Source organism: Nycticebus coucang, chromosome 12 (assembly GCF_027406575.1).
Source record: "Nycticebus coucang isolate mNycCou1 chromosome 12, mNycCou1.pri, whole genome shotgun sequence".
Lineage (NCBI taxonomy): Eukaryota > Metazoa > Chordata > Mammalia > Primates > Lorisidae > Nycticebus > Nycticebus coucang.
Window position 1 is genome coordinate 74,131,056 of NC_069791.1, and position 64,690 is coordinate 74,195,745.

The 64,690-nt window shown below is 53.0% G+C and overlaps 1 protein-coding gene across 1 annotated transcript; it reads left to right on the forward strand.

Moving 5' to 3' along the window:
- Positions 1-13,494: 13,494 nt before the first annotated feature.
- ELN (elastin) lies at positions 13,495-57,405 on the forward strand. The gene is made up of 44 exons (XM_053556628.1): positions 13,495-13,674; positions 13,779-13,810; positions 14,021-14,111; positions 15,772-15,782; positions 21,942-22,089; positions 23,034-23,177; positions 23,461-23,565; positions 23,721-24,008; positions 24,158-24,311; positions 29,852-29,902; positions 30,852-30,881; positions 31,352-31,384; positions 34,999-35,034; positions 35,526-35,618; positions 35,897-35,974; positions 36,058-36,126; positions 36,801-36,848; positions 38,072-38,143; positions 38,428-38,457; positions 38,879-38,950; positions 39,825-39,866; positions 40,257-40,316; positions 40,624-40,671; positions 41,981-42,070; positions 42,153-42,206; positions 43,632-43,772; positions 45,300-45,338; positions 45,888-46,010; positions 46,236-46,277; positions 46,619-46,717; positions 47,632-47,688; positions 48,640-48,765; positions 48,848-48,907; positions 49,466-49,570; positions 50,237-50,275; positions 52,023-52,076; positions 52,157-52,225; positions 52,452-52,535; positions 53,152-53,190; positions 53,388-53,441; positions 53,763-53,807; positions 54,248-54,277; positions 54,819-54,869; positions 56,398-57,405. The coding sequence occupies exons 1-44, from the start codon at positions 13,495-13,497 to the stop codon at positions 56,439-56,441; spliced, it is 3,360 nt and encodes a 1,119-aa protein (XP_053412603.1). The 3' UTR covers positions 56,442-57,405.
- The last annotated feature ends 7,285 nt before the right edge of the window (positions 57,406-64,690 follow it).

Here is a 64,690-nt window from a genome sequence, read left to right on the forward strand (position 1 = left end):
AGTCTGTCACTTTCTCCATGGGCCCTTCATTGAGCAGAAAACCCCAATTCCAACTAGACATTTTTGAGGAACTTGATAAACTTACTTTCATATTTGTGTAGATGAATACAGAGTCAGGAATCTCTAGGTCATATTGAAAAAGAAAGCCCAGAGTGAGAAACTTGTCCTACCCCCTGTCAGCACATGGCACAAAGCCATGGGGAAGGAAAACAATATGGTATTATTGGACCTTTGGGAAAAGGGAACAGATCAGCACGCCCAAAGTCAGAGTTTAACACATGGCAGATCCCCGGGAAGAAGGCAGAAGGGTTAGCAAAGAGTGTTGAATAAATGGGCTCACTGTATGGAGAAAAATACCCACTGGATTCCTACTGATCCTTCATAAAAAGGCAATTTCACATAAAGACAGACCTAAACATTTCGAATGGTAAGGCTCTGAAGTTGCTACAATAAATTGTTGGAGAATAGCTTTTAACACAGAGGTGGAAAAGGACTTCTGAAACAAAACCCTAAATGCACAAACCAGAAGGCATCAACAGGTGGCCTTATCCAGAGGAAGTGGCATTTCCTCCCGGAGGCCGCCTGGGCCCTGCCCACCTGGTGAGTCACAGGCCACTCTCTCTGAGACTGGCAGCCTGGCCCGCCCTTCCCGTCAGTACCCAGGAGGGAGCAGTGGCCGCCTTATCTCACCCTCACCCACAGCCCGGCAGACATGAGGTCAGGCCCAAGGATGTGATGAGGGTGGGAGGCCGGAGATAGCTGGGGGTCAGAGAGAGGTCAGAGTTTGCAGGCAAAGCTGTCATTGCACTTCTGAAGTGGGCTCTTAGGAGACTTTGGCCAGCCTCTGGGGCTGGGATACTGAAAGGTTCATGTCATCAGCGGGTAGCAGGGTGAGGTGTGTCACCCGTGGGGATCATGGACCCCAGGTTAGGATCTCCAGTCTGAGGCTGTCCACACCACTCACCCCTCCGAGAGTCCTCTCCAGTTTCTCCCACGGCCCTTTGGAGCCGGCCCCTTCCAGCCAAGACACGGGCCAGATAGAGAAGCCCCTGAGATGAGGGTGTGTCTGTGCCCTACTGGGTGTCTCCCTAGAGCTCTTTGGGTATCTGCGACTTGCCCATTTAGTCATCTGACATAAGGTCACCAGAAACTAGCACAGCCCTGTGCCTGAAACACTGAGTCCAGGGTGGGAGGGTCCTTCTGGGTCCCAGGACTTGCTGGTTCCCTTGGTGCCTGACACCTGTGTTCAGGGCTGGGGGCGGGGCTGGGGCACTATGTGCATGTGTGTCTCTGCACGTGATGTGCACAGGCAAGTATCCAACCATCTGTCTCTCTTGCTTTGTCCCTGAGCCTATTGCTTTTTTTTTTTTTTTTTTTCCAGAAGATCTCTGATGACTGAGACAAGATGGTATCTCCTCCAGCCTGTGTCTGGGGACCTGACCATTTCTGGGCAGCAGTTTCTGAGTGAGCAGTCAGTCAACAAAATCAGGGTATCTAGGTGGTCCTGAGGGGCTTGCAGGCTGGTCTGCCTCCATTTGCTACCTGTGGGGACTGGGAATGAGGACATACATAATTGTCCCCTCTGGCCAGCAGTGATGCTTGTCTTTGAAGTTGGAGGTGCTCCCTGGAGCCCTTCCCTGGGCACTAGGTCTGTGGGTCTGTCCAGGGTGAGCAGGGGGTAGGGGGCCCCACTCCATAGCCAATGCCTCCCTCCAACCACCCACCCCAGCAGGGAGAGAGCCCACCTGGGTGTGGAGAAAAAGCATCAGCCCAATCCTGCCAAACAGACAGGCAGAGACCAATGAGAGATGTGCACAGACACACGTGTGTGTATGAATGCATACGTACATATGTGTATATTATATTAAATATAATAGAACACTGCAACTGATGTCTAAACTTTTCAACCAAGGTATTATTTACACAAAGACATACACAGATGTGGGCTTTCATCAAATCAGATGTAAATTTTCACAAACTGAATACATTAGTGCAGGTGGTACCCAGCTCAGCCACTACCACTCCACCCACTGTCTCCCTTGTCCCTTCCCCCACCTCCTCACTGCTCTCCCTCCCAGTCAACCACCACCCTGACTCCTCTCACTATAGATTATCTCTGCTATTAAACTTGATGCAAATAGAATCCTAGAGTATCTACTTTTATGTCTGAAAGTCATCAAATCTGTTGCATTTATTTTATTTTATTTTTTATTTTATTTTATTTTATTTTATTTTATTTGATGCAGGCTATAGCCTGTACTTTGCCCCCAATTCTAACCTCACCCCCTGATGAGTTCTCAGGAGCCCACCACCCGGGGGAAAAAATTCTAGGAGTTCTCACAAGACAGCAAATATCTTGTTCGCCAGATACGGGGGGAGGGGGAGGGCCTCTGGGGTATTTGTCAAGCCTGCCACTGGGTGGTGGACAAGGGATGAGAGACCAGAGAGACAGGCCCCAAGCCTTCCCAGGACCCCTCCAGGATGAGCAAGCCAAGTTCAGGTTCTGGGCATAGACAGTTGCCTTCTAGGTAGGAAGAGGAGCTTCCTAAATCCAAGGCCCCGCAGTAGAGCCGGGCAGCTGTGATGGAGGCACAGCCTCACAGACCTAACCATCTGCACCTCTCTCCAAGGAAGGATGTGTTTGTGGGCCAACGTCAACCAACATGCACTCCCTCCCCACGCCCTGGGTCTGTCCCAGCCCTAGGAACACAGATGTGGGCCACACAGCATGTCCAGACGGTCCTTTCCCTCCTTCTCTTTTAAAGCCCAGACTGAGCAACACCTCTGGGAAGCACCTCGACCCTCTGTCCTGGCTCCTCTTGTATCCCTCCAGCCCCTTCCTCAGGACCACAGGAGCCTGTGTGAGGTTCTGTGTTCCTCACACCAGAGGCAACGCCCCTAGGGTCCTTCCAGGAGACTAATCTGATCCAGTTGCCCTCTGCTGCAAACCTCCCATGGCTCCCAACGACCTCTACAAAAACATGCAAACTCCTCTGTCTGGCAGGATCCGGCCCTGCTGGCCTCCCCACCTCATTTCTTTCTACTCTTTCCTCCCCTAAGCTCCTCACCCACAGCCCAACCTGCTATTTCTTGGCCCTGTGCTTTTTATTTATTTTTTTATTTAAAAAAAATTTTTTTATTAAATCATAATTTTGTCCACTGATGCATTTATGGGGTTCAGTGCAGCTCTTTGATATATAATGTGAAATGCTTACATTGAACTAAGTAACACATCCATCACAATTATACTCATCTCAATAGTTTTGAAATGTACCATTGCATCATGCACATTAGATGAGGTCCCCCAAATACCCTCTCTCCTCCCATATCCCCTACACATTCATATGAATGGCTCTGTGCTTTTTAAACTATAGCTACCTGATTGTAGTGCCCTCCACTCCCCTTTAAACAAATTTCTTCTGGTCTCAAAGGCTCTGCTGAAAGCTCTTTTCCTCAGGCAGGGCCAGGACCTCCTCTGGCATCCCATAGCCCTATATATCAGCCCACATGTTCTGGGCTGGCACAGGCCCTACATGTGCACACCCATGCATGGAAAGATGTCAGGGGGCCCTGGCCAGATGGCACAAATGAGGAATGTCTCCCAGGGATATGCCAGCTTCTCCCCCAAGCTAGTCCAGCAGGTGTCAAGGTGGTTATGACCCTTTGGGTCAGAAGCCACCCTTGGGAAGCACCTCTGATTTGATACTCCTCTGACTCCTCCACTGCCACCTGACTTGCCATGGCCTATTCTCCACTCAGCAGCCAGAGGGCACCTGCTCACATGCAGATTTGACTGTGTTACTCCCTGCCTCATGCCCTCCATGGTTCCCCAGTATCACAGGGCCAAGTCTCAGCCTGATTTCCATGGTCCACTGACCTCTCCAGCCCCATGTCTCAATACCCAGCACTTAACTTCATCAGAATAAACCAGAAGCAAGTCCCCAAATTGTTATCCCTGAACCTCTGCCTGGAGCACTTGTTCTGCCCTCCCCGTGGACCACAGGAGCTCTATAAACTGTTCTCATCCTTTTCAGAGACTGACTGCTCCACCTCAGTCCCCTCTGTGGTGCCCTTTACCACCCATCCTGGACCATGAGACGCTTTGGGCCACACCACTATATTTGTCTATCCTCCCCTCTTGACCACAGGCTCAGGGCTGAGGCTCTGCGTGGCTCAGTGCCATGCCTGACCCTGGCACCCAGTGAATGTTTGTTAAGTGAATGAGTGAATGAACCCATTTCATAGACAAGGGACATGAGGCCCAACAGAGCAGTGACAGGGACTCTGGGCCATTGTGGCGGGTAGGCACAGGCCTCCTAAAAGAGTTTCTGAGACAATGTGACTGATTTCTGGGCCTCCTGAGAAGCGGGACTGGGATCCATCCCTTCTCTACCCCAGGTCAGGCCACTGCAGGGATATCAAGCTCAACCACCCCAATAGGAGCCAGGGAGGGGTGGTGGCTGCTGGGGACATCTTTGGAGACCTTTGGGGATGCTTCCAGAGGACCAGATCACCCAGGATACCCACTCTGCAGAGCCAGAAGCTCCAGGGCAGGCCCCAGGCTGGTAGGATCCTGGGTAGGGAGTGCCATGGCAGGAGGGTAAGGCAGGAGCAGGTGTTGCAGCAAGGCTGGCCTGATTTATGAAGTGGAGATGGGGCCACTTGGCAAGGTGGGCACACATGACAGACCCTTGGAGATAAGAGACCAGAAGTATGCGAGTGATGTAAACAGTTGGGGCCAGACACCCCAGCTGCCCCGTACCAGCCAGAGACACCAGAGACCAGGGAGGATGACGTAGCCATCCCAAATGGAAGGAGACCCCACAGCCTGAGCCCAGGCCCCTCACTCACCCCACATTGTCACTTCCACACCACAGTGGCCCGTTGCTCCCACCGGTATCCCACATCATCATCTGAAGTTCTCTCAAGGCAAAGCTACCCAGAATTTTCCCCAGCACCTTCAGACACCTTCACTGCCCCATGCCAGGACACCTTGCCTCTCACCTGGACAACCACTTCCATCTTCCAGACCTGATTGTGTTACTCCTGTTGCTGACTGCCTGCTGCATTCAGGACGACATCCAAGGCCCTCACGGTATGACCGTGCCTATCTCCTTTGAATTTCATCACAATTCTCCTCAAGCTCTTCCCTGCTGTCTGCATCTCCCCAATTATGCTCAACACTTTCGCCACCTCTGGGCCTTTGCATACATGATGTCTCAGGCTCTAATGTCCTTCTCTGCTCTGGTCTCCTGGAAAACTCCTACTCAACCTTCAAAACCCATCTCCTTCTCTTTCAGAGTCATTCCCGCCAGGCTAAGGTAGGATGGGGTGTCCCTCAGCACTACAGCCCCCGACTCACTCCAGTCTTCATAGTCCTAGTAGTCAAAACTCTTTCCAGCAAGGTGGGCACACATGACAGACCCTTGGAGATAAGAGACCAGAAGTATGCGAGTGATATAAACAGTTGGGGCCAGACACCCCAGCTGCCCCGTACCAGCCAGAGACACCAGAGACCAGGGAGGATGACGTAGCCATCCCAAACGGAAGGAGACCCCACAGCCTGAGCCCAGGCCCCTCACTCACCCCACATTGTCACTTCCACACCACAGAGCCCCCGTCTCTTACTGGGGGCTCTATAGGGTAGAGTCCTCATGTATGCCCTCTCTGGGTCCCTGGCCACCACTCTGGGCTACTGATGACTCAGGATCTCCAAGTTCAAGGCTAAAGGCTCCCACCTTTTATGAAGAGCCCCTGTGCTGAGAGAGAAAGAATCAGAACTCAAGCATAATCCTCTGCCCCCCAACTTAGCTCTGGGCCCACAGACAAAAAGCATTCTGGCCATCACAGCAGTCATAGGAGAGGAATGACCTGAGGAAGAAACTGAGGCTGGGATGGGTCACATATCTACCCATGCCACTTAGTAAACCGTGGTAGGTAGAGCCCAAGCTGTCTGACTCCCTTCATTGACCCCATGTCCAGAATAGGTTAGGGACATGCCCACTCTAGGGACACACCTGCTGGTGTCCAGCAAGGGGAAGGTACAAGGGCAGGGATGCACCATTCACTGCCTTCTCAGGGCTGAGGACACACGTGGACAGTTGTCCCCATGTGACAGAGACAGGCACCAATTGAGCACCTAGACAGGGCAGAGAACCAGGTCATCAGCTGTGAGCACAGGCTGGGTTGCCCCTGACCACTACATGGGCAGGAGCACAGCTACGGGCCCATGGCACACAGCCCCCCAAGGCTGTGTGTGTGTGTGCGGCCCAGACCCCACAAGCAGGACTATGCGTGCACAACAGAGCCTCCACCCCACACCCCTGTAGAGGGCTGCGACCCCTCCACACTGCCCTCCCACAGGAATGCACGACTTTGGATGGAGACCGTCATCCAAGAAACATTCCATGTTTTCCTTGGTGTATGCTCTGGGAATGCAGCAAGAACAGCCATCCACACTGCCGTCCACATACTTGGGCGGCTGCCGGGCCGCTGGTCGGCTGTGCCAGCCATGTCTTAGGCCAGTGGGGCCCAGCCCTTGTGAAGCCACCACCTGCCTGAGAGACCTGCTGGGAATATCTCTGGGGCTGGAATGGAGAAGGAGAGAGTTTGCAGGGAATAGAGCTCACCGTCCCCCCACGCCCCCAGCCTCAGGCCTGCTGACCAAGTACTATCTTTGACAGAGGGAGACATTGGGAGACAAAACAGGATGCCCCAAGTACACCCCTCTCTGAACCTCAGTCCCACCCTCTATACAATAGGCTCCCTCAAGGCTCTGAAGCATTCCTGAATGGAGGGGGGTGGGGGGGACTCCCTGGGGCCCCAAGAGTGACAAGGGAGATAGAATGTCAATGACTCAGCAGCTGCCAGCCTTTCCTACCACTCACTCTCCCATCCAGGTAGCAGGTCTGGATGTCACTGGTCCCCTTGTGAGGTGGCTGACATCATGTACCCCCCTGCCAGCTAGCCCTGACTCTGTCAGCAATGGAGCCCACAGAGGGGCCAGAAGGTCTATGCAAGAAGGACAGCCCTGGAAGGGCCAGGGGCTTGCAGGGGCAGACAGGGCCAGCTGGTAGCTGGGCCCTGACCAGCTGTCTGCTCTGCAGGGGTTAACTGCACACTCCAGCTCCCTTCTGTTTTCAATTTGGACGTGGTGGACAGAGCTTAAGGATTTGCATGTTTCCTTAAACATTTCTGGGCTGGGGCCCGAGGGCAGATGTACTCTGGAGAGGATTCAGGAGGCTGACGGGTGAAGTCTTCTCCCTACTAGTGACAGCATCACCTGCCCCCTGCCTGGATGACATCAGAACAGCAGATCTGGGTCTGTCCTGGCAATAGACTCCCAGAGGAGCCCACACAGTGCTTTCATAGCTGAGACCCATGAGGGGAAGGACTTGCCCAGAGCAGGACAAGGGTAACAGAGCCTACCTGGGAGCCCAGGACACTTGTTCCTTGTCTTCACCTAACAGCTTCTTTGGTGGCAGCTGTGAAGAGGGGGCATCTTCTGGAGGGCAGAGACCCTGGCTGGGATGGGCCTGTCCCTCCCTCTCTGGGCCTCAGGCATGTCACTATGGCAGCACAGGTGTCTGTCAGTGGGAGAGGGTGGTAATGAGGCCGTGCCCTCAGACACCTGGTGCTCTCTCACTATCATTCTAACACAGGGATTCTGGGATTCTAAATCCTCCAGAAATGACCCCTCAGTGCCTGGTATAGCAGCCCCCAAGCTCAGGCCTCAGCTGGGAACCCTGGAACTGAGAATTGCCTGTGAGGTGGGCAGGGCCTCTGGGCAGCTGGAGTCCGGGAGGGAGGCTGGGCTGCCCAGGGATCTCCAGACATGCCAGGCCTGCCTGTCCTGCCTGCCCCCTGACCAGGGCATTTTGCCTTGGCCTGCCTCTCACCCAGCCAGTGGAGGCCCAAGGGCCTGGAATCAGTCACATCCGGCCCAGCCGTCTAAACAGGCCTGAGGCCCTAGAGCCTGCTGGGCCCTAGGGGAGCCCAAAATAACATCTGAGTCAGCATCCCTGCAGACACCCCCATCCGCCTGGGCCCATGGGAGGGGCCTAGAGGCAGCCTAGACAGGGGACCAGGCTAGGTCAGCCAGCCACCTGCTCTGGTGGGGCCCAGCCGGTGGCTAGAACAGCCCAAGGGCACGACAGAATCACCCGGGTGGGGAAAGGGAGGTTAGAGGGGGAGGGGGTAACCCTGCCTGGCCGCCTCCAGTCTGAGGGGACAGGGCTGTCTGTACAAGGTGGCAGTCCAGTGTGGCCAGTGTCACCTAGAAGGAGAAGTAGGAGGAGGTAGAAGGAGCAGGGAGGAGCCCTTGGCCCAGCGTGGGGTCAGCAAAGGCCTCCCGGAGGCAAGTGAGTCCTAAGCATAGGTTGGATTTGGACAGGGCAGGGGTAAGGGAAATACCCCCTATATGGCAGGAGTCGATGAGCAGACGCCCCCTCACAGATGACAGAGGAGAGAACCCCAGAGCTCAGAGACTCCTGCCAGAGTGAAGCTGGGGACTCTCCACCCTAGAACTGGGCAGGCACAAGCAGCCCCTGCCTGGCCCTCCAACCTGAACTGCCCCTGTCACCATGACCCAGCAGCTACAGCCAGGCTTATCTACCCCACACACACCCAGCTAGGCACAAAAGTGACCCCAGCAAAGGGACTATCTTTACAGAGCTATCTTCATCCTCCTGTCCATCTTTCCAGATGGACCCCAGTCCCTAGATAACCCAGAGGAGTTGAGATTCTCACCACCAAGGCAGGGTTCAGGTCCTAGACAGTGACAGTGTCATTCAGTGTCCAGTCTACGGTGGGTTCAGGACTTAGCCTGGGCTGGGAACAGGGTGCTTCAGGTTGTGTGTGAGACCTGGCCTACACGGGGCAGGGGCTGGGAGGCACATGGCCTCTACTCCTTCCCATAAGGCGGCCCCAGGAGCAAGCCGGCCCAGGCCAGGCTATGTCCTCAGGTCCCTGGGTGGGTGTCCCATGTCAGTCCTGCCATTTCACAACCCTTCACAGCTGCAAAATTACCCTGCCCCTCATCTCCAGGCTGGAGCAGAAGGCAGATACCTGAGTCCTTGCCACCCTGACAGCTTAATCCCCCAGCTTTCCTGAGAATGGCTCTGCTGTTCTTGGCCAAAGGCCTCTGCTGAGCCTGGCACGGCCTCAGCTTGGCCCTGGCCAGCGAGTGAGGGCTTGGCCAGGGCCCAGCCAGGGCAGTGGACATGATTAAAGCCCAGAACATGGGGCCTGGTGGGCAGCAGGGACCCCAGCTCTGCAGCAGGGTTGGAGCTCCCCCCAACTCCTGAGCCCCTCTCATCCAGTGGAAGCTGCAAAGCCCTCTCCCAGGGCACCTGGTCTGAAAAACAGACAGACTCTGGCCCTTTGCTTCTCTGAAACAAATCAGGGTCTTCCCAGAGGGAAAGAACCAGAAGATGGAAAGCAAAACCCTGGTTCCCCTTCCCACACTAGGCTTTGAATGAGTCCCTATCATGTCCCTGGCTCACTGCCAAGCTCGGGGACAGGGATGGTGGGGGGGGAGGGCAGGGACGAATGTCCTATGGAACCCTGAGCCGCACCCATTCTGCCCCATGTTTTTGGAATGTTCCGGAACCAGTGACCGGATGTAGCTAACTCTATGCCAGGCATGTGCAACATACCCTAGCTTCTCTATAACAGATGGGAAAACTGAGGCTTGAGGAAAGTATCTTGTCCAAGGTCAGATAACTAAGTAGAGCAGAGTGAAAACTTAAGCCTGGGTCCTGTGGGCCCAAAGCCTCGGCTTTCAAACACAGGGGAAAGGGGCAGGTGGTAAGTCTGGGGCAGGCCAGAGGGTGCTGAGCCCAGCTCAGAGGAAGGGAGGCAGAGCAGTGGGACAGAACCAGGGGACTGGCCCCTGAATGGTACCTGAGCAGTCCCCAAGAACCATTTTAGAAACCCCAGAGACCCCCCAGTCTGTTTCATCAGTAACTAGTGCTTTCACATCCTTTCATTCACAGGCCCTTCCTCAAAAGTTACCTGGATGGAAACATTTCAACTTCCAGAACCCCAGTTACCTACCAACTTCTTTTTTTTTTTTTTTTTTTTGAGATAGAGTCTCACTATGTCGCCATCAGTAGAGTGCTGTGGTCTAACAGTTCACAGCAATCTCAAACTCTTGGGCTTAAGCAATTCTCTTGCCTCAGCCTCCCAGTAGCTGGGACTACAGGTGCCCACCACAACGCCCAGCAATTTTTTTGTTCTAATTGTTGTTGTTTGGCAGGCCTGGGCTGGGTTTGAACTCACCAGCTCCAGTGTATATGGCTGGCGCCCCAGCCATTGAGCTACAGGTGTCAAGCCACCAACTTCTATTTTTTTTTTTTTTTAATTTACCCCAGAGACTGGGGTTGAGGACTGGACAGTCTCACCAAGGGAATGAATGACCATCACCTGAGATCGCTGATTCATTAATTCTATATACTGATATTGGAGTCAAAGAGACAGTGCAGGACTAGGGATACAGCAGACTAGATGTCACTCACCATTATGTCCCCAATACCCAGCACAGAGCCAGAAATACAGCAAGTGTTCAATCCATGTTTGCTGAGTAAACAAGTAACTGCTTCTGTTAAGTAGAGAATATCAGAGCTTCCAACTATCTCTATTAATTAATGTCTAAGTACCATTGAATGAGTCATTTAAGCTCTATTTTGGATTAATTCTAATGAGGGACCCAGACTAGATTGGCATCATTAAAGACACAAAGGTATAGGACTTAACTTCCACCTCTTGTTCCCAGGCAGACCTTACGAATGGACTGTGTTATCCTCACCTGCTGAGCCTGGCCATCCTCAGAATCCTTTTTAACATCACTTCTAGTAGCCACTGCCCATCAAACATGGTTGGTGGTAGAACCTCTTTGCCATCCTGGGATGAGATGGGCTCCTCCAGCCCATAAATCTATAGACAAGTGGAAAAAGGCAACTGAAGAAGGTTCAGGATATGGGGTGGGTGTATGGAGAGTAAGGAAGATCCAGGTAAGGAGGCTCCTTGGAGAGACTCCTCCTGCCAGTGTGGGAACCCTCAGAGTTATATGAATGGGTGAGCTTGTCCCATGCCAGGTGGGAAAAGAAGCACTCATGGAGAGGGAATAGTGGCCCCCAACTTGCTGCCTGAATCCTGACAAATGTTGGAACGAACTCTCTGCCTGAAAACCACAGGCAGCTCAGAGCTTTTATTAATTCCAGGGCCTGGAGGAAGGGCTGGGGCCATTGAAAGAGGCCATCCATGCATCTGGCAACCCAGGAAGGGAGAGTTTTTTCCAAACACTGGGGCCACCAAGCTTGGAGAGGGCGTGGGTAGCAGGGTAAGTCCTGGCTCTGCTGAAATTTAAAATGTTCTATGTCAATGTAGATCATAGATCTAAATATGAAAGGTCAAACTATAAAACTTTCAAAGAAAGCATAAGAGAAAAAATCTTCACAACCTTTGGGTAGGCAAAGATTTCTCAGATAGGACATACGAAGCACTAAGTGCTACAGAAAAGATTGTTTGGGCTTCATTAAAATCAAAGATTTTTGTTCATCAAAACAACATTAAAAGAAAGGCAAGCCAAAGAGTGAGAAAAGATCTTTCTAATCCATATATCAAACAATAGAATTGTATTTATGTATATAAAGAACTCCCATGACTAAATAACAAAACAACAAACAATACTGTTTTCAAAAATGAGCATAAGACTTGGACAGGCATTTCACAAATAAGGATATTCAAATGCCCAAATAGCATATGAGAAGGTGCTCACCACCCATACTAAAGAGGGAAATGAAAGTTAAAGCCACAGTGAGATACCCCTGCACACCCACCAGTGTACTAAAATTTAAAGATTGGCGGTTGTAAGTGTTATCAGGTTGTAGAGCAAATGGAACTCTTGTACCGTGCTGGTGGGAATATAAAACGGTACAACAACTTTAAAAAACTGGAAATTCCCCCCAAAGTTAAACACTCTAGCTCTATAACAATGAGTACACATGTCCACAATAAAAGGAATATTCTTAGCAGCATTATTAATAATAGCAAAAATATATAGAAACAACCCATTGAACATCAGCATTAGAAAGGGTAAATAAATGTAGTATAAGACGGAATTCCATGCTGAAATGAAAAAGAACCGACTCCTGTACTCACAGGAGAGGAGTTGGGTCTCCCAGGCACAACGTGAGTGAGAGAGTAAGGCCCAGCAGAGTCCACTATGAGATTCCATGTGTGTGAAGTTTGTATGAACTTATGGCAGCTGCCATAACAAATGAACCACAAATTGAGTGGCTTAAACCAACAAAACTTTATTCTCTCACAGTTCTGGGGGACAGACGTCAAAATCAAGGTGTCAGCAGGGATGTGCTCCCTCTGAAGACTCCAGGGAAGAATCCTCCCTAGGTTCTGGTGTTTGCCAGATGTCCATGGCTTCCCTTGGCTGGTTCCAGATCACTCCAACCTCTGCCTGCACAGAGAACTTCTCCTGTGTGTCTCCTTGGTGTCTGTGTCCAAACCTCCATCTCCTTTCTCTTAATAAGATTTAGGACCCACCCTAATCTAGTGTGACCTCATCTTAACTTGAGTTTGTATGCAAAGGCCCTATTTCCAAATAAGGTCACATTCACAGGTACCGGGGATTAGGGCATGAACATATCTTTTGGAGGGACACAGTTCAACGCACTACAAAGTTCAAGAACAGATAAAACTGATCCATGGCGGAAAATGTCATATGAGTGGTTACCTCTAACAGGTACTGACCCAGAAGGGCTGCAAAAAAGCCTGCTAGGCTGGATGTGTTCTTTCTGTCGATGTGATTTGTGGTTACATGGGTACGCAGACATGTAAAAATTTGTGGGCTGTACACATCTGAGCTTTGTGCCCTTGACTGTGCGTGTATTATTCTCTCTTTGAAACGCTCTTGTGGAGTTGAGTTAGCAGTTGGGTAAGCAGATGTCACTTGCACCCACAGTGCCACACACCCACAGGTATACTGACAACAGAAACAATACACACTCCCTCACTACCGCCTCCCCAGCAGACCTCTGGGTCCTCCTCTGTGAGGGGCCGGGGCAGCAGGAACGCCATTCAGGCTGCCCTGGTGCTTTGGATTGTGGAGCACAAGGCAGAGAGAGGCTGTGTCTGCCCAAAACTGAAAGCCGAAACCTGCTGGAGGCCATGGTGACCACCCTGTTGGGTAATTCCTCCCCTGGGGCCTAAAAGGAGAGTCCAGGCAGCTGGGTCTGCTTCAGAGAACAACTTAATGCAGGCCTGGGATTAGGAGCCTTGGGCCTTGTGTGTGTGTGTGTGTGTGAGAGAGAGAGGGACAGCACATAGAAATGGGCAGAGAAAGAGATAGATAGTGACAGAAAGAGAGAAGCAGAAAGAGAGAGATGGGGACAGAGATTAGGAGACATGCATTCATCCATCCTTGTACTTTTATCCCACCCACCAAGATACATGTCCTGATTTAGGCTACAACGGATGATGGGGCCCCAGTCCCCAAGAAGCTCCTGGCAGGCAAACAGAGACTCCAGAAATCCAGAGGAGGAAGGCCAGGCTCTGGGGCAGGTCTGCCTCCCCCTCTGGAGTCTGTGTCTCATCCCCTCCCACTGTGAGCATGAAGCTCAGGCCACAGGGGATGTGATGGGCCCACAGACCCTGCAGGTAAGGCGCCCACAGCTCAGAGCCCAAACGGCTGCCTCCACCCTAGGTCTCCCATTTCATCTCCCTCCTTACACCCTGACCCCCCGGACCCTGCTCACCTACAGATGGGAACTGTGGAAAACATGCTGGACTTGGAGTAAAATCCAGCTTCAAATTCCAACTCTGCCATTTCCTGGCTGTGGGAATTTGGTCAAGTCATTAAACCTCTCTGGATTTCATGTACTCATTTGAAAAACGGGAGGGGGAATGTTTTAAAATATAGCTTTGATGATGATGATGATGATGATTCAGGTATGATGAGGCCAACAGACCAGATGACTGACAAGACCATTTGTTATACTCACAGATCCCAGGAGGAGGGGCACGTCACACCGCTTGGGGACCACACAGGGAAGCACAGGGCTGGTGAAGAGGCAGAGGGAGAGGAGGAAGCCCTGGTAAGGGCCTTTAGTGCGGGAAGGAACTGGTGAGGTAGAGCTAATAAACTCAGGATTGGCTAGTTTGAATAACTTCAAGGGGCTCCTTAGTTCCTGTTCCTAACTGCCTAGAGCCTGGCCCTGGGCTGATCATAACAGAGAGATTCATGGTCCAGGGTATAACTACCTCCAAAAGGGATGATGGGGTGGCTCACTCCTGTAATCCTAGCACTCCCGGAGGCCAAAGTGGGAGGATCCCTTGAGCTCAGGATTTCAAGACCACCCTGAGCAAGCGGGAGACGCTTCTCTACAAAAACAAAAATTAGCCAAGCATTGTGGCAGCACCTGTAGTCCAGGCTACTTGGGAGGGTAAAGTAGAAGGATGACTTGAACTCAGGAGTTTGAGATTGCTGTGAGCTAGGCTGATGCCACAAGTACTCTAGTCTCAATAAAATAAAATAAAATAAAATAAACCTCTAGAAAGGGGTGGTGTGGGGACTCTGGATTGGCCGGTTTGCACGTGAAAGGCAAGTTGTTGCTAGCCTGGGAGGGCCCATGTCACAAGGCCAGGGGAGATCAAAGCATCAAAAATACAGCATAAAAAGCTGTGATTAACAGAGAGGAATAACAGCACCTCAGCATTTGTTTGAAGATCAAACCAGTTATTGTCATGTAGAGTCCCAACACTGGTGCCTGCCAGGTGCCAGGTGCATAGTACTGGCTGGAATCTGAAGCCACATCTCACCACCTCTGGGAAGCCTCTCTGGACTGAGCCCATCTGGCACTGCTTCTGCTGGATACCCTGCATTAGCATTGTCAGGTGGGATTTTTCTATGACAGGGAATGAATTCCCACACACGTGGCGGAGAGGGGAGGGCAGGGATCTTGCCAATCTGGGCTGATGGAGGGAGAGTGTGCAGCCCAGCAAGAGCCAAAGAAAGAGGCAGGAATGATTATGCACCCACCTGAAGACTCAGACCATCCAGCAACACAGTGTGACAGCAGAAGAGTCCTAGGAGAAGTCAGTGCAGGTGGAAGCGTCTTCACTTCCACACAGGACATTCTGAATGTCATTTCAGGAGGTGCCCACACCTCCAAAAACCCGCCCCTCCAGCCTAGGCACAAACCTTAATCAGAGAGCTTGCTTTTAGGTGTGGGTCAGGGAAGGTCTGCAAATAGCATATTGGTGGTTGAGAAAAGAATTTGAGTGTCTGGAGGGCTGAGATCCAGAATGTTCCCTTGAGGCTGGGAGGAAGGAGGAAGCTGAGTTGTGTCTCCCCAAAATTCACATCTTTGAAGCCCTAACCCCCAGCACCTCAGAATATTACTACTGTATCTGGAGACAAGTTCTTTAAAGAGGTGATTAAATTGACATGAGGTCATGAGGGTGTGCCCTAATCCAATACAACTGGTGTCCTTATAAGAAACCAACACTCACGGGGGCGGCGCCTGTGGCTCAATGGAGTAGGGCGCCGGCCTCACATGCCAGAGGTGGTGGGTTCAAACACAGCCCCAACCAAAAACTGCAAAAAAAAAAAGAAAAAGAAACTAAGACTCAGATACACAACAGAGGAAGATCACATAAGGACACGGGGAGAAAATGGCCATCCATAAGCCAGAGAGAGGGCCTCATGGGGAACCAGCCCTGCTGACACCTTGATCTTGGACTTCCTGCCTGCAGACCATGATACGGTGAGTTTCTATTGTTTAGGACTCCCAGTCTGTGGTACTCTGTTGTGGCCATCCTGGCTAACTAATACATCACCTGGAAACCTCTGGTAGCTTGCCTTTTTTCTTCAGTCCAAAGCCGTGTTTGGGAGACACAAGTGACCTGCACCACAGGGGTCTGAAGGCAACAGTCTAGGCCAGTGGTCCTCATGTTTGAACACATATCAGCATCCCCTGGCATGCTAGTTAAAGCACGAATCATCAGTCCCACCCCCAGAACCCCTGATTCAGAAGCTGTGGCCTAGGAATCTGTATTTCTAACAAGGTCATTCTCCAGTGGTCATTCTCCAGTGGGACTGCTTGTCTGGGGGCCACACTGTGAGAGCCAGTGGTTATGACGCCTATTTTTTGTTTGTTTATTATGATGATTGTCAAGCCCCAAGAATCACTGGCCTGAGAGCCAGAGTCACCTGCATAGGATCACTCACAGAGACAGGTCATCTACCCAGCACTTCTCAAACTTCCCTGGAGCTCCAGGGAAGCTTTGAAAATACCAATTTCTGGGCCCTCTGGGGCACAACTAGGAGTGGGGTAGGATTCAAAAACTCCCCCAGGCCTTAATGTACAGCCAATACTGAGAACCACTGCTGCAAGCCACACCCCCATGGTTCAGAGGGGGCTCCTGGTCAGGGAGGGGAGCATTCACTCTTGCTCAGGCTAGTCTTGAACTGACCCCAAGCAATCCTCCTGCATCGCCTCCTGAGTAGCTGGGACTACAGGTGTGAACCACCATTCCGGGCTAATTTTTCTATTTTTTATTTTGGGGATAGAGAAAATAGGGTCTTACTATGTTGCTAAAGCTGTGTGGGTTTTTTTGTTTGTTTTGTTTTGTTTTTTACTCACTACCATCCTAGCAAAAGCTGATAAATTTTTTAAAGCCAGAAGACTCTTCAAATTAAATGTTACTCAGAACAAACCAAAACAGGTCTGCCTGGGTACTGGCTGGGTTGCACCTGCAGTCCTACCCATAGCACCTGTTCCTGTCCTCAGGGCTCCAAGAAACACCCCCTGAAACCTCTGATCTCTCCCAAAATGTCCTCTTTGTGGACCTCCAGTGGGTCCAGAGGGCTTTGGGTGGGCACAGCCACCTGAGAACAATGATGACCCAGCACTTGGCTCTTAGCTTGGCAGGAGTCTGACCTGTGGCCACCAAGAGGGTCAGGAAGGTATATAGCCCTGAGGTCTTCCCCTGACTTACACTTATTTGTTCACTCAGCTGCACTGCAAATGCTACTATATGAAAGACAACAATCCCTGGTGTAAAGGGAGAGAATAATTTGTAAACAGCCCTTGCAACTGTGTCCTTCAGATTTTTTGAGGGTGCTGAGCAAGAAAACAATTCATTGCAATCCAGTACACATGTGTATGAATTCCAACAAAAGGTGCAAGAATAGTGCTGAATCTGATCACTTCTATCCTATCCTATCCCATCCCATCCCATCCATCCCATCTTACTCATCTATTCTGTCCCATCTCATCCCATCCCATCTTAAAATGTTGTTCCTCACCCACTAAATTGATTTCACATCCCACCAAGGAGTCACAATCTAAGATTTGAAAAGTGCGGATAGAGCGAAAGGCTCTTTATGGGAGCCTGGAACATGGTCTGGGCTGAGCAGGAAGGGCCAGCATCCTCTGACAATCTGTTACTGGCGGGATTTAAGCAGGGCGGGGACAGCTAAGATCTTTGCTCTCAGAAGCTCCTGCAGCCGGCCATGTGGGTGGGCTGAAAGGACAAAGGCCAAGGTGCCTCGGTCAGTGCTGCCTTCAGCCTTCCTGCTTTTGCACACACCTCCCAGGAATCATGTGGGAGAAGGGAATTCAGCTCCGGGAAGTCTTCCTGATTGCCTCCCCTCACCCAGGAGAATCTGACCCTTCAGTCCCAGGACTGCAGATGCTGGTGTCCTCTCTGTCTGTCTCCCCTCCCAAGGCCTAATGTCCACCAGAGCAGGTTGCTCAGGAATGTGGAGAACAGAACAAATGAGGGAGCCCCTGGCCCAGCCTCACCAGCCTCCCACCCTGCATTCTGGCAGCTGCCCGGCCCAGCCTGTAGGACCCGCCTGGCGCCACAGGGATCAGGCCAACTGAGGGTTCCGGGCATGGGTGGAGGGCACTGCCCAGGGCGGGGAGCAGCCAAACGTGGTGTGGAGATGGAGACGAGCAAAACTCTGGAGGAAAAGTGTTCTCCACCCGGCAGTGTTCCCGGCTCAGGCTCTTGGAAAGACTCCTGGGCACGGCGGGCTGGGGGAGGCCAGAAGATAAGAGTGTGAGGGAGGATGCAGGGGTGGAGTGAGAGCCTCAGCAGCTCTGCCCACCAGCTCCTAAAACCAGCTCAGGGACCCCCAGTGGCAGGCAGCTCAGCCATAGGTCCCACTATGCAGCCTGCCCCAGGAAAAGGAGGCTGACCAGGTGCTGAGCAGATGTGCAGCTTAGCTAGGGCCATTGCTTCATCCCAGAGCAGTGTGGCTAGTGGGTGAAACACTCCAGAGACCTCGACTCTAGGCCACAATGCCTTTGGGTGACCTCGGACTAGTCGTGTGCTTCCTTGAGACTCAGTTTCCTCCCCTGTGCACATGACAGTTGACTAAGTCATGAATACCTATGCTTGTCCACCCTGTATCCCCGCCTTTCCAAGCAGCTCCCCAGGGGCCCAAGCCAAAAGCAGGCTGGTGTCTCCTCTTTGAGTTCAGAGTGAAGAAGGGGAAGACACTTCCCACCAGCCTGAAAATGAGGGCACATTCTAGAAGCATTTCCAGAGGCAGCCTAGCCCTGGGCTTTCCCCCTCAGCAAGACTCCAGCCATGGGGTGCACAGGAGCCCACAGGCTCATGTGAGGCAGTCAGGGAGGCGGGCCCCTACTGCTTCCTACAGGAGATGCATGGGTTGGGGTGCAGGTTGGGGGAGAGACCCAGTAACTGATCTGAAGGAGCTACTGAAAGTGCTCTTCCTAGCAGGCCCACGTCTGTGGACATGTTTATAAACTGAGATAATAATATCCTCAGTTGGAAATGGAGATGTGCTTTGTAAATTGTCAAGTGTCAAGCGAATGAGAGGCACATTCTGGACTCCTCCGTCTGGGCTCCCGTGGGGAGGGGGGTGTGTAGAGCAACCCAGCTGTCAATGTTCCCTCCCGGTCAATGCTCCCCTCCCCAGACAGCCATGAGGCAATGTGGGAACAGCACAGGGCAGAGCAGCCCATCCAGGACACCCATCTGCATACCCCACTCCCTGCCCTTGCACACGCAGCCAAGGACCCAGACTGACAAATGACTCAGACACACAAACACCCGGGACTGGAGGAAGCTCAGCACTGCCTGGGGGTACTGGATCAGAGACAGGGCAGCCAGTCCCCCTCCACCCAGCCTCAATCATCTGTTCCAGTTCCCTGAAGTGGTGTCCTGGCTCCCACCCCATGTTTGAACACTTCCTGTATACTAGATTCTCACAGGTAGGAGTTTTCTCATTAGTACCATGCGCTAACCGATTGTGCGACTGGAGCACTAGTAGGAGTTTTCCATCTGAAATGTTTATGAAGACCCTCGTCTCCATGGGAGGAAATTGGGGCTTCTGGGGTTAATTATTATTGATTTCACCATTATTAGGTATTATTAGGTAATCCACCCAAGGTCACAAACTATTCAGTATTAGTCTCTATCACAACCACAGTGATGACCGCTGACCCCACCCCCGCCTGGAAGTTACAGAAGCACCCTGTGCTGGATTCCGACTTCCCTTCTACAACTCCCAGAACCCCTTCAGAACACAGCCAGTTCTTCCCTTGGGCCAACCCATGTGATAAAGTGACACCCAGCAAATGGCCCAGACACACTTCATCCAATCTATTTGTTACAGACCCTTTACTGCTTGCAAAGTCTGACACCTTCACTCGCACCAGACTCCTTCCTTTCCTGGCCTTTTCTGCCATCAGAGGGGTCCCTAGCTGCCTCTGGGGATGGAGGAGCTGCAGAAGCCTCTCCTCATTTTCCAGCCGAAGTGCTGGCTGTGGGCCAGTGCTGCCAGATACCCCACCGTAGGTGGCTGCCCACTCTGGCTCAGTCACCAGCACCAAGAGGGCAGGACCTCTCCCGTGGGGTTGCCTGTCATGGGTCTATCCCTGTCCTCAAGCCCCATCCTACCTTGAAACTTTGGGAAAAGCATCCATCCTTGGGTGTTTTTAGATTCCCTCCTCACCCATCATAGCTAAACTGGACTCATCCTCATTTGTCCTCTCATAGTTCAGAACTGCACTGTCCTGGCTGCTGGCCACATGTGGCTACTGAGCACTTGAAATGTAACTACCCAAATCAAGGCACACTGTCAATGTAAATATACACTAGTTTTAAGACTTAGGAGAAAGAATGCAAAATATTTCATTAATCACTTTTATATTGATTACATGTTGAAGGGATGATATTTTTTGACATATTGAGTTAAATATTATTAAAAGTGATTATACTTATGTCTTATTTTATATGGCTAGTTGAAAGCTTGAAGTCAGAAGAGGGAAAGGTTTGGGCCTCAATGTCTGCAGCTGGTTCTCAGGGATGGGGAAGAGGAGCTGTGAGTATGCGGGGGTGGGGGGAGCTGGCTCTTCTTTGCTGCTAATTTTCCACCTCAGTAACTACCTAACCAGCATTCATTTCCTTCCCCAACCTCAGTTTGGTCCATATGAGAAGTGCACACTACCCTGTTAGTGTAATGTTGGCCCTATTTCCCTTGGGGCTGGCTGGAGGGACCCTCACTCATATGCGGGTATGAATGACTGATAGTCCACAGCTGGCTGATCCCAAGTTCTCCCAGGCTAGTCCAGCAGCACATCTCTCTCTCTTACTGGCCCAGGCTCCCAGGCAGCAGTGGGTCCTACACTCAACAGATGACAGGACCATGCCTAGCCAAGAAAGAAAACAGAAGCCATACCCTACAGATTCGGGGGGGTCTGGGGGGGGGCGCTGTCCACACCAGCAGCCTTTGTCTCTGTCTGCTGGAAAGCACATCTATGTTTATTATCCAACACTAGTGGATTACAAGGGAGACAGAAATGGGCTCCCCTTAAAACCACTTTTTGTGATGCCCAGGCCAGTGGGGCATAAGAAGCACCCAAGCTCAGCCCAGAAGAACCCACACACTAAGGATCCTCAGAGGGGCCCGGGAAACAGGGATGCTGGGGGCTGAACGATGGGGGGTCAGACCCAGAGTGATGGAAGCCAGGACATGCTGAGATCGGAGTGCTTCATCACCAAAAGTCCAGGACTCAGACCTTCAAGGCAACTCTGGGGTCTGGGAAACAGCTCCACCAGACAGAAGAGGCCAGTCAGGAGGCAGGATGGCCCCATCCTACCTTGAACCTTTGGGTAGCAAATTCCACCCAGGATAGCAGGTCAAGCTGGGTGGTGCAGGGCTCTGAAAGCCAAACTCAGAAGTCTGGACTTTATCTTAATGGCAACTGTAAGTTTCTGAGCAAAGCAATGCCATTCTCAGAGCGATGCGGAGGCTGGAAATTCTGTCTTTCCTAAATAGGTGCACCTGGAGGCCCTGGAGGACAGAAATGGCCTGTGAGTGACTCACCTGGGTGTCCTTCAGCGGCACCAAGCCATGCAGCAAGTGGGAGAGTGAGGCTTGTCAACAGTATCGGTGAAGCCAATGCTCGCCAAGCAGCCAGGCGCACCAGACAGTCCTCTGTGGGTGGTTCTGCATGTGTGACCTTATTTCATCTCTACAGCTAGGCAGGGAGGTGGCACCATGCAGTGGAGGACTGATGGGCTTCTTGAATGCACAAGGAAATGAATGAATAAATAAATGGTGGCCGAGGACTACAATCCCCAGTCCTTGCATGATGAGTTGCCTGCGTTCAGCTAAATTGCACAGTATGATCAGGGCAGTGGATTTGATTCTGAATCGAGACCCCCTTTTGAGGCATACAGATGCCTTGTGGAATATGTATAAGCAGGGTCCCTGCAATTCACAGAGGCTGCTAAAGGAGAAGGGGGACACAGATTGGAGACAGGACACAGGGGCCTGGCCCTGGGGAGAGAGGTCAGTGGGACATTCTCAAGCCCACCCCTGCAAGTGCCCCTCCACACTGCTCATGGGTCCCCTACTGTGAGCTCCCTCCCGCTGGCTCCAGACTCTCTCCCCATCCTGGAATTAATAAAGACTCCGAACAGACTGCGGTTTGCAAGTCTGAAAGCTGGTTCCTGCCCACGTCACTGCCCCGAGAGGAGTGGGGCCCAGCTCCCCCCAGCACCCCCTTCCTTCCCCCTTCCTGGGAGGGGGTAGGCACATAAGTTCACCCGTGACCTCCCCTCCCTGCCACAGGCACATCCCAGGCATCCAGCCTGAGACCCTGCCTGAGTGCCCTACACCCACGAACAATGGCCCCACAAAATCTCCATCAGCTACCCCCAAATAAACACACACTGTTAGAAAGAGCTGTGTGCTTGCAAGCACAGCCTCAATTTCCCTAGCACATCCCCCCTGCCAAAATTCTGGAGCTGCCAATGCCAGAGACCCAGGAAAAAGGAGGGATTATCCAGGGTCCCAGGGTGGCCCAATGTAGAGCTACACTTGATAGCCACACTAAAAACAAGAGTGGTAGGGCGACACGTGTGGCTCAAGGAGTAGGGAGCCAGCCCTATATACCAGGAGTGGTGGGTTCAAACCCAGCCCCAGCCAAAACTGCAAAAAAATAAAAATAAAAACAGGAGTGGCACTTGCAGACCCAGTGGCTGCAATGATAGTATTAATAATGGCACTAGTTCTAGATGAGTACAATGCATTATTGATCCAGCAGGCATGGTGCAAAGACCATATTTCATTTGTCTTTACAAAAACCCTCCGAGCTAGGGATGTTTATCACCCTTTGACAGATGAAGAAAATGAAGCTTTATGGAGAGGATACTCGTCCCTCCCCTCAAGAAAGTATTAGAGCCAGAATTAGTTCTAGGTCTACTGAAGTTCAATGCCAAACTAACGCCATGCTCCTGGCTGGATAACCAATGTGTCCTTCAAACCTATGCTGGTGCAGGGAGAAGCCCACAGGACATGTGGCCTCTATTTGTCCCCATCTGGCTGTCACCTAGAGTAAGCAACTAGTTACCCTCGTCTGTCTTCTGGCTCCTACACTTCTTCCCCACAAGCGAGGGCTGGGAGGCATGATCCACCTTGTTTCAGCCCACATCCTCCTCCCAAACCCCCACGGTTCCCATCCCCCATCCAGCTCAGGCCAGCAGATGAGAATGGTCTGAGTTCCCCTGCGGTGCTGTCCCAGCTCTTTCAGAGCAGGCCGCCCCCTCCTGGCCACCAGAGGAATGTCGGCCCTTCCCAGAGGGCCAGAGAGAACCTGCAGTCTAGGGGCTCCCAGGTCTGGTCAGGGCACTAGGGGTGCTCAGCATTGGGATGGGCGGTAGCACAGTGAGAACGAAGAGGCCAGGCTGCTTCTCAGTCTGCATGAGGCTCCCGTCCCCTTGTTCCCCCTTGGGGACCCCAGGGGTCCATTGACCTTTGCCAGACACAGATCTGGGGATGGGGCTGGGACCTTGGCCCATGCAGCATGAAGTCTGTGTATCAGGGTCCTCCGTGTGCTCCAGATACTCAGGGGACAACACTAGCATGGCCTTAACTTCCAGGCCATCCCTTGCCTGCAGCCTCCTGGCTTCTATACGCATGGACCCCAGACCTGCCCAACACCCCTCCCCAGCTTCAGGCGGAGACTGAGACCTTGGCCCCTGCAGGATGGAGACCTGCTGTATGTCAGTGTCCCCCTTGCATCCCCTGGATAGCCCACAGAGCAACACCAAGCTGATCTTAACTTCCAGGCCACTCTGCCTGCAGCCCCTACAGACATTGGAACCCCCAGCCCAGCCGATACCTCCCCTCCCCAGTTTTGGGCAGAACCTGTCTCTAGCCAGACCTGGGGGTGTTGGAGAGTCTGGAGGACCGGGGTGGGGGCCGAGGCGCGGGACAGCTGGCCTGTGTCCCCACACTGGGCCTGGGGCCCAGCCGGAGGGGCGGGGGCCTGGCCGCTCAGACCTTGGCTGGGGCCAGGATTTTTGGCCGGGCCGCCGGGCCCTCCCTCCTGCTTCCTCTCCCGAGGGCTGTCCTGGCAGAGGCCCCCCTCACACTTTCTGGCGGGAACAGGGCCAGCAGTGAGAGAGAACAGCCACAGAAGGAAAGCGGGAAAGAGTCGGGAAGAGTGAGTGTGTGCGTGTGTGCGCGTGTGTGCAGGAAAGAGCCCACAACCCGTGGGACCCACGGGCAGGCTGCGGCCTTTCGTAACTGCCCCTCCCGCACCCCCCCTCCGCCCGCCCTCACCGCCCTCCCTCCCTCCCTCCTTCCCTCCAGCCGACCAGGCAGCAATTACGCTTTGGGGATAAAACGAGGTGCGGAGAGCGGGCTGGGGCATTTCTCCCCGAGATGGCGGGTCTGACAGCGGCAGCCCTGCGGCCTGGAGTCCTGCTGCTCCTGCTGTCCATCCTCCACCCCTCTCGGCCTGGAGGTAAGGGCCCCTCACCCCGACCCGTCCTGTGCTGCAGCCGTTGGACTCACCAGAGGGAGCCCTCACCCAGCTGCTTCAGGGGTTCCAGGCAGGACCCCTTTTGGCCACAGGGTCCTTAGAACTGTCCCCCCAGGAGCCAGCCCCCTGCTGAGGAAGAACCTGTCAAATAGTCACCCCTGACTCAAGACAGTCCCCACCCAGGGTCCTGGCTTTGCTACCAGGGACCCTTGCTCTACCTGGATGCCCTTCCTGCCAACGGCAACCCCGTTAGCCTATGAGCACTGGCGGCTTGCACACCTGTGGGTCCAGAGGGGTGTGCGTGCCAGCCCTGGGGACAGGGGACCCCGGTTTGAGAGCAACTCAGCCACAGTGAGCTGTGTGACCTCAGCAGGTTCCTTGGTTCCTAGGATGTCAGGTCAGGGTCACACTGATTATGGGATTGCAGGTTGAAAAGATGCTGCCATGGTCTGTCCCTGTGAAGAGGCTGAGATTCCTGCATGTGCACACATGTGTATGTGTCTGCAAGAACAAGTGTGCCCTGTGCTCTTGCACAAGTGCATATATGTGCATATGCCCAGCTGTGTCACTGGATGAGGGCGGGGTGTCTATGGGGGTATGAATGTCTGCCCACCGGTTCATCCGTAGACAGGAGTATGTGTATGCATGGGAGGGGTATGTGAAGGTGCTTGGTAGTGTGTGCAGACGTCTGCCACCCAACAGACATGCACCTGGGAGACGTGGTGTCCAGGTATGTCATTGTGTGTGATTGAGTGTGTGCACATGTATGTGTCTGTATGTGCCTTGTGAGGGGAGGAAGCAAGCTGGGGAAGGTATCTATCTCCTGGTGAGAGAGTACAGCTGGCGGCAGAGGCTACAGTGGACCTTAGGGCATTGCTGGACCACCTGGTGTGTGCCCCAATGTGGGCATAGCTAGCTATTAGGTCCCAGGGGGCACCCTGTGGGACTGCTATGCAGCAGCCAACTGGGGGGCACAGGAGGGGCCACAGGAAGAGCCAGGAGCAGCTCATGGCCATGCAGTTGGGGGAGCTGGAGCAGGGTCTTGTTCCCATGGAGGTCCTCCTTGCCATGAAAACCAGACCTTTAATGGGGGGGGGGGCGGAGGCTGCAGGGTGGAGTAGGGGGTCAGAGGGCTGGAGAAGCAGCAGCTGCTTCCGTGAGATTGACCGGCTGGGCTGCTGCTGGAAGCAGGAGCTTCCTGTGCAGTGTCCACTCCTGGACCTGGATGAGGCCAAGGGATGTGGGCACCAAGCAGCAAGGCCTGGCAAGAGCAGCAAGCCAGCACTTGAGGCCAGCAGTTCCTCCCCAGGATTATCCCCAGCTGCCCACCCTCCTAGTCAGTGCTGCCACATGTAGCCTGGCAGGTAATCCTCATAGGAACCTCGAGAGTCAGGAATCATCATCACTTTACACATGAGGAAACTGAGGCTGCCCCTGAGAGTTAGTACTAGCCAGATCTCTGCCCTAGTCAAAGGGTGAGGGGATGGGAGAGAGGTACCAGGTAACATCTGGGGAGAGGCAGACATGGGACTGAGTCCTAAGGCGGCATACCCCCGGCAAAGTGAACCCTCTCCTGGCATCCTTAGAGATACCACTGAATGCTTAGCTGGCCTCATTGTTTACAAAGCCCTGTTTTGTCCCAGGTGGCTGAAATAGAGGGTCCTGATAAGGGGCATGTGAATAGATGAGGTTTCCTGGGGTGTCTGGACAGCCTACCAGAGTCTGGAGAGGTCAGGGAGCTAGAAGGGCCTCAGTTACACACTCCCTGCCGTCCACCTGGCTGTCCTGGGGGAGCCCACCTTCCCTTCAAAGAGGAAGATGTCACTTACTTGAGTTCCTCCAGGTCCAAGGAAGAGTGTTACAGTGAGAGGAAGGAGAAAGCCATAGAGACCTTCCAGGGAAGAACAAGCTGCCTGGTCGCCCCATAAAAAGAGAACTTGGGAAATTAAACTGAGTATAATCCTCTCTCTCCATCCTCTAGGAATAGTGTCAGGAGTTTTTCCACCTGATTTCAGAATTGAAGCTGCTTTGCAACAGGGGTTTTCAACCTGGCTCTGTGTTAGAGTTCCCACCCAAGAATCCCTGCTTGACTTGGTCTGGGGAGTGGCCAGGACACGGAGACTTTTAAAGTTCTCCAGGTGGCTGATGAACCGCCAGGGCTGAGAAGCTTGGGTTTAGAGGTTGATCCTCTCCGTACGTCTGCTTGGGCCTTGGCAGGAGAGCCGATGTGCCCCCATGAGGGAGGGGACAGAGTCACCCATTAAAGGTCAGATTGTTTTTGAAAAACCCTTGGCAGCCTTCTCCATGCAAACAACAAACAGTTTCGTGGAGTCTTATCTGCTCTTCAAGCTGGCCCCCTGGACTTTGGCTTGGCAAAGCCAGCTGGACTGCTGCCCCCTCTCTTTGAACCTGGAGCCCAGGCCCTGGGCAGAAGGCCCTGCATGTGACCGGGGTCAACTGCGGGTCTGCAGCCAGGCACTTCATCTCACTGGCTCTCTGTTTCCCTGGCTGCAAAATGGGGAGAAACATCCCTGCCCGAAGTATCTCTTTGGGCTGGAGTTAGGTCCAATGGAATATCTGCACAAAATGCATCACGTAAGAGGGCCGTGGGGACGTTCATTTTTAAATAGTATGTTCTCTTACTCAGAATCTGCTAACTCGTGCTATAATTAGTTCACATTTCTAAGGTTTAATTCACTCTCTTGCTATTCACACTGTGTTTGGTCTAGTGTGGGGCAGCGGATATGTAAACAGATGTGCGGTGATGGGGGAAGCAGAGAAGACTGGGGGGTGCTCCAGGAAATCCTGGAAGGCTTCACAGCAGGAGTGACATTTGAGTTAGACCTTAAAAGAAAGGTAAATGTTTGAGGGGCTGTCAGTGGATAAGGGGTGAGCCTCCATCTCTGAGGCTCTGGTAAGTGGAATTGAAGGAACAGAGAAACTGATTCTATCTCAATAGGCAGAAGACCTCTCTGCAGGCAAAGCTGACAGTATTGGGAGGGGACGATTTTCCTCACAAGAGGTGTGCAAGCAGAGGCACGAGGTATATTTGCAGAAGGCGTTTCAGCCCAGCCAGAAGACTGTTATGATCCCTGAGAGTCTAGGATCATGATTCTAAGATGCAAGAGACAAGTTCCACCCTGGGCTAGTCGGTGGAACAAGCCAAACCCACATGAAACAAGACAAGCATTCTCCGGGCCAACTGCTTTGGGCCAGCTGAGCGGCACAGTCAGGGAGAAAGAGCCACAGGCTCAGGGAAGGCAGGAGGAAGCATCTGAGCTCAGCCTTGGTGGAGGGTAGGATTTGGATAGAGGTGAGGGCATTCCTGGCAGGATGCACTGCTGGTGCCAAGGAGTAGAGATGGGGTGAGGTTGGCCCATGGGGCACGAGGAGGAGGCTGCTACCTTTACAAAGGCCCTTGATCAACTCCTGTCTTGTTTTAGGCTCTTCCCTCCTACACTTGAAGAGACACAGGCAAGGATCCTTTGCAGCCCTTAAACCTCTCTGTAAAGTGGGGGTTCAAATCTTGAGCTCGCAGACTGCCATTGTTCAGGCATAGAGTTTGGCAAACACTGTTGGGATCAGGGAGGTAGAGAGTGGGGACAGTGAGGGTTAGGGGGCAAGCTGAGTCCTCCTCCTCAGACCACAGATGGGGTGTTGGAGAGCATAACCTCAGGATAGAGGAAGTCAGAGTCCAGCCAAGCCAGAGGGCTCAACAAGCCTGAGGCAGAGAGACCCCTAAGGAAGCTGGGGGTGAAACAGGTTAGAGTCAGATCCAGAGGCAACCTCCCTGCCTCCCCTCCACCTAACTCACCCATCATTTATTGAGCACCTACTGGCCTTGGGTGTGTACTGTGTAGCAAAGTGGAATAAAATGGAAATTCAGGGTCACTATCTTTTTATTTTAGAGCAATTACTGTGTGCCAGATCCAGGACAGAACATGGCCTCTTAACTGAACCTTTTGATACCTCATAGCAACCTTGCAGTGCATTGACTATTAGCCTCACGTTGCAAGAAAGGAAACTGAAGTTCAGAAAGGTTGTGTGACTTGCCCAAGTTCATACAGGTGGTAAAAAGGAGCAAGGGCAAGATTAGAAGCCAGAGCAGCCTGTCCTGAGCCCCTCACTCTCCTTTCCTATTACATCATTCTCTGCAGTCTGCTCTGGACCCAGAGAGCAGAGAGGAGGGGAGAGAGGGCCATGAGGAAGGAGGGATAGGAAGAGACAGGGGAGAAAGGAGAGAGGCTGAGGCCGAGGACGACATACAAGAGACGGTGTTGAGAGCTGGAGGCTGGAGCCAAGGAAGGCATCAGAGGCTCCAGGCAGGCCATGTGTGGGCTTGGCAGCTGATGACAGGGCCAAGCGTCCATTCCCAGCAGGCCCAGCCCTCTCTGGGCCACTTCTCTGGGCCCCAAGGCGCTGACCAGATTGCTTGCATACTCCAGGCCTGGACTGCAGTCCCTGGGGGATCACAGGCCCTGGAGGGGGATGGCGCCGGAGCTTTGGCACAGGGTGGCCGTGATAGTTCGGCATCCCCAATCCTGCTGGGCTGCAGCTGAGGCTGATGGAGCCCTGAGGCCAGCAAGCCCAGCTGTGCAGCGTCGCCAGGCCATGGAGTCCAGACGTCTGGACACACTGCAAAGCTGTCTGACATGGCTTCCAGTCCCTCCTATGCCCCACGAGACCCTTCCAGCCCCTTTCAGCAGAGTGGTTCAGGGACTGTGCTAGGGGCCTTGGCAAGGAGGACTTCTAGGGTGGAGCCAAAGGCCAGTTTGGGACCCGGTCTTTTGGCATGGTGATGGCCCAGGCCTGGGTCTGGGGCCCGCATCATAGTGCTCCCCAGTGACAGTTTCACTGGTCCGTGGGGACTGAACTTGTGATCCTGCCTGGCCAGTGCATTAGCTTTTCCTTAGGAAACTATTCACTTTGCTCATTCATGGTGTCCCCCTGTGGCCCCGGCGCCTCCTAAGACAGCCCTGTGTCAGCTAGCCAGAACCCCACCCAAGTACTGGGCAAGTGGCTGAGGATGCTGACCTCAAGCCATCCTATCAGTGTGGGAATGGCTGCATTTTTGCTGGCAGCAGCTGCATCTCCTAACTGCCCAGCTGCTCAGAGCAAGGGAGAGTGGGCTTCCCTGTGAGAGATGCTCAGATGCAGCCCCTACTGGGCCCTTCCCTGCCCACAGGCCCCTGCCTCCAAGGAGAGCCAGGTACCACCTCATGAACCATCATACTCAGAGGAGTGGCTTAAGTGTGAATACAGGCTGCATCTCTTTCCAGTCATGTGGCCCCAAGGACATCCGTGACCCTCTTTGAGCCTGATTTCACATCTGTTAAAACAATAATAGTAAGCCCTGCCCATCGAACCTCAAAGGGCCACTTTGTGGAGCAAGAATGAGAATACACTTGGCCAACAGAAATTTCTTTGGAGACCAGCAATATCATTAGCACCACTGTCACCAACCTTGTTCCTGTGCTTTTATTAGTTCTGGCTAATGAAGGACTCTACCTGCTTCCTTTCAGGGGTCCCAGGGGCTGTTCCTGGTGGAGTTCCCGGTGGTGTCTATTATCCAGGTAATGTACCAGAAACTTGCACACAGCCAGGTAAGGCAGGCGATGATGTTAGTAAGCCATGCACATTTTGACACTGCAGAAAGTAAGAACATCAACATGCCTACCCGAGGAACCAGAAATGATGCCCACTTAAAAATGCAGTTAACATGACACTGTTTTGCAGCCCCCAAGATGGTACATTTTCTGAAAGATGAAACGCAATGCTTGGGAGGCTGTGGGGAGGCAGGCGCCGTCACACATTCCTGCCATTAGAAGATCCACAGTCTTCAATCCATTAATCCCACCCTTGGGAGCCTATACAAAGGAAATAATTGAAAAGAACAATCTGCACCAGGTTCATAGGACTGTTATTTGCAAAACATGTAAAAAGAAAAAAAAAGAAAGAAAGAAACCTACCCTACTGGAGGGTGTGATTGAGTAAACTCTGAACTATTAGGCAGCTATAAAAAGTATTAATATGATGCTGTCTGTCGTGAAATGTGGGGAAGTGTTTTTAAAATATTTTTTGTTTGCTTTTGTTTTTATTTTTTGGGGGAAGAATTTTTAAAGTAAAAAACAGTGTAAAAGCAATGACTATGAGCAGATGGAGACTGGGAGCATCCCCTCCCCAAAAGAAAATGGGCAGAATAGCAGTAATCCTTTAATTTAGGGAAATAAGCATAATGGTTTCAAGTAGATTGAAAAATCAAAAGTAATGTTTTCAATACTTAAAAAACACTTGTGTATTCGGAATTGATGTGCAAGAGGGGTACGGGGGCTCTCTCAAACATAAATAGGCAAAGGCTATTGGCCCAATGAGCCAGATGAGGAAACTGAGGCTCACAGAGGTCAGAACTTGCCCAAGATCATATAGCTAGGCAGTGATGAATTTGGTCAGGGCTAGGGTAGGGGTGGGGTCTTATCTGAGGTATTGATAGTTTTCTCACTCTCTCTCTATCTCTCAACACAGGGGCTGGTCTTGGAGGCCTGGGAGGAGGAGGTGAGCTCAAACTTGGTTCCTGCCTGAAGGGGTCTGGGTGTCACACATCTTCAGCTCTGAGAACCCCAGAATGCCCAAGCATGAGGGTTCCATGGTCTCACAGATTGAGTATCCAGGGGAAGAGTCTTGTCGGAGAGCCAGAACCCACTGGCCCACCAGCCTCCCCCAGGCTCTCTGCCTGGTGACCTCTGCAGTCTTTCACATGTCTTTTGATCCTCAAAACATCCCTGCTGAGCCAGCCTAGTGGACATCACCTTCCTCTTCTGAGAGGCTGGGAAACTGAGGCTCAGAGAGAGTAACCACAGATCCAGGGCAGAGCTGGGCTCTTGGTGGCTCTGTATCCCATGGGAGGACCCTCTCTGAGAGCCTGCTAAGACCTGGGATGCCCTCACTCTGCCCAGGGTGGGGGAGCATACATAGTACGGCAGGTGGGCTGGGCCCCTATTCACTTCCATCTCTTTCCTCTGCAGCACTGGGGCCTGGCGGCAAACCACCCAAGCCAGGTAAGATCCACAAGCACTGAGAGAGAACAAAGGGCCTGGGTAGCATGGGAGGACGTACAGAGCTGTGAACTAGGCAAGGCAGACAACTTGCAGGAGGTGGGAGAGAGGTAAGAGTAGCAATAGCCCCCTAGGAATGAGCAGGCCAGGGCCTGGCCCCAGGGCTTTCAGGGACAGAAGGCTGGAGGCAGTTCTGTGTTCCCCATTTTGTGAGGAGTGTCTAGCTTCTACCCTATAGATGTCTTTGTACCCAGCTGCCCAAAATCCCCTCTGTACAGCCTCAGAAACGGGTCTGGTGCTAGATGCAAAGGGAGGGATTGCCCTGGGTCCAGAGTCCCTTGGGCCTGTAAAAAAGTACTCAGGCTCAGATGCAGATGGTCAGCCCCAGACTCCACCTGCATGCCCTACTGACAATTGACCCAAGACCAAGCCCTCTCTAACCTATGCCAAGACCCCAGAAAGCTCTTCTTGGAAGCCAACCTGAGCGCTTTTCCCAACTCCAGACTAAGTATTGGTCCTAAGCTGAAACCTGGCCCCAGAGCAAGCACTGAGCTTAACGCCAGGCTGACCTCTGACCCTGGCCCCCAATAAACCCCAAGTCTGGCCTCAAGCCAAGCCCTGACCCCAAGCCCAAGCTGAGCACTGACCCTGGCCCCAGATGAGCCAGCTCTCTTCCTAATCTCAGGCCCCTTCCAGCTGTGTCCAGACCATGGAGTTTTCCAGTAAGAAGGTGTGGCTGAATCTGTCCCAACCTCACCCATGGGTCTGAGATCTGCCACCAGGGCCCACGCTAGACTCCAGGGAATGCACCCCCAAGAAGCAGAAGAGGCGGGTCCCTCCAGGAAACATTGGTGGATAAGAAGCAGGTGGAGGAAATGCGTCTCTATCCAGATTTATGGCCTCTCAGTGTGAGATGCTCCACATGTGGCCTCGGCCCCCCACCCTGCACCGTGTTGCCCTGGCTCCAAAGCCTGAGGCTCTAGGACACAGTTTGGATGTCCAAGAGCGCTTATGAAATCCTGATGGTTGATGATCCAAGTGCAAATGAATCTGCAAGACCCAGATTCCCCTTCACTAAAAGCTCATCTGTGTTGTGAAACTCCAGAGCTGGGGCTAGGTGGGCAAGAGAAGGGCAGGGCGCTTGGGCTAGGGGCTTCCTGGGGTCTGTACAGAGTTGTGAAGCCAGGGCTCTGTACAGACCTCAGGGCTCACTGCTGCTCCCTGCCAGCACTTACATCCTGTCTTCCCGCAGGGGTGAGGGATATTAGCAGGGTCTTGATGATGGAGAGAGTACAGGGAAGGGCTAGATGAGCAAACTGTGGAGACAGGACTGTGCTTGGCCCTAGAAGACCCAAATCGTCAAGGTCATTCCTACAAAGCTAGAGGGTACATTGATTGATCCCATTGGCAGCAGGGCACACATGGCAGGTTGTAATTAAACACCCCAGGGAAGACTGAGACAACTGCATATAGAGTTCCAGATTGGATGGCTGATAAAATGAAGCTTTTATTAATGAAAGATTTAGGTTAGACTTCTGAAAGAACTTGCAGCTCAAGATGAAGGAGTAGACCAAAAGGAAAGTCAGGTCATCTCCTTCTGCTGAAAAGTACACTGTAAGGGCAGTGCCTGTGGCTCATGGAGTAGGGTGCCGGCCCCATATACCGGGGATGGTGGGTTCAAGCCCAGCCCCGGCTAAAACTGCAAAAAACAAAAAAAGAAAGAAAGAAAAGAAAAGTACACTGTCTTCAGGCAGGGGCTGGAGTCCATGACATCCTGAGGTCATCTTTCAGCCTCAGGACTCAGGGCTATAAAGGCCTTGGCAGAGCCATCATGATGCCCCCAGGGAAGCCCCCCTCATCCAGGCAGTGGGGACGTCCAGGCCTGCCCAGGCAGGATGGAATGGGGCACAGGCAGCGTTTGTTGTACTTGGGAACAATTAATCCCTTGGCAATGGAGGGTGGGTGGCCTGGCAGCTGCTTCTCCACGCGGGCGCCGCAGGCAGTGGGCTGGCTGAGCTGGCCCCGGGGCTCGCCCCACCCTGCTGCAGCTCTCAGTGGGGAACCAGGCATCTTAGGAGCCTGCGCTCTCAAACCCTGAGCACCAGCTGGAGGCCCGCCTTCCACTGACAGGAGCACAGGCAAGATAGGAAGGCATAAAGAGCACCCACTAGGTGCTCTAGCAGGTTGCACACACCAAGTGCTATTTGCACATGGGGCCCAGGAAGGTAGGCGGCATAATGGCCACTCTGTAGATGGGGGAATGGTTCCTCAAGAAGTAAAGTGACCAACCTGTTCATAAACACAGAGAGTGGGTTGGGTCGAGGTATTGGGGTCTAAATCCAGAATTCTCTGATTCCTGGAAGAAAGAGGGTTGAGCTGGCCAGGTCCTGGGCTGCTCCTCCCTTCACTCTTTCCAAGTGCTAGAATCCTTGGGGAATTTGAGGCAGGTGAGTACAACAGAAACAGAGCAAGAGGGACAAACCTGGTCAGGCCAGAGGGCAGGACTGGAACCAGGACAGCTGGGACTGGGGCCGTGGGAAGGGGCACACGACCCGCAGAGGGGCTGCCTGACTCCCTACCTGCCCCAGCATTGCCTCACTTCCTGTCCAGTCCCCACTTGTCTTCCTGGCCCCTCAGGAAACAGGAAAGGTCTAAGCATGTCCCCTGCCCTCTCAAAGCTCAGAAAACAGGTCGGGGTTGACAGAAGCCACTGCCAGAGCCAGAGGGCAGGGCCTGGGTGCTGGGAAGCGAGTCTTATCCGGCCACCACTCGGCTGCTGCCCAGGGTGGAGACCCGTGCTATTGAGGACTGTCTGAGCCTTAGGGGACCTAGGTCACACCAGTGGGAGATGAGTGGGGAGTGGCCCTTGGGAAAGGAGGCCACACCCAGTGGAAGCCATGGCGACCCCTCCAAGGCTCAGCAGACCACACCTTTGGATCTGTCCCTGGGGAGGTCTCTCCCCTGGGGCTTGGGACCCTGGCAGCCAGGGCTGGCACTCACAGGAGAGATTCTCACATAATTGGAACCAAACCCGGCATGGATGTAAACTCCAACCTGATTGCCCATCGGTACTGGCCAAGGCTGTGGAATGTCTCCCGGAGGGGGAGAAGGAGCGATTGGGCCCAGATGTGGGGAGGAGAGAGCCAGACGGGACCCATTTGGTGTCTCACAAACGTCTTAGCAAGGAGACTCCTGGACAGAAGGACAGATGGTAGAGACAGAAAGGACTCCCAGATACATGGTCAGGGGACATCTGCAGGGAAGCAGAGGAGAGGCCTGGGGTGGGGCTAATGGTGGGAGCCGGGTGGAACCTGGCCTGAGTGAGGTCCTGCTCACAGACTGCTCAGCTCCAGCCCCCTCAAGGAGCCTCCTGGCCCCTGCTGGCTTCTGGCCTCCTAGGAGAGGCACAGACCCAGCTCAGCTAGTCGGGGAGCCTCGGCACAGTCACATCTGCACAGCACATAGAAGTGGGTCACTAAACGATGGCAGCTGTTCCATAATGATCACAGCACGGCCATGTTCCTGCCCTGACTCCATGAGACCCTTCTCATCCCGGACCCAGCAATTACACCCTCACATTGGCCTCTCCTCACCTGTCTCTCTCCTCCTCTCTACAGGTGTTGGAGGACTCGCAGGTGGTGGCCTTGCACCGGGTGAGTATGGACACCCAGGCAAGATGCCTCTTGGGTATCTGCCAGGTATAGGGGGCAGCCAGGGTACAGGGGTACAGGCCAGGTTCTGTCCTGGACACTGATGCTGACACCACCTGCGCCAAGCAGCTGCCTGGGGCATGAGGGAGTCACATCTGGGTACCTGGGTACAGTTACAACAGTGATGAGGGCTGGTGGAGGAAGTTCATAAGGCTCAGGGAGTTCAGGAAGGCATTCGGGAAGAGGTGGGTATGGAAGTTTAATCCCAAAAGATCCATGCAGCTTTGTCAGGCTGAGCAGAGCTGTCTGACATGATAACCCCCAGCACGAATCCAGTCCGGGTGAGCCGTGGTAGGTGCTGAACATTGATGTCTTGCAGAGACCAGAAGATCCTCAAGTGTCTTCCCGAAGGGGACAGGGCCAAGCAAAGCTAGGACTTAGGAATCTCTGTGGGTGTGTCAGCTTAGGCCCTCACCCCATCCTCCCCTCCGCAGGACTCGGAACCTTCCCTGCCGGCACCTTCCCAGGGGCTCTGGTGCCCGGAGGAGCAGCTGCCGCTGCTGCGGCATATAAAGCTGCCAAAGCTGGTGAGTGGCCCTCTTGGGGACATGTTGTAAGCCCTCTGGTTACCACAGCTCTCCACTGTTCAAAGAGCCTGCCCTCAACCTAGGCCTGGGAGGCAGGTGCAGGAGCCTCTTCTTGCAACCTACTGAGGCTTGGGGAGGCAGTTGGCTGTGTCCAGTCTCAGAGAGAGTTGGTGGCAGACACAGATCTCAATGCTGAGCCCTCAAAGTGCAGTCCAGGGTCCTCCTTCCCCTACTGTTCCTTGCATGACTCCTCACGTCTCCCACTCCTGACTTTGCAGGTGCTGGGCTTGGAGGTATTGCTGGAGTCGGTGGGGTCGGTGGCGTTGGCGGTGTTGGTGGCTTAGGAGTGTCTACAGGTAGGGTGGCCGGTCCTAAGCTCCCTAGGTCAAGGCTGCAGGTTCAGGTAGAGCCAATTCTGACTCAGCCCTCTCTGTGCCAGGTGCCGTGGTGCCTCAGCCTGGAGCTGGGGTAGGAGTTGGAGCCGGAGCAAAACCTGGGAAAGTGCCCGGTCAGTGTGGAATCCCCTGGGCTAGAGGACAGAGGTCAGGGAGGGGCAGAGGTGGGGAGGAACCAAGCCTCCTCCAGCCCCCTGCACTGGGGAAGGAAGGGCGGGGCCTGCCTGGCTGTAGCAAAGCAGGGAAAACACCAGGCCTGGCCTACCTTCTCAGCCCCTCTCCCAGGATCTTGGAACAGAACAGATCTCAGAGACAGGCTCCGTGTCAGGTTTTCAGATGACAGATGGGGAAACTGAGGCTCAGAATGGCAAGTCAGTGCAGGAAGGCCCACTGCAGGTCACGGCAGAGATGGTTGGGCCTGATGTCCTCTGACGCCCCACTGGTGCTCATTCTGCTGCACCAGACCCTTCAGGAAGTGACTTCAGGTTAAACAAAAGGGTGCCTGAGTCCACACAGCAGGGAGGGGACATCTGGAAGTTGTTAGCCAGAAGTGGGCTGGCCAGGCCATGTAAACAGCCTCCAGGAGACAGAGATAAATCCACGCACAGAGGGGTTGCAGATGACTTCCAAAACTCGTGGGAGGAGGGCTACAGCCACCCCCTGTCTGTCCCTGGCTGGCCTGCCAGGCACAAGGACTGCTGGTTTGGGAGCCCTGAGCTTGTCCTAGGGCTGGGGAGGATTGGGGCCCCTGGAAACTGCTCAGGGCTCCTTTCTCTTTCTGCTGCAGGTGTGGGGCTTCCAGGTGTATACCCAGGTGGCGTGCTCCCAGGCACAGGTGAGGACAGGGGGAAGGGACCTACAGAAAGAGAGGGCCAGGCGGCACCTGTGGCTCAGTGTGTAGGGTGCCGGCCCCATATACCCAGGGTGGCAGGTTTGAACCCAGGGGGTTTTGAACCCAAACTGCAACAAAAAAATAGCCGGGCATTGTGGCGGGCACCTGTAGTCCCAGCTACTCAGGAGGCTGAGGCAAGAGAATCACCTAAGCCCAGGAGACGGAGGTTGCTGTGAGTTATGATGCCACAGCACTCTACTAAGGGCGATAAAGTGAGACTCTGTCTCTAAAAAAAAAGAACGAAAGAGAGGGCCTTGTCAGCCTCCCTGGTGCCCCTCTGCCCCTACAAGCCAATGCCACAGAGGCCTTGGGTCCTGACCAGCGCTGTCTCCCGGGCGTCCAATCTCAGGCTTATGGACATAAGGTCCCTGGCATGTCCTCCAGCCCCACCCAAGCACTGATCCCAGGCCCAGACCATCATCACAGCCTGAGATAGGCCTCTAAGAGCAAACCCCAGTATGACCAGCTGTTTCCCAAAAGCTGTGAGTCACCAAGGTGCCGCCCAAAAAGTTTTCCCTGCAGGAGACCCCCAAGAGCTGCGACCTCAGCCTCTACTCCCTGCTGGGGCCTGACCACCCCACCCAACATGTGACCTCCTGAATTCCCCCAAAAGCCCAGATTCAGACTGCTTTGCAGGATTTACTGACAGGGTGGCCCTCCCTTCTCCTCCCCTCTCCGGGCCGAGGTGGCCTAGCCCCAAGGGACATGGGAGAGGTGGGAGATGTTGGCACAAGGGTCCCCAGGCTGCATCTGAATGGCTGCTTTGTAGCCTGGGCTGAGTGAGCATCGAGCAAAAGTTCCAGGGCACGGGCTTCCCCAGTCTCAGCTGGGCCACCGCACACCGCTGTCCCTCTCTCTGCCTGCTCTGCCAAGGGCCGTCAGGGCAGCTTTTGTGATTAACTCCAGAGTAGAGATGAGGCTGCCTGAGGCACAGCTCACATGGCTGGGAAATAGGATTAAAACTCAGATCTTCTGACCTTGGGCCAGACAGGGAGAGAAAGTCACCACCAGTCAGGTTTTTCCTCCATCCACCCCGTTAGCCGTGCCTGTCACAGACAGTGCTAAAGGAGGTCAGCTATAGGACCCGAGGAGGGGAGGGGTGCCCAGCTGGGCCCACGGGACCTGCCTTCATGCCCTCACTTCTGAGCCCCTGTCTGCCCCCTCAGGAGCTCGGTTCCCAGGTGTAGGGGTGCTCCCTGGGGTCCCCACTGGAACAGGAGTGAAGCCCAAGACCCCAGGTATGCTGGCCAGGCAGGGTGGGGGGGCATGGTGGGACTCTTCACCCACCCTCTGGCCTGGGATGTGAGAAGGGATAGATATCCTGGGCTCTCTCAGGGCCCTGTGGGTGGGCTCTCTCAGGGCCCTGTGGTTGGGCATCCCTTGCTCCAGCACTGGGACAGCTGGTCAGGGCGGGCAGCACAGTGCTCTCTTATCCCAAAGTGTGTGCCTGCCTGCCCCTCAGTGCTGCCCTGCTCTGTGCCCATGCTGCCAGGGTCATAGTGACAGCTCTTTGTCATTGCAGGTGGAGGCGGAGCTTTTGCCGGAATCCCAGGTGAGGCGAGGCTGGTTGGGCGACAAGAGTGGCCAGCCAGGCAGGGGCTCCCAGAATCCCCACCCAGGTCTGCCTGTCTGTGCTCATGCCTGCACTCCAGGCCTTGCTGGCTGCAGCACAAAGCCTGCTCCCCTCACCCAGCCCCTATCCGGGTAGCAGCCCAAAAGAGCCCAGAAAGCCCACCCATCTGTGCCAAGGGCTGCAAAGGCTACAGCCCTGGCAGGGGCTCAAACCCCAGGAGGGAGAGTCCTACAGCTTCCCGGAGGAAGTGTGGACCGGCCATGGAGAGGCAGGGAGGCCCTTAGGCAGGAAGGTTTCCAGGCACAGTGAGGAGCCCCTTTTCTCCACACAGAAAGGGGGCATGAGGCAGAAGATCTGAAGGGGTTACTGGGACCTGAACTTGCTCTCTTTATTCCCTCAGGGGTTGGACCATTCGGAGGCCAGCAGCCTGGAGTCCCCTTGGGTTACCCCATTAAGGCACCCAAGCTGCCAGGTAAGTCAGAGTCACAAGTCACAATGCCTCCCCGCTGAGAAGTCAGCCTGAGGGGCACTTGTCTGGCCAAAGGTGTTTCTTTGGCTGGTAGTGGCTGGAAAACCTGGGTATTGAAGCCCACTTACAGTCATCAGCCAAAGAAAGCATGGGGAAGTCAGTCCCGTGGTGTTGGACTCACTTGTGTACACACGCATGCACACACATGCGCACACAGAGACCTACAGCTCTGATGGGAAGCCATCTGTATTGATGCTAGGAAACATCATTCCTGGAAAGATCCCTCCAACATCAACCCCCTGCACCCCTACTCCTCCTGCCGTGATCAGCTCAGATAATGAGATGCTTCCCATTGGGGAAGGGACATAAGAAGATCCTCAGACTTGGGTGGTGCCCGTACTCAGTGGGTAGGATGCCGGCCACATGCACCAAGGCTGGCGGGTTCGAACCCAGACCGGGCCTGCTAAATAACAATGACAGCTGCAACAAAAAAATAGCCAGGTGTTGTGGTGGGCACCTATAATCCCAGCACTTGGGAGGCTGAGGCAAGAGAATCTCTTAAGCCCCAGAGTTGTAGATTGCCGTGAGCTGCAACGCCATAGCACTCTACCCAGGGCAACATAGTGAGACTCTGTCTCAAAAAAAAAAAAAGATCATTAGACTCTAGGGACATGGTAGGATCTAGATTTATAGGCGATAAGTGTCCCTTTCCTCCTCCACCCAGGGCCTCTGCTCTCCTGAGAGCTTCTGGGAGCAGCTCAGGACCCTTGTGTATGGGGGTGGTCTCAGACCACAGCATCTGTAGGGGTAGGTCTGTCCACCCAGATAGATGGGATCCCAGCAAGGCAACCCTGAGCCTGCCCTGCCCTCTCCCCAGGTGGCTACGGACTGCCCTACACTACTGGGAAATTGCCCTATGGTAAGTAGGGCCCTCCTAGACTTGTGGGTTTCAGCTCTTTCTGGTTCCCATGTCCTGGCAAGGGTGCCCCAGCCCTGGGCTAGGAGGGCACCTGAATGGGAGGGATGAAGTCTTAGAATGGGAACTCCTGAAAGAAAGAGCGTGAAATTTGGACTCAGACAACCTAGTTCTTGCTCTTGGCTCCCGTTCACCCATAACGGGGCCCTGGATGAGCCATTTTGCTTCTCTGAGCCTCAGTCTCCTCATCTGTACAATGGGAATAACAATCTCCTCACGTGTATTTGTTTTCAATCTGGTTGGAGTAATGAGCTATAGACTAAGGGCAGGACAGGGGAGAGCAGCAGCAGTGACATGTCTGCATGGCGACTGATGAACCTCTTTGTTCTGTAGGCTATGGGCCTGGAGGAGTGGCTGGTGCAGGAGCCAAGGCCGGATACCCAACAGGGACAGGTAAAGAATCCTCCTACCACTTCCAGCCAAAGGAGCACTGACCACCCAGGCTCCAGAATCCTGGGGCTGGCCAGGATCTTCCCTGAAAAACAGGCAGCCCATCATACATCCAGACCCTGGGCTGAACCTGGAGAAGGGTCCTGGTTAGGGGCAGCTCCACTGGCCTCTGCCTGCTGTGAAGATACCACCACCACCACCCCAGACCTCAGCAGGCTGATTCTCTCAGGGCTGGAAACAACCTGGATGGGCTCTGCAGATTCGGGAGCACCATTTTCAGAGTCTTTCCCTCTCCACCCTCCTCCCGCAGGGGTTGGTGCCCAGGCTGCAGCAGCAGCAGCTAAAGCAGCAAAGTATGGTGAGTACCCAGCGGGCTCCATCCCCCAACCTCCCCATCCCATTACTGTAGAGAGGCTGCCTCATATACAGACAAGCAAGATGGCCCCTGCCTGCCCCTGCCAGTTGCCCGACATTTTCAACACTGTCCATCCAACTATCTCTCCCTCCATCCCCCCATCCCTCCATCTCTCCTTCTTACCACTCATCCCTCCACCCATTCATTAATCCATTGCTCCTTCCTTCCATCCTTCCATCCCTCCTCCTCTCCATCCCTCTATCCCTCCATCCCTTTATTCCTCCCTCTCTCCATCCCTCCATCCTTTCACTCCCTTCCTCTCTCCATCCTTTCTTCCTTCCTTCCCTCCCTCACTCCCTCCCCCACCCACTCTCAGACACCAGAGACAGACAGGTCTGTCTGGAGAATGTGGGTGCTGCTGTGGAGCCAAGGAGAGGGAGGCATTATTTCCACTCAGGGAAGATCCAGAAGGTTTCCCAGAGAAAGTAACATTTGATTCAGGCTTTAAAATGTAGGTGTATTCTGCCATGTGGTTCAAACAGGAATGTGGAGCCTAAGCAGAGGGGATGGGTACCATGATTGTTAGAAAGATAATTTTAGGTGGTACATATATAAGCATTTTTTTAAATGACAGCTATGTATCAATTTAATGTGTACCATAAAAATTTTGAGTCACTCCTCAAACCAACAATCCCTTGGATGGCACCACTGCAGAGGTGGCATGGACTTCCTGTGCTGGCATAAAAGGGAAGTCCTCTGTTTTATTCACAGTGCCTGGGGAGCCCTTCCTGTGTATCCTCTCCGGTCAAGGGGCAAGAATGCAGGGAAAAGCTCAGAGCTGGGCCTGCTCCATGGAGGCCCCATGAAGGGCCCCCCCCCCCCAGGCACCCTCAACTCCTTCACTGGGGGAGACAGCTGGAACGTGGGAGCGGGACCAGGGCTGCAAGGGGCTGCCAGAGCCATGCAGCCAGGCTCTTGGATTACAAACTTGGCCAAGTCTTTGGAACACAGAGAGAGGAAGCCTTGAACATTCCTACTGGGGCCCCTCTGGCCCACGGAGCAGCCACTTGTGGTTTCTCAGTATGTGGCAGTGATTAGAATGGGATTTGTCTGAAAACACAGAAGTCCCTTAATGAGCATGTTGAAAAGGGCACTTTGGGGGTGAGTCAAGGAACAGAAGGTGGGAGCCTTCACAAGCAGGCCCGCCCAGAGATACCCAGGCCTTGTTCCCCGATGAGACTGAGCTGGTTAAAATGCTGGCATCTAAGTGGCCTTCCTGCCTGGCCACACTGCACTGTCTCCATCCCAACAGGTGCTGGAGGAGCCGGAGTCCTCCCTGGTGTTGGAGGGGCTGGCATTCCTGGTGGGGCGGGTGCAATTCCCGGGATCGGAGGCATTGCAGGTAGTGTCTGTTCCAGCAGGGGATGGGTGTCCTTGAGAGGGTCACAGGATAGGGACCTCAACCTCTGTGGCTGTCTTTCCAGGGGTTGGGACTCCAGCTGCAGCTGCAAAGGCAGCCGCTAAGGCAGCCAAGTATGGTAAGTGCCCCCAAGTATGGTAAGTGCCCCCAGGGCTTAGACCTGCCCTGGTCTCTGCATGGGCCTTGGAGACCCCAGTCCTATAAAGCTGGATGGACTTGGCCTTTGTCCACCTATGGCATCCTACTTCCTGACCCCCCTCCCCAAACATGTGCTGTTCATACCTCCTTGCGTTGCTCTACCTGGGATACCATCTCCATTATTCTCCACTGACACATAATTGACCAGCAAGGGGGAGGGACCTGTGGAACACCAGGCTCCTCCCACTCCATCCTCCCATGGCCGCCCCACAGGCATCCGCTGCATCCACTGCTTGCCCAGTGGTGAGAATTCTTTTTTTTTTTTTTTTTTTAGCGAGCTTCTCATTATGTTGCCCTCGGTAGAGTGCTGTGGCATCACAGCTCACAGCAACCTCAAACTCTTGGGCTCAGGCAATTCTCTTGCCTCAGCCTTCCAAGTGGCTGGGAGTACAGGCCCTGGCCACAATGTCCTGCTATTTTTTCTTTTTTTTGTAGAGACAGAGTCTCACTTTATGGCCCTTGGTAGCGTGCCGTGGCCACACACAGCTCACAGCAACCTCCAACTCCTGGGCTTAAGCGATTCTCTTGCCTCAGCCTCCCGAGTAGCTGGGACTACAGGCGCCCGCCACAACGCCCGGCTATTTTTTGGTTGCAGTTTGGCCGGGGCCGGGTTTGAACCCGTCACCCTCCATATATGGGGCTGGCGCCTTACCGACTGAGCCACAGGCGCCGCCCCCTGCTATTTTTTCATTGCAGCTGTCATTGTTGTTTAGCTGGCCTGGTCCGGGGTTTTAACCCACCACCCTCAGTGCATGTGATCAGTGCCATAACCTGTGCTACGGGCACCAAGCTGAGAATTCTTTTTTTTGAGTCAGAGTCTCACTCTGTTGCCCAGGCTAGAGTAATATGGCATCAGCCTAGCTCACAGCAACCTCGAATTCCTGGGTTCAAGCAATCCTCCCACCTCAGCCTCACGAGTAGCTGGGACTACAGGCACCAGCCACAATGTCCAGCTCATTTTTCTATTTTTAGTAGAGACAGAGTCTCGCTCTTGCTCAGGCTGGTCACTCCTGAGTTCAAGTGATCTTCCTGCCTTGGCCTCCCAGAGTACTAAGGTTACAGGTGTGAACCACCACAACCAGCCACCCAGCAAGTGGCAAGAATTCTTACTTTGCTTTAGAAATAAGATCTTGGTTTTCCCAGCCTATGGAGGAAAACCCTCAGAGTTATTTATAGACCTTCTTAGTTCCTCCCCATCTCTCTGATGAGTGGATCCATGCCAAGGAAATGCCATTCCACCTGTGATCCTGTACTTGGAACTGAGTCAGTCCTATAGCTCCCCTATACCCTTGCCCTTGGAGGCCCTCTTCCATGGACCAGGAAAATAATCCTTTTCCTTTCATAGGAGCTCCTGGAGGCTTAGTGCCTGGTGGGCCAGGCTTTGTCCCAGGAGCTGGTGTCCCAGGAGTTGGTGTCCCAGGAGCTGGTGTCCCAGGTGTTGGGGTCCCAGGAGCTGGCGTCCCAGGTGCTGGGGTTCCAGGAGTTGGTGAGCTGGGCTCTGTGTGTGTATAAGAGAGAAATATTGAGACTATTTCCAAAATTTTTTTATGATTTTTTTTTTTTTTTTTTTTTGTAGAGACAGAGTCTCACTTTGTCACCCTCGGTAGACTGCTGTGGCATCACAGCTCACAGCAACCTCCAACTCTTGGGCTTAGGCGGTTCTCTTGCCTCAGCCTCCCAAGTAGCTGGGACTATAGGTGCCTGCCACAACGCCTGGCTATTTTTTTGTTTCAGTTTGGCTGGGGCGGGGTTTGAATCCGCCACCCTCGGTATATGGGGCTGGCGCCCTGCCCACTGAGCCACAGACACCACCCTATTTCCGAAATTTTGAATTATCTCTAATACCTCACCCATCTGTCCAAATTCTTGACCTTATCCTCTGCCCTTGGGCTATCACAGCTTCCCAATTAGCTGCTACCAGCACCACCTTCTCCAGCTGAACTTCTGGCTGTCAGTGTGCTCCCAGAGACAAGACTGTGTCTTTTTTTTCTTTTTTTTTTTTTGAGACAGAATTTTACTATGTTGCCCTTGGTAGAGTGCTGTAGTGTCACTGCTCATAACAACCTCAAACTCTTGGGCTTAAGCGATTCTCTTTCCTCAGCCCCCCAAGTACCTGGGATTACAGGCACTCGCCACAATACCCAGATATTTTTTTGTTGCAGTTGTCATTGTTGTTTAGCAGGCCAGGCCAGGTTTGAGCCCACCACCCTCAGCACATGTGGCTGGCGCTGTAACCACTATGCTATGAGCGCCAAGCTTAGACTCTGTCTTTTTCATCTCTTTGTTGCCAGCCCTTAGCTGAGTAGGTGCTCAGTCTATGGCGGATAGATGGGTGGGTTGGTTGTTGAATGGATGGATGGCAGGTGGACATGTGGATGGGTGGGTGGATGGATGGGTGGGTAGGTGGATGAATAGGCAGATGGAGAACTGGATAGGCAGGTGAGTGTCCAAGTGGTAGACTGGTGCGTAAGGGAGTAGGTGGGTAGGTAGACAGATACAAGGATGGGTGGATACATGGAGAGATGAGTAAAAAGGTGAATGGATAGATGAAGACTGATGGGCAGGCAGGTAAAGACTAGATAAGTGGTTAGAAGGATGGAGAGATGGGTGGATGGATGGGTGAATGGCCACACAGGTGGATGAGCAGATTAATTGATGGGTGGTGGGAGGATGAGCAGGCAGAGGCAAAAAAGATGCTTGGTTAGATGGTTAGGTGAGTGGATAGATAGGCAGATGGGTGGATAAGTTGATGGATAAGTGAGTGCATGGATAGACAGAGAATTAGGTGGTTAGGTGGGTGGATTGAGGTCCAATGATAGACAAATGGACAGACATAGAAGTGGGTCAGTGGGTGGATGGAGAAATGAGTGTGTGAATGCATAGGTGGTCAACTCTGTGTTGGCTCGATAGACAGAATGTAGACTGACAGACCGGTGGGTGGACAGAGGGATCTATATTGAACATCTCTTGTCCATTGTCCCCTGAGCATTTGTGTCCCACTTGGTCTCTTCAGGGCTGACACCAGCTGCAGCTGCCAAAGCAGCCAAATATGGTGAGTGTTGTGCCAATAGTTTTGCTCTACCCTGTTCTGGCTTTACCTGAGAACTAAAAGACTCTCATCTAATTACCCAGAGAATGAAAACAACCTACCCAAGGTCATAGACCAAGTCACTGGCAGAGCTGGGACTTGGACCTGGGACCCCAGGACAATGTCTCCCCAGTTGTCTCTCATCATAAGGCCATGGGGCTGAATGGTGGGAGACTGCCTGGATTGGGCACAATGACCCTGACCCTCCCTCCTCTGGCCAGGGCCCTCCCAGAGGAAACCAAGCCTGGTTGGGGATGTGGAATCTTCCAACATCCTCCCCACATCAATCAGTGGGGTCCTTCTCCCAGTGCCCCAAGAAGACAGGGGCTAAGGGATGAGTGAAGGGTATTAATAAAGGCTTCACAGCAGAGGCTGCCTGGGGATATGTGATTCCCTGTCCATGGACCAGACTTTGGGAAAGCTTATATCCTCTTTTGCGGCCAAGCAGCACCCCAGAACCCTCCCAGCCCCTCTCATTGAGTTCCCTTCCACTTGATTCTCTTCCCTCTGCAGGAGCCAGAGCCGGAGTGGGAGTTGGAGGCCTTCCCACTTATGGGGTTGGTGTCGGGGGGCTTCCTGGCTATGGTGTTGGAGGTGTCCCCGGAGTCGGAGGTGTCCCCGGAGCTGGCCTTTCCCGTGAGCCTTAGTAACATCTGTAGGGGTCGGTTGAGAAGGGGTGGGGGTTTCTTTTCTGTTGGGCTATGCAAGGGGGAGCGGGGGCACCTCCCTTTCACGTGCTCAGGGAGGAGTTAGGGAAAGGACAAGGAGGCCTTTGGTGCCTTCCTGGGCAGGAGAGCAGGAAGCATGGCTGAGACCCAGGCAAGGCTTCTAAGGGTCTCTTTCTTTCTCATTTCCTTGAAGCTGAAGCCCAGGCTGCAGCTGCTGCCAAAGCTGCCAAGTATGGTGAGTGCCATGTCTGCCTGTCCCCAGGTCCTGCTCTCCCAAGGAGCTCAGAACAGCCAGTCCTCCAGCAAACTCACACTCAGGCTTCCAGGGCTGAAAGGTCCTGGGCCAAGATGGCAAGTCCCCACCCCTGTCTCTCAAAGCCACACTCAACTCTACTGCCCTTATCAATTGTGTACTTTTAGGGCTAGTGGTGACCTGCTCATCTCACCCCAAACCTGAGAGTCAAAGGTGCCAGATAGCTGTCTGCACCTTCCCCCCATCCTCTCACCTCGCCCCACACCCATTCCCCCTTTGGGGGTCCTGGGAAGGGTGAGGCTAGACAATCTTCTCTCTTCCAGGTGCTGCAGGGGCAGGAGCCCTTGGAGGGCTGGTGCCAGGCGCAGTCCCAGGTGTGCCAGGCGCAGTCCCAGGTGTGCCAGGCGCAGAAGGAGTACCAGGTGAGCTGTGTCCCCAGCCCCAGGATGGGTTTGGCTTGTCTTGTGGAAGGGGCCCTGGAGTTGACTGATGTCAACTGTACCATTTTACAGCTAGGAAGACTGATCCCAGAGATGGGGAAAAGAGAGCAATTTTGTCCTAGACTAATCTGGAGGGAAGAGCCCTCCATTCGTGGGGGTCCTATTGTTGCTGGAGGAGGCTCAGGGACATCAGCTGGCTGGGTGTCAGAGCTCTGCTCTACTGGGGTCTGGTGGTCTCATTTACTCCCAGGGACCTTTCAGGTTCCTCCTCAGGCAGGAGAACCTGCCATTCTTTAGTTCTCCTGTGTTCCTTATCCTCCACCAGTCACATGCCAAAGGGAAGAGGTTAAGTGGCCATGACATTAAGTGACAACCTTCCTTGGTTGTTTTCCCATCATAAGGTTTCTCTTCTGCATTCCTTCTTTCTGGGAGAAAATTCCCCTTCTGGATTTCCTCCAATAGTTCTCGATACAGGTGCTATTAAGATTTTTAAAAAATTAACAGCACCCTAAACAGAGGGCACCACAGATGTTTTAGACCTAGCGAGGGATAGAATCACCATGGCCCCCACCAGTCACTGCCCTGGACTCCCTTCCTCATAGCCCAGGGATAGAATTTCAGCCCAAGGTTAGAGCCACTTCTCAAGTCCGTACTGAAGCCCAGAGAAGGACAGAGACATCCCCAGGTGGCAGTGGGTGATCTCAGAGCCAGGCCTGAGACCCACTTGGGCTCTGCATGCTCCCTCTGTCTCCAGTGCAAGGAGACAGTGCACAGAGAGGGACTCCAGGAGGGAGACAGCTCCTTAGAGGTGGGTTCTGGGAAGGCTTCCACAGTGAGGCATGGGAAGAGCTGGGGATTGCTGGGGACCACTCCCTTATCCCCCCTTCACTCCCTAGGAGCAGGGACCCCAGCAGCTGCAGCAGCCAAAGCTGCCGCCAAAGCTGCCCAGTTTGGTAAGTGCCCCTCACCCCCACCTGCCCCTCATCAGAGAGCATTGCTCTGTCGTCCCACTTCCGGCTCTGGGGTCTGTGGCTCAGCTCCCCTTGCCTCTCCAGCCTCCTCAGGCTTCACATTCTGGGGTGGCTTTCCATAGAGATTTTCGCCCATCTAATGGCCTTTAGGAGTGTGGTGACATTCTGACTAGAGAAGCAGAGCAAGCCCCACAGGACCCATCTCTCCATTCCCAAAGGCCCTGGTACCTCCTGGTCTGAGCTATTCTCCTGACCTCATGCTGAGCTCCGCTGGGTGGCTTCAGTACTTCTTTGTCCCCATCTCTTGCCATATCAAAGGACTGCTCTGGCAGCCCCAGGTGCCCACACTTTTCTGAATATGGAGCATCATCACAGTAGCCCATGTGTTAGATCCCAGCTGTATGGGAGCCTGGGGTCCATGCTTGGCCTTAGGGACCTGAGGGCAGAAAGGCTCAGATCAGAATCTCTAAGGCTAAATGGCCAAAGAACATCTTAACTGCAGGTCCACTGACCCCAAATTCTCATATGCAACCATCTTATGAAGTTGGTATCATTATTCCCATTTTACAGATGTAGAAACTGAGGTTCCCAGAGCTTCCGTAACTTGCCCAGTTATCCCACAGCTAAATGATGGCTGAGCTGAGGTTTGTCCTTGGGTCTGCCTATCTTGCAAAGTTCCTTTTACTATCACCCTAAAGTCTCCAAGGGGCTTTTGTCCCTGAAAAGGTTAAGAACTCCTAAATCTACACATACCTCACATTAGCGATAAGGAAGCTGAGGCCCATCAAGGGAAGGTGACACACCCAGGGTCACATAGTAAATCTGTGCAGTGCCAGGACAAGAACCCAGGGCTCCAGCCCCGTGCTCTTTACATCAGCTTCTGGATTCTTTGGCTGGGCTTTGAGTAAGGATTAGCTATTCTCATACTTACAGGGTTAGGGCCTGGTGTTGGTGTGGGTCCTGGTGTCGGCGTGGTTCCTGGTGTCGGCGTGGGTCCTGGCATTGGTGTGGGTCCAGGTGTGGGTCCCGGCTTTGGTTTCGGTCCTGGCGGTGTTGCAGGTGAGTGGCCTGAGGAGCTCCCAAAGCCTCCATGGGCACCACCCTTGAACACCACCCCTGAATGTCCTCTTTCTCCCTCCAGGAGTAGGGATCCCAGCTGCAGCCAAATCTGCTGCTAAGGCCGCTGCCAAAGCCCAGCTCCGTGAGTGCCCTGCCCTCCTTCTCTGCCCTCCCAGCCCCAAGCCCAGGCTGGGCCCAAGATATACAGCCTCTCAGACCCGCTCACAGCCTCCTTACATCCCCAAGGCAGCAGGCAGAGGGGTCAGAAGCACAGATTTGGCATGAAGGAGACCTGGATTTGAGTTCTGGACCCCATGCTAGCCTAGTGACCTCTAAGTTACCCTGTTCTCATGTGCTAAGGGTGGGAGCCATCTGCAGAAGACTGTTAGGAGATGGAAATGAGCTCATCCAAGGAGGAAGAGCAGGAGATTAGTCAGGAAAGGGAAGCAGTGTCCACAACGTGCAGCCCAAGAGCTGGCCTGGCCTAGGCTTGGTCAGGGGAGCTGCAGGAGAGCCGTCGCAGTGGCAGTAGAGACGGGGGTGGATGGGGGCTGATCTGGAAATGGGGATGAGGCCGGGGGAAGCCTCTGCCTGGGTCTGGGCCTCTTCCCCTGGGGCCTGGCTCAGCTCCACAGGCAGGACACTTCCTCAAGGCCATGCTGCCTGCCTGCTGCCCCCACCCACTGCCTTCTCTCTGCAGGGGCCGCAGCTGGGCTTGATGCTGGCATTCCAGGATTTGGAATAGGCGCTGGTGTTCCCGGATTTGGAGCTGGTGCTGGTGTTCCCGGCTTTGGGGCAGGTGCAGGTGAGGAATCTTCTGGGAGCCAGAAGAAACTATCCCTTGAGCTAAATGATGGCTGAGCTGATGGCATCAGCTGGGAGGCACCTGTCCTCCCAGCACATCTCTGCATCCCCTCACCACTCAGGGGTGCATAGTGAACTTCCCTTTAGATTTTCCTGAACATTCAGAGACAACCAGGGTAACAGATGGAGAGAGAAGGCCCAACCAGGCAAGAAGACCTCAGGCTGCCAGACTGCAGAGTAGCCACATCTTTGATGGAGGGATGACAGGGCTCCAGATGAGGAAAAAGCTCATTCATCACCCAGGGAAAGCCTGGGTAGGGCATCCCAGATCCTCTCAGCAGAGTGGCAAGGGGGCCACTAGGAACTCTAATTCTTCACCGTATAGTTACCAAGCCCTGCTCTGTGCCCAGCCTCAGGCAGGCCATGCTGGGTGTAGAGGGGACAGGAGGGGACAGATGAAAGGAAGAGATGCCCCCCAGATAAGCTTGGCAGTGGCACAGTCAGACACTGGAGCTCTGTGTTAGGCACTACGTGCTCCTTCCTACCCGGGAGCCACGGCTTCGGGACTGTGAGGAGGACAAGGAAGGGAGAGAGGACTCCCTAAAGAAGGCAGCAGAACCCTCAGGCACGAGCTCAGCTGCTGACACCCTCTTTCCCCTTTCCCCAGTACCTGGCTCCCTGGCCGCAGCTAAGGCAGCCAAATATGGTAAGTGCACCCCACAACCGCCCTGCTTCCTTTGCTGCATGTCCCTGTCCCTGACAGCACAGGACTAGGGTGATGGGGATAGAAAATGGTGGTTTCTAGGACACACTGATGATGGTTTACAGACCTGGCCCCTGCCCAGTAATTGACTATGGTGCCTCCAACCCCTGCAACACTCAAAAATACACCTCACATTTCCAGACCCCCAGGGGCAATTTCACCAAGGTCCCCCAAATCCCAAAGACCCTGAGAGTTCCACAGGTCCTGAGTCCAGGGAGGAGCCAGGCCTGCCATTGGTGTGAGGGGACTGGGTGGCCTCTGCCTCCTCCCCAACACTCTGGCCTGAGCTGAGGAGTTGATGCTCCTCTTCTGGGCACCCCCGGCCATCTGCCTGCCTTTCTATTGGCATGACTGCGCCTGCCACGAGCCAGCCTTGAGGACGTGGCAGACCTGCCTCCTCTCCACTTGGCGCGCGGGCAGTCCTGCCTGGCCAGACCCATGCTGTCTGTGGCCCCTGCATTCCTGGCCTCCTGTGAGCCGGGGGGGAATGGGGGGAGGCCTCTGCCAGAGATCCACCAACCGAGCCTGGTCAGTCCACTTGGGGCCAGTTTCCACCTCGGAAAATCCCAGCTTCCTCAGCCCCCACCCGCAGCAGCCCGGCCTCCCCTCCAGTTCACTGCTGGCTGCACAGCCAGCTGAAGTCAACAGACATTGCCAGGGAAACAAAGTGGTGTCATGTAGCAGAGCAGTGAGGGTTGCAGGCTCCCAAGCCACTTCCTGCCCATGGAACTCTGAGCACATTACTTAACCAGTGCTCTGCCTTGACCTTCTCATCTGCAAAATGGGGGTGATAACACTGCCTACCTCTCCTGTTGCAATGCATGACAAACAGGCCAATATGTGGAAGCACCTGGGACTGCAAATGTCCCATGGAGTGCCAACTGTAGATACTGTCACTACTGTTATCAGCTCTGTGCAGTCCAACACCTTAGAACTTACAAAGTTCACAAGGATGTACCCTTGTTTCTCAAATATCTGTAAGGTTAGTAGGGTATCATCTCCCCCTATAGGGACTGTAGGGTTCAGATAGCTATAATGAGTAGAGAAACCAAGATTTGAACCATATTCAAATCCAGAACTGTCAGAACCTGAAACATGGCTGGGCGTGGTGGTTCACGCCTATAATCTCAGCACTTAGGAGGCTGAGGCAGGTAGATTGTCTAAGTTCACAGGATCAAGACCAGCCTGAGCCACAGCGAGATCTTGTCTCTAAAAATAGCAGGATGTTGTGGTGGGCACCTGTAGTCCCAGCTACTTGGGAGGCAGAGGCAAGAGAATCACTTAAGCTCAAGAGTTTGAGGTTGCTGTGAGCTGTAACAGCCATGGCACTCTACCGAGGGCAAGAAAGTGAGACTCTATCTCAAAAAAAAGAACCTGAAATTGTCCACACTTTAGTACCACCTAAAGCTCTCAGCACCAGCACAGGAGGAGAGGACCACTCCCCCATGTCACAGATGAGAAGGCCAAGACCTAAGGGGTGTGTGTGGGGGGTGTCCCTTTCCCTGATTCTGAGTCCTGGAACTAGGTCTCAGACTGAGGAGCTTAGGAATGGACTTTCTATCCCTTGTTCTTCCCACTGGGTCACGTGGCCTCTGCCACCTGTTTGTCTTGTGTCCCTGGAGCAGGAAGACCCACACACACACACCCCTCTCCTTCAGAAATAGGGGATTGATTTATTCTCTCTCTGTAGGAGCAGGAGTCCCCGGGGCTCTTGCTGGAGCAGGTGTTCCAGGTGGTGTGGCAGGTGAGTTGAAACCCCAGGGTGGACCAGTGGGGAGGGTGACCCACATAGTCCCTCTCTCCTGAGCTCCTCTGTACCCCCAGGAGCCGGACCTGCCGCTGCTGCTGCTGCTGCTGCTGCTGCCAAAGCTGCTGCCAAAGCTGCTCAGTATGGTGAGCACTTGCTGGAGACGGGATCTGCCACAAGACCCCAAGGGTTTGGGGGGAGCTTCTGCCCAGGCACTCCATAAGATCAGATCCCCTGACCTGCCCCAGAGCCCCTCAGGGCCCAGTTCTGTAACCTCTGAGGCCCTGGGAGCTCAGGCTCCACCCTTCCACATGCTGAAACTCTAGTTCCGCTCTCTGGCCATTGGGATTTAACAATCAGCTCTCTCCACAGGCCTAGGGGGAGTCGGTGGGCTCGGAGCCGGAGGACTGGGAGTTGGGGGTCTTGGTGCGATTCCTGGTGCTGGGGGCTTTGGAGGTGAGAGCTACTCTGAAATCAGTGAGTGTAAGGGGTGTATAAGAGACAGACTTTCTTTCCCATCTCTGCCACGCCTTTGTTCAAACTGTCCCCTCAGCCCAGCCCTGCCATGCCCCACACCCCCACAGCTGCTCCTAGAGGGGTGTGGGCCCTACTTTCCTCTCCAGACCCCAGTAGGTTTCAGAGAGGGGCTAGAACAGGTGGGAGCCAGGGCTCCTCTCTCTCAACCGACCCACCCCTACAGGTGAAGGTTAATTAGGAGAATGATGGTAATGCCCATTCTCCAAGAAGGAAATCAAAGCTTAGAGGGAATCACTTTACTTAAGACCAGGCCATCATGGCGAGCCTTGTATGGACAGCCCTTCTCTCAGTGGTCCTTGATAAGTCTCCCTGAATCCCCTGGCCTGCAAGCCTCTTCCCATGTGCTCCACAAGACTGGACACACCGTAGGAGCTTAGGAGCTTAATGATGATTTTTGGAACAATGGATGTATGAAGGAGGAGAAGAAGGGGACGGGAGGCTGCATCCAGGATATAGAGACTGGTGAGCAGGTACGAAAGAGGCCTGACTGGCAGGAGTTAACACTCCAGAGCTCTCATGTGCCCTATCTCCCCAGGTGTCTCCCCAGCTGCAGCTGCTAAAGCAGCCAAATATGGTGAGTGTCCCCCCATGGCTCTCCCCATACCCAGGCCCACCCCCACACCTACTCTGTCCCCGCTTAGGCTCTGGCTCTACTCCCAGGAACCCTGAAGTTCTTCTCCATGATATTCCTGACCCTTGAGCCCAACAGGGATATCAGGGTCTCTTGCAAATGGGGGTGCCTCGTCCTGACCCCATCTGCCCTTTTCTCAGGTGCTGCTGGCCTTGGAGGTGTCCTAGGAGCTGCCAGGCAGTTCCCAGTTGGAGGTAGGGGCTTCAGCTCTATAGGGTCTCACTATAGGAGGAGGCCTGGCTGGTCCACATACAGACACCAGACAGGAGCAAAGGGGAAAGCCACAGGGCTGGGGACAGTGCCAGGCTGAGCTCAGAGCTAAGGTCATAGGGCATCACACCTGGGTGCTAGGAGGGGATGCTCTGGGTTGAGAAAGTGGCTCTGGCTACAGTGGGGGATGGGGAGGAGGAAGCCCCAGACAGAAAGGCCTGGAGAATCCAGTGGCATTCACACTGGCAGGAGGGGGCAAGGCTAGAACAGGGCTCACTCCCACCAAGCCCAAATATCTCCCACAGGAGTGGCAGCAAGACCTGGCTTTGGACTGTCTCCCATTTTCCCAGGTAGGCCAGACTCCCTGACCCTGGGCCCTGTTCTGCTGCTCTAGACACATCCTGCCTCCTCACCTGCTCTGTCATCTGCTCAGCTGAGCCAGCACCTGGAGATGGACCCCATGGCTTTGGTCATGGGAGGCTGACACAATGGCCTCCCTCCCTTATAAGGACAGAGATCTTCAGCTTTTCTAAAACACACATTTTATGCCTCTCAAGGTCCTTGGAGACAGAGAGCTCTCCCACCATGTCCAGATGAAACAAACTGCAGTTCAGGGTGTGCCAGGGAGCACTCCAAAGTCACCCAGAGGGAAAAGCAGAGCCTAGGGCTCCTGCGCCTCACACCCTGCACTGGCTTCCACCCTGGTCCCAGGGTGGGCTCTTGCTGTCCAGGAGGGCTCAATGGGCCCCCAGAAATAGGAACACTCACAGCCCCTCTCCTTTCCTCATAGGTGGCGGTGCCGGGGGTCTGGGAGTTGGTGGTGAGTCTGCAACAAGAAGGCACTTGATGCCTGGAGGGGACTTGAGCTCCTTTCTGGGGTGGGGGTGGGCCCTATTGAGGAAGTGGCTGGCGTGGCCATGTCCCTGGGATGGCCCTCCGGTGCTGGGACTTACAGAAGCCCCCAAGGGAATCGCAGAGGCTGAAAGGACAGATGGGGCTCCCACCTAGTGCTTGACTAACAAAGAATGGGACAGGAACCTGGGTCAACCCCAGGGTTCACAGTCTAACTGGAGGGATGGGTTAGATCCCAAGAAAAGAAAATAGAGCAAGTAAGGGAAGAGCAGGTTGGGTGGGATGGGTGGGGGTCTCCAGCAGTCAGATGGACATGGCTGAGGCTGGGAGGCGCACTGGGGTCTGAATGGGAGTGGGGGTGCCCACTGAGCTTCTCGGGTCACCAGTGACAGGAAGGAGCAGGCTGGGGGCAGGACCTTTGGGAACCTGCTGAGACAGGACCCAGGTCAGGAAAAGGGTAGGGGTGCTGGGAGAGGCAGCAAAACTCTGCCCCACTCTCCCCTCCACAGGAAAACCCCTCAAGCCCTATGGTGGGGCCCTGGGAGCCCTGGGATACCAAGGTGAGTGCAGATTTGGCCCCTGAAAGAGGCAGGGCAGGGGGAGGCGGGGACCACCAGCCTGGACCCAGGAAAGGGAGCACAGGCGAGGCCTAGCAGGCAGAAGGGAGATGAAGGGTGCTGGACCTCTCACACCCGTCCTCTCAACCTCCAACATGGACATTCAGAGCTGGGAGCCGCCCCATGTCAAGCCTGGCTGTCCCCCACTGAATGCCTTAACCTGCTGCTGCAGGGGCGAAACTGGGAAGAGAAGAAATGGGGCTCCAGAATCCTAAAGTCAGGGGAATCGAAAGGCATGGGTGTGTGTGGGAAACCCAAGGCGCCCTGGGCTGTGCACAGAAGGCAGAGTTCTCCCCCGGGACTGAGCCACATTCTGGCTCAAAGATTCAGATTCTCCTCTGGGGGAGTGTGTGGGTCGGTGCTGTCACCCCCCAAGGAGTTCCAATGCAATGATAGCTACGCCCTGTGGTTGCTCTCCAGGTGTCCTCAAACTTTTTAAACCCGGGGGCCAATTCACTGTCCCTCAGACCGCTGGAGGGCCGGACTATAGTTTAAAAAAAATATATGAACAAATTCCTATGCACACTGCACATATCTTATTTTGAAGTAAAAAACAAAACGGGAACAAATAAATTCACACCGCTTCCTGTGGCCCGCGGGCCACAGTTTGAGGACGCCTGCCTAGACTGTGAATTCCCTTCTACCCGCCCCACTCCCACAAGGGCAAATGAAGCAGCTGAGCCCAGAGGTGGGGGAAGGGGGCGCTGAGGCACGGCCAGACCTGTCCTTTCCTGGTTGCTCAGCTTACCAATGGGCGCCAGTCTTGCTTCTGGCCCCAATAGGAGCTTTCCAGAGACAGAGGCCTGTCCCTGCCTTGCTCTCTACTAACTGCCACCAGATGGTGGTAATGAGCCACATCTGATCCAAGCAGGAGCAGGCACTAACTATACGGCGCTCTGCCACAAGACAAAGGTGCCTTTCCTAAAAGAGGTGGATGCCAATGAGACCTTCTCCAGGACAGGGCAGGAGTCCAGGATCGAATCTCAGCTCAGCCACTAGCTTTGAGGATAAGACCTTCCCCTGCCAGGGCCTCCATTCACTTACGTGGTGCCCTCTCACTGGTCCAGGTCCCTAACTCCCAGCAAGGACCACCTCCTGCAGACACTGACTTTTCTTTCACCTCATCTTCCCTGACAGGGGGTGCTCTTAGCCCTTCTCTAAAAGGCTCCCCATGTGCAGTGGGCACAGAGTGTGGACACGCCCAGACCTGGTCCTTCCCCATCCCCACCCTGTCACCTGGCCCCTTTCCCTCTCTGGGCCTTGGTTTCATCAATGACATCTTGGAGCCTGTCCCAGCCCACCTGCCTAGTGGCAGTTGGTACAATAGACAGGGTCAAAGTTCAGCCTGGGGCCATGGCCTGACTTCTCATGGCTACTTGGAGCCTCTGCCTGAGTGGGACAGAGTGGCCAGGAGCTTGAGTTTGGACTGAGAAGGGCCAGATTGACCATTATGTGTGCCTCCCCCATCCAGGTGGGGCCTGCCTGGGGAAGTCCTGTGGCCGGAAGAGAAAGTGAGCTTCCCCAGACCCCTGACTTGCGACCTCATCAACTTTGGTGCTACTGCTTGGTGGAGAATGTAAACCCTTTCTCACCCCACCCCATGGCCCCCCAATCCCCACCCCAGGAAGGAACGGGCAGGCCAGGCAGCCATGGAAATCCACCGGACAAGGAAATAAGAGAGCAGTGGCCAAGTGCCCTGACTGGGAAACCCCCCACTTCAGAGTGGGGGGTGGGCCTGGCCCCCTGCCCTGCCCCTTCCCCATCCCACACAGGAGCTCCCCCCTCAACACACAGCCTCCATCTCCAGGGGAACTTGGTGCTACATGCCGGTGCTCCCATCCTCCTGGGGGAGGGAGGAGGGTAGGGCAGCCCCTTGGGGAACCCCCTCCCTGGGGCTCCTTTGAAGATGGTGCAGACACTTCTTGGGCAGTCCACTTCCCCCTGCCCACCAGGACCCACCCTTGCCTGGCTGCGGTCCAGTTGGTACCCAAGCACCTTAAGCCTCAAAGCTGGATTCGGTCACATCATCCCTCCTCTCATTGGTTCACCTTGTCCTCTCTCCCCCACCAATTGCTGTTCCCCACATCCGGGGCATCTTCAGGTGGGAAAACCACCCACTGCTGGAAGTAACGCCCTTGCTCTTGTGGAGTCTGTCCACCCATCCGCCCATTCACCCATCTGCCCATCCGTCCATCTGTTCATCCATCCAGCCTTGTCCCCATTTGACTGCCCATCACCACTAGCTGGCTGGGCACACCCGCCATCAAGCCCCCCAACCACTTCCCTCACTCTCGCCCAGAGTGTGCAGGGCTGTGGGAGGCGGGCAGGCATCTCTCCCTACCCGGGGTCTCCCCACACGCAGTACTGTATCCCATCCCTCCCTCAAGCCACTGTCCTTCAGAGTGGCTCCACCCCTGCCCCGCCATCTCTTTGTGTCTCGCTGTGATAGATCAATAAATATTTTATTTTTTGTCCTGGATATTGAGGAATTATTTTTGATTGTTGATGTTCTCTTTTTGGTTTTATTGTTGTGGTTAATTGGGGAAAAAATTTTTTTTCTGATCGGGGGAGCTATATTCTCCAGTAGAAAATTTATCTTAATCACTTTGGTATAACTTGGGATAAAACACGCCTTTTTGTAAAAAATAAGAAAATTAACTGCTTCTGAAAAGACTAATAAATGAAAATCTTTTAAAGAAAACTATGCCTTGGCCTTCTTTATCCACTTCCATCTGCCATCAGCTCATCCACCACCCACAGTGTCTTTGGGAGGCTGCTAAACAAATGTAACAGGCTGGCCTATGCGACTTGAGATGATTCTCCAAGTCTGGCTTGTCCTTTAACAATGGAGGTGGACGCTTCCACCTTCCGAAAGTCCTTGAGCATGGCCTCTGAACACTGAGGGCACAGCCAGAGGGGAGAGGAAATGAAGTGGAGCCTTCTGGCCAGACAGAGCCCTCATCCTTGGTGAACAGCTGCATAGAGAGGGAAAGCAAGTCTGACCTAAGAAAACTCAGAAGACAATTGAGGGTCACTTATTTCCCTCTGAAATAGTCCCCTCTAAGGAAGACCCACCCCCACCCATGGCCTATGTAGTCACCTCTTTACTCTTCTGTAAATGATAAGAAATGACATCCTACAGGTGGTACCAGTGAACTCAGCACCCTCCTTCCATACACCCATTCCAGAGCCCATCTTCCCTGTCCTTGGGAACAGAAACCCACAGAGCCTGGGAACATGCTCACCTGGAGCCCACAAGTCTCTCTCTGAACCACACTCTGGGTGCCAGATTCTGGAATTCACTCCCCAAACTACCAGGCCTCCTTCCAGGGCCCACATGCTTGTGTCCATCCTCCTGAGAGTGGGTCCTGTTGCCCGTGTGTATACCTCCAAGCCAGAAGGTGGCCAGGGAGCTATTTGTTGGGAGTGTGGGTGGACTTACCATGCAGATGGGAGCATCTGTACATTTGCACAAAAGGACCCTGGCAATGCCAGGAGTTGGGATGGAGAAAGCCATGGGGTGTGACACTCAGGGAGAGTTTCCCAGAGGATAGGAAAGGACAAGGAATAGAATGGGAGGAGAGCCCAGGCCCCACAGGGAGGGGACAGGACAGCCAGGGCTCCTGGTGAATGGGGACAGCACTGAGGAAATATGGAGGGTGGATTGGGAGGGCTGCGGGGTGTGGCTCATGGAAATGCACAAAGGGCTGCTGTAATGATCCAGGGAGGGATGACACAGCCTGCCTTAGGGCAGTGGCAAAGGCGGAGCCAATCATCCATCCATTCACTTCCTACTTCAACAAAAATATCCTTTGCTAGTTCCTCCTCAGCTCTCTGGCCTCCAAAAGCTGAATGCAAGCCCCAGCATTTGGCCCCAAGGATGCCCTGTCTTGACTTCTCATAGTTCGTGGCTTTAAATACCACCTATGCACTGGCAGCTCCCAACTGACATCTCCAGCACAGACCTTTGCCCTGAGCCCAGGACTTGTACATCTAAGACCAATTCTAACATTTCCATTTCGAAATCCCATAGACATAACCTAGGCATCATGGACCCCAACACCACCACCCTTGCTGCCTTTTCCATCTCACCAAAGGGCCTTTCCCGTCTCAGCAAAGGGCAGCCCCACTCTTCTAGCAGCTCAGGAGGTGACTCCAGTGCCATTTCTTCTCCCCCAAGCAGATCCACCAGCAGATCCTGCAGCACCACCTTCAGGACACATCCAGGGTCTAACCACTTCTCACCACCTCGGGGCTGTTCCATAGTTCCCCAGCATCTCCTGCCAGGATCATGGAAAATAGCTCCCCCACCCAGCTTCCTGGCTCCCCTTCTGCTTTCTCTCCTCCCAGCAGCCAAAGCAATTCTTGCAGGCCATAAGTAAGCTCAGGTCCTGCATCTGCTTAAAATCCTGCAAGAGGTCCCTGTGTCACTCAGAGCCAAAGCCAGAGCCTTTCAGTGGCCAAGAGCCCCTACCTGCATGGCACCAGCGGTTCTGACCTCACCTCCTACTGCTCAGCCCTCCAGCCCTCTGCCATCCAGTGTGGTGCCCTGGCCCTCTTTTCCTTTAGCACAGCAGGTTGCTCCACTGCCGGTCGTCACGTCTGCTGTCTCTTGTACCCGGAGCACTCTTCCCTCAGCCATCAGCGCTCCTGCCTCCCTCACCTGCTTCAGGTCTCTAATCAAGTGCCACCTTCTCAGACCCCTTTCTAAACAGGCAAAACTGTGCCTTCCTCCCCTGCCCGGCCCTTCCTCACTTGTCCCTGCCTTCTTTTTCTCCAGAGCACCTGTCACCATTCAGCAAACCATATTTTTCCTTCTTTGATTACTGTAACTCCCTGCACCAGACCATAAACACTTAAAATTGGCACTTCTTAAAGAACAAAATGGATAAAATTTTTGCCTTCCATAATATATACCAGTACTATAGTAGAAAATGGTAAGAGAATGTGCTAAACTGATGATGATCCCAAAGATATCCAGGTCCTAAATCCTGGAGCCCGTGAAGGTCACTGTATTAGTTTCCTAGGTTGCCATGACAAAGAATAAGAGAGTAGACAGCTTAAACGACATGAATTTATTTTCTTACAATTCTAGAAGATAGAAGTCTGCGACTGAGGTGCTGTCAGGTTGGCTCCTTTTGACCCCTTCTCTCTGTAGCTCACACATGGCTGTCTTCTCCCTATTTCTTCATATGCTCTTCCCTCTGGGCACGTCTGTGTACTCATCTCCTCTTCTCATAAGGACACCAGTCACATTGGATTAGGACCCACCCTAATAACCTCATTTTGATTTAATCAGCTCTTTAGAGACACTAACTCCACATACAGTCACATTCCAAGGTACAGAAGTAAGTACTTCAACTAATTGATTTGGAGGAGACATAACTCAGCCCATAAGAGTTACCTTATATGGCCAGGCGTGGTGGCTCACACCTGTAATCACAGCACTCTAGGAGGCCCAGGCTGGCGGATCACCTGAGCTCAGTTCTAGTCCAGCCTGAGCTAGAGCGAGACTCCGCCTCTAAAAATAGCAGGGCGTTGTGGTGGGCACCTATAATCCCAGCTACTGGAGAGGCTGAGGCAAGAGAATTGCTTGAGCCCTGGAGTCTGAGGTTGCTGTGAGCGATGATGTCACAGCACTCTATCGGGATGATGAAGTGAGACTCTGTCTCAAAAAAAAAAAAAAGAGAGAGAGTTTACCTTATGTGGAAAAAGGGTCTTGGGGCGGCGCCTGTGGCTCAAAGGGTGCCAGCTCCATATGCCGGAGGTGGCAGGTTCAAACTGCAAAAAAAAAAAAAAAAAGAAAGAAAGAAAAAGGGTCTTTGTAGATTTGATTCAAGATCTTGAGAGAGGGTCTGGTGGGCCATAAATGTCATGAAAAGTATCCTTACGAGAAGCTAGAATGACTGTATACCAACAAATTGGAAAACCTAGATAAAATAAATTCCTACAAACATACAACCTACCAAGACTGAATCATAAAAGAAACAGAAAATCTGAACAGATTAATAGTAAGTAAGGAAATTGAATCAGTGATAAAAATTCTCCCCACAAAGAAAAGCCCAGAAGCAGATGGCTTCACTAGACAATTCTACCAAACATTTAAAGAATTAACACCAATCCTCCTGAAACTCCTCCAAAAAATTGGAGAGGAGGAAACATTTCCAATCTCATTCTAAGAATCCAGTATCATCAACGAACACAGTGGCTCATGCCTCTAATCCTAGCACTCTAGGAGGCTAAGGTGGGTGGATTGCTTGAGCTCACCAGTTCAAGACCAGCCCAAGCGAAAGCAAGACCCCTGTCTCTACTAAAAATAGAAAAACTGAGGCAAGAGGATCGCTTGAGCCAAACAGTTGAAGGTTGCTGTGAGCTATGACACCATGGCACTCTATCTAGGGCAACAGCTTGAGACTCTGCCTCAAAAATAAAAACAAACATAAAAAAGCATCCAGAATTACCCTAATACACACCCAAATCAGGCAGACACAAGAAAACTACAGACCAATATCTTTTATGAACACGGATACAAAAGTCCTCAACAAAATACTACCAAATCAAGTTCAATAGCATAGTAAAAGGATTATACATTGAACTGTAAGGATATTTCAACACATTCAAATCTATCAATACAATAAAACATATTAACAGAATGAAAGACAAAAACTATATGATCATCTCAATTGACACAGAAAAAGAAATCTTTGACAAGGTCCAACATCCTTTCATGATAAAAACACTCAACAAATTAGGAATAGAAGCAAACTACCTCAACTTAATAAAGGCTGTATATGAAAAGCCCACAAGTAACATCATACTTCATGGGAAAAAGCAAAATCTTTTCCTGTAAGATTAGGAATAAGACAAGGATGCCCACTCTTAACACTTCTATTCAGGCTGGGGGTGGTGCACTCTGGGAGGCCAAGGAGGGCAGATTGCTTGAGCAGGAGTTTAAGACCAGCCCGAGCAAGAGCCAGACCCTGTCTCTACTAAAAACAGAAAAACTAGCCACCACACTAGGTGTAGTGGCAGGCACCTGTAGTCCAATCTACCTGGGAGGCTGAGGCAAGAGGATTGCTTGAGTCCAGTAGTTTGAGGTTGCTGTGAGCTGTGACACCATAGCACTTTACCTAGGGTGACAGAGTGAGATTCTGTCTAAAAAACAAACAAACAAAAATACCATTCAGCACAGTAATGGAAGTCCTAGTCAGAACAAGTAGGCAAAAAAAGAAATACATGACATCTAAATTGGAACAAAAGAAGTGAAATTATCTCTGTTCACAGATGTTAAGATCATGAATGTAGAAAACCCTAAAGAACCTTTTTTTACTTTTTTGAGACTCTGCTGCCCCAGACTAGAATGTCGTGGCATCAGTCTAGCTCTCAGCAACCTCAAACTCCTGGGCTTAAGCAATCCTTTTGCCTCAGCCTCCTGAGCAGCTGGGACTATAGGCACATGCCATCATGCCTGGCTAATTTTTCAATTTTTAGTAGAGGTGGTGCCTCACCCATGTTCAGGCAGGTCTCAAACTCCTGAGCTTGAGCAATCTTCCTGCCTCAGCCTCCCAGAGTTGTAGGATTACAGGCATCAGCCCCCTTGGCTAGCCCCAAAACCCTAAAGATTCAACACACACACACACACACAAATTAGTTGTGTTTCTATACACTTACAAGGAACAATCTGAAAAAGAAAAAATTTTTAAGTCCATTTACAATAGCACCAAAAGGAATAAAATACCTGGAATAAACCTAACCAAAGAGGTGAAAGATTTGGACACTGAAAACTTCAAAACATTGATGAAAGAAATAAAAGAAGACACAAATTAATGGAAAGACATCTCATGTTCATGAATTGGAAGGTTTAAAATTGATAAGAAATCCGGGCAGTGCCTGTGGTTCAAAGGAGTAGGGCACCAGCCCCATATACCGGAGGTAGTGGGTTCAAACCTGGCCCCGGCCAAAAATAACAACTGCAAAAAAAAAATTTTTTTTAATCGATAAGAAGTCCATACTACCCAAAATGATCTATACATTCAGCACAATCACTATCAAAATCCCAATTGGGATTTATTCCAGAAATAGAATTTTTCATCTTAAAATTAATATGAAATCTCAAGGGACTACAAGTAGCCAAAACTATTTATAGGAAAAAAGAGAACCAAGTTGTAGGACTCACACTTTCTGATTTCAAACCTATTACAAAGTTACAGTAACCAAAGCAGTGTGACCTTTTCTTGTCATGACAATGGAGGCCATTTTGTTGTCTATGGCAAACATATCTTGCTCTATTAAGGTATATCTTGCTCTTGCCCTGTAAATCTGTTCTTTCTCTTTCTCAATAAACTTTGTTTCATCTTTTTTTTTTTTTGAGACATAATCTCACTTTGTCACCCTCAGTGGAGTGCTGTACTGTCACAGCTCACAGCAACCTTTAATTCTTGGGCTTAGGCGATTCTCTTGCCTCAGCCTCCCAAGTAGCTGAGACTATAGGCACCTGCCACAATGCCTGGCTATTTTTTTTGTTGCAGTTTGGCCAGGGCTGGGTTCGAACCCGCCACCCTCAGTATACGGGGCCAGCGACCTACTGAGCCACAGACACTGCCTCTTTGTTTCATCTTTTTTTTTTTTTTTTTAAGACAGAGCCTCAAGCTGTCACCCTGGGTAGAGTGCTGTAGCATCACAGCTCACAGCAACCTCCAACTTCTGGGCTCAAGCATTCTCCTGCCTCTGACCCCCAAGTAGCTGGGACTACAGGCACCCACCACAATGCCTGGCTATTTTTTTTTTTTATTTTATATGCCTGGCTATTTTTTAGTTGCAGCCGTCATTGTTGTTTGGCAGCCTGGGCTGGATACGACCCCGCCAGCTCAGGTGTATGTGGCTGGCGCCTTAGCCGCTTGAGCCACAGGCGCGGAGCCTTTGTTTCATCTTTTAAAAAAATGATACTGGGCGGTGCCTGTGGCTCAGTGAGTAGGGCGCCAGCCCCATATGCCGAGGGTGGCGGGTTCGGACCCAGCCCTGGCCAAACTGCAACAGAAAAATAGCTGGGTGTTGTGGCGGGCGCCTGTAGTCCCAGCTGCTCGGGAGGCTGAGGCAAGAGAATCACGTAAGCCCAAGAGTTAGAGGTTGCTGTGAGCCGTGTGATGCCACGGCACTCTACCCGAGGGCGGTACAGTGAGACTCTGTCTCTACAAACAGAAAAGTGACAAATAGGCCAACAGAATAGAGTAGCAAGCCCAGAAATAAACCTTTGTGTTTTAAATAATCTTTGACAACATTCAAAAGAAAAAGACAAGTGTCTTCAACAAACGGTATTAGAAAAACTGGATATCCACTTACAAAAGAATAAAGTTGGACCCTTATCTTTTACCGCATACAAAAATTAACTTAAAGACCTAAATATAAAACCCAAAGCAATAAAGCTCCTAAAAGAAAACATTTCAAGAAAGCATCATGAGGCTGGGTGTGGTAGCTCATGTCTATAATCCCAGCACTCTAGGAGGCCAACATGGGTGGATTGCCTGAGCTCATGATTTAGAGACCCGCCTGAGCCAGTGTGAGATCCCATCTTTAAAAAATAGTCAGGCGTTGTGGCAGGCACCTGTAGTCCCAGCTACTTGGGAAGCTGAGGCAAGAGAATCGCTTAAGACCAAGAGTTTGAAGTTGCTGTGAGTTATGAAGCAACAGTACCCTACTGTGGGTAACAAAGTGAGACTCTGTCTCAAAAAAAAAAAAAAAAGCATCATGGCTTTGGACTGGGCAAT

Bases quoted from the DNA above. Each gene is read 5' to 3' on its own strand.
- ELN (XM_053556628.1), top strand. From the start codon at position 13,495: ATGGGGCCCCAGTCCCCAAGAAGCTCCTGGCAGGCAAACAGAGACTCC. The intron at 46,011-46,235 runs GTGAGCCTTAGT...ATTTCCTTGAAG, and splicing joins CCCCGGAGCTGGCCTTTCCC to CTGAAGCCCAGGCTGCAGCT. The intron at 52,077-52,156 runs GTGAGTTGAAAC...CTGTACCCCCAG, and splicing joins TGTTCCAGGTGGTGTGGCAG to GAGCCGGACCTGCCGCTGCT.